Here is a 72,089-nt window from a genome sequence, read left to right as displayed (position 1 = left end):
AACATATTCTAATTAAAAGTATATTTTCTGATGAATAATTAAATTAAAAGTATAATTTTTTATGAATCATAAAATTAAAAGTATTTTTTTAAAGTCTTATGATGGTTATTCTTTAACAATATTAGGTTAATATAATAGGAGATGATAATATAGTATTTATATCTCTAAAAGATAAGAGTGTAATTTATTTGATATTTTAACATATGGAGGATAAATAATGTAATATTTGTATCTTTCAGGAAAAAAAGGTGTTATTTATATTAATGTTGTTAAATTAAGTGGATTAAATTATATATTTTAACATCAAAAAGAGGGAGTAACATCTTGTTTTATTTTTTATTTAATAAATAAATATTATAGATTAATTAAGTTATAACATAGAGAAATATTTTATAAATAAATAAAATAAGGAGAGTGGTAAATTAGAAAGTATTGGGTTGGACTCTAGTTCAATCCAAATACTAATTAAAAAGAAGTAAAATAAAGGAGATTACGTTCGTTACACATATTTTGAAAACCTAAAGTAATTGTAGAGGGGGAACAAGAGGAGATTAGGAAGGTGCAAAATAGTGATTATAAAGAAGTTGTGTTCGTCTCACTAAGACATTAGGCAACCAATTATAGAACAATACATATTTATAAGAAAGAATAGATTTATAGAGAATGTTTATGTATAAATGTATCTATATATGTTTATTTCCTCTTCATTCTTATGCATTAAGTTTTCTTATATAGTAGTTTAGAGACGATGATTGTTACAACTCTTTGAATACAACTCACAAGTTTGCTTCTTCCATCTTCATCGTCTTCTGTTGTGGTAACAAGTAACCATTTGGCACATTTAATGTGAGCATTAAATGCATTTCACCAAATAGTACCTCTTATTTGATCAAGGAGACTATTTATCAACTTTTCATACCAAACGAAGCTTGCAAAAGCAATGTCAATGCAGAGCAACTATAATAGTATAGTAGTGAATTTATATTTTTTTCTTTATTATTTCAAGGATTTAGTTCTGACGAAAAGCAAAGCTCTTCTCTTTATCACATTTGTGAGTTTTGACATGGTCTTTTGATTTGATCTATTAAGAAATAAAACATTCAAAGAAAATTTTATCATTAGTATCAATAAATGATAAATATTTAATATATATGAGACAAATTATATGTTTCGTCTTAGTAAAAATTGTCTTATAGATGATATGCATCTTACACTTCACTTGATGAGTTTTTCAAAGATATGTTTTAAAAAGATTTAAAAAACTTTATTTTTTAGCATTAAAATTTTGAGTCCAATGGCTCTAGAATCACTTAAAACTGAAGTCTAGAACTCAAGTTATGATTAATTTAGTGATCAAAGGTCAAACTATTAAAATTTAAGGTTGTCTAAAATTTGATCACTAATTTGATCATAACTTGAGTTCTAGACCTCTTTTTTGGGTTATTCCAATGTCATTAGAAAGTTAACATCTAAGGATACAACTATTACGGATACCACAAAACCTAATTCGATTATCTAAGTATCCTTGCAAAGCTTACAAGTTGTAGACGTAACTTTTCACGCATAAAACATGAGGTTCGTCTTGTGACTCACAAAACTCGATCATTTCTTAATATTTTTATGTAATTCTCGAGTCTAAACTGTAGTCACAAATATGTACTTTCCAACCTAATAAACAAAACTCTATTTGGTTAATTGCACAAAGAACAATCATTTAAATACTGATGTATTCATACTAATTTTTTTATGACTATAAAAATCACACCAAATTCCTAAATCATACATCCAATAAACATTAAAAAAAAAAAAAACCTAAATCTCATATTCCTAACCCTCAAACATTGCCATTCATCATCAGATTAATGTGATCATAATTTATGCATGAAATTACAAGGAGAATATAATAACTCTACCTCAGATCATGCACATAATCATCCATAGAAATCAAATCAAGAACTTAAGAGGCTTAATGATTGTCTTTTTATCCTTATCTCTCATATATGTCCATGGATGTGATAATCATTCTCCTCTACCTAGAGTGATGATCTCTCAATTCCTACATTCTTCTTTTTTGTAACACTCATGTTTTGATGTGTTTGTTTTATAGGAGTTGTGTTGTGTGTTAGGTTGGGTCATTTGAAGGAAGGTATAAAAGGGGTTCTCTTAAGTTTTGGACTTATAACTTAAGTTTTTAAAAGTTTAGAGGGAAGGACTAGTGAGAAGTGCTCTAAGAGAGTAACTCTTACCTTTTATCTTCTATGGCTAAGGAATCATTTTTCTTCCTCCCTTACAACTACTTAGAACCTTAGAGGTAAGGATTCCAAGCTGGTGAATTTGAGAATCTATTCACAAAGTTGTGTAGAGCTCTCTTATTCGAAATGTATATGTATGTTGTCAGTATAACTTGTACAAATTAATTCATTTAAGTCATCCTCAAATATACAATCTCATATTTGTACTATAATAATAATATATAATAATTTTATATTACAAATAATAATAATAATAATAATAATAATAATAATAATAATAATATATTTAGTTATTCTTTATTTATATGTACTTACTTTATAATTAACATCTACTTATTTTGATTTAAAATTATAATTTAAATTATTTAAATTTTTTAATTTATAATGACAATATAATTTATAAAATTATAAATATTTATTTATTACATACTTATAAATTAAATTTTAATATTTTAAATAAATTATTAATTAATTTAATATATTTATTTACCTTAAATAAAACATATAAAATTAAAAAAAAATGTATTTATCCTTATTTTATTTTCTAATAATCAACTATTAATAAAATGCTAACTTAAAATATTATCTAATTATATATAATATTCTCATATCAAATTTAAAACCAGTTATTAGTTATACAAAAATATTAAGATCATATAGTAAATTGTCAATAAGATTTTAGTTAAATAATTTAAAATAATTAATGTTTCAATTATATTGTTAATTAGAAAATAATTTATTCCAAAACTAATTTATTTTTTTATATTAATTATTAGTAAAATTTAATAATTTTTAAATTAAAAGTTAATTGGATCGATGAAATTCAACACACACGATGAGTTATTGAGCGGAATAACTTTACCAAAAGTTATTTTGTAAGTTATCTTAAATCAAACATATAAAATTCAAAAAATGTATTTATCCTTGTTTTATTTTTTAATTATCAACCATTAATAAAATACTAACTTAAAATCTTATCTAATTATATCATAATATTTTCAAATCAAATTTAAAACCAGTTCTTACATTTTCGACAAATATAAATTTTTCTGAAATATTCAATCAATAATATAGCTTTTCCTACAAAAATTTTCTCATCGAAAATATAAATTTTTCGACAGATTTAATTTTGTTTTTATAAGAAATCATCTTCGATTAATATAACATTTTGTATATATGATATAACAGTAAAAGATTTTCAATTTAACGGTTAAATTTACAAAATTCACATTTAATATAAAGTTATTGAGTGGTGTAACACTTAGTAAAATTTACACTGATGTAATTATAAACCCCCTCATATATATATATATATGGATATTAAAGCCCTTATGGAACAAAACAACTACACCAACAAGTACCTCCAAGTTCTAGGAGAAAATCTTGTAGGAAAACCCTCATCCTCTGGGACTAAGGATGATGATTCGGTTATCAAACCTTTGTTCAAACCTTTTAGTCTTACTAGTCAGACTAAAAACAAATTTAGAGCCATCCATCTTAACTGGACTGAGTCTTTAGAAGAATCTAAGGAAGCCAAAAATAGCTCTATTATTATCCCGCCTAACAGTAGTTATTTTATCCCAAACTTAGAGGACAAATACCTAGCTTCGCCCTTTAAGTATAAATCTGATGAAACCATAGGTGCTCAGGATATTAAAGCCCTTATGGAACAAAACAACTACACCAACAAGTACCTCCAAGTTCTAGGAGAAAATCTTGTAGGAAAACCCTCATCCTCTGGGACTAAGGATGATGATTCGGTTATCAAACCTTTGTTCAAACCTTTTAGTCTTACTAGTCAGTTCTCTTAAATCTGAGGTTCGTGACCTCAAAAAGAAGCAACAGTTACATGAGACTTTCATATCTCAAATAACTGAAGCTTTTTCCGATAACATGGTCCGGCATGACCATGACAATCCCAGTGATGATCATGAATCTGACCATGTCTCCACTGATGATGATACCCTCTTCAACGCTCTGATCAATCATTGTAGCATTCAAAAATTCTATATTGATGTTACTATCTCAGTTGAAGATTTTGTCTTAAAAACAATCGCTCTGTTTGACACTGGATCTGATTCTAACTGTATTCTGGAAGGACTCATTCCAACCAAATACTTCCACAAAACCTCCGAAAAGCTTAGGACTGCTAGTGGTTCACGACTGGAAATCCAGTATAAGCTCCCATCTGCAATCATTCAAAATGATAATCTCCAGGTTGAAACTCCATTTCTCCTGGTAAAAAATCTTAAGAATGATGTAATCCTTGGAACACCATTCATTAAATCTATTTTCCCTATTAAGATATCTGATGAAGGTATATCTACCCAATATCTAGGGAAAACAATCATGTTCAAATTTCTGAATAAACCCCTCTTTCGTAACATCAATCAGGTTGATAGAAAGCTTAATCAAATCAATTTCCTTAAGGAGGAAATCTCTTTCAAACATATCGAAAGTCAGCTTTCTCAATCCCATATCAAACAAAAGATTATGAGTCTTCATGATCGATTTCAATGTCATGTTTGTTCCGATCTTCCTAATGCTTTTTGGGATAGAAAGAAACATATGGTCAGCCTTCCTTATGAAAAGGATTTTACTGATAGGCAAATCCCAACCAAAGCTAGGCCAATCCAGATGAGTCATGAACTTGTCATCCACTGTCAAAAGGAGATCAACGATCTTCTTTCCAAAGGTTTAATCCGGAAGAGCAAGAGTCTTTGGTCTTGTGCAGCCTTTTATGTCAATAAGGCTTCTGAAATCGAGCGTGGTGCTCCTAGGTTGGTCATCAACTATAAACCACTTAATCAAGCCCTTCAATGGATTAGATATCCAATTCCCAACAAGAAAGATCTTCTTTCCCGATTACATTCGGCAAAGATCTTTTCTAAATTCGACATGAAATCTGGATTTTGGCAAATCCAAATCAATCCTAGTGATCGCTACAAGACAGCCTTCACTGTCCCGTTTGGGCAATACGAATGGAACGTGATGCCCTTTGGTCTTAAAAATGCTCCTTCGGAGTTCCAAAATATCATGAATGATATTTTCAATCCATACTCAAATTTCTGCATTGTCTATATTGATGATGTTCTTATCTTCTCCACATCCATTGATCAACACTTCAAACATCTTGAAATATTTTTCAAGGTAATTAAACGAAATGGCCTTGCTGTTTCTAAAACCAAAATCTGTCTTTTTCAGACAAAGATCAAGTTTCTTGGTCATGAAATCTTTCAGGGAACTATCCGGCCAATATGTAGAGTCATAGAGTTTGCTGATAAGTTTCCCAATCAGATTCTTGAGAAGACACAACTTCAAAGATTTCTTGGTTGTTTAAACTATGTTTCTGATTTCTTTCCTCAACTCAGTAACATAATTAAACCTCTTCATGAAAGGCTCAAGAAATCTCCCCCTCCATGGACTACTGTCCATACCAATGTGGTCAGACAGATCAAACAGCAAGTTAAAGTTTTACCCTGTCTATACCTACCCAACCCCAATCTCCCAAAGATTGTCGAAACTGATGCCTCTGATATTGGTTATGGAGGTGTTCTCAAACAAGCCATGCATGATTCTGAAAATTGCATTGCTTTCACATCAAAACACTGGAACAAGGCCCAACAAAATTATTCTACTGTTAAAAAAGAAGTTTTGGCCATTGTTCTATGTATTTCAAAATTTCAATCTGATTTGTTGAATCAAAAATTTTTAGTCCGTGTTGATTGTAAATCAGCCAAAGATATTTTGCAAAAGGATGTTAAAAATTTAGCATCAAAACAAATCTTTGCCCGCTGGCAAGCAATTTTAAGTGTTTTTGATTTTGACATTGAATATATCAAAGGCACCTCAAACACTTTACCTGACTATCTTACCCGTGAATTTCTACAGGGAAAGACAGAATGCAATGACGCCTAAATTAAGGCCGCGATCATCCTCTTCTAGGGGAAGGGGAAAGGGAATCGTTCTGGGCAAACCAAATCGCCCAGCAAAATCAGCATCCTCAATTGAGGATGACAAATCAATCAAGGTTTCCTCAGAAACCTCAGACAAAGGGTCATTAACCCAAGCTGGGTCATCTCAGCAAAACAAACCAATCGCTGGGTCATCTACCCATCAAACCAAGCCATCGGACTATGCCATGGCACTTCCAACCCTTCTAGCCCTTCAGGATTGTGGGTTAACCAACCTCCCTTCCAAATCCTGGAAACAAATTTTTTCAGAAGAACCTAATGACCTCTTCTGGGATCAAAACCTGAAATCAATTATTTCAGAAATTTCCAAATCAAAGGTAACTTTACATCCAAAAGAATTGTTCGAGCAGCCTCAACCAATTACCCAAAAACAACCTTCCAAGGCTTGGAAACAGATTCTTGCAGAAGAACCTGACCCATATCTGAAATCAATTATTTCAAAAATTTCCAAATCAGAAGAATTGGTTGAGCAGCCTCAGCCAGTTGCCCAAAAACAACCATCTTCCTATCTACCAAAAGAAGGAAGGTTTTATCCTACAATCCAAATGGAACCCGAATTTTGGGATCCAAATCCAAACAAGATTTGCGAAAAAATCTTTCCACCAGGTTTTCTTTTCAAACCCCTTAGTCTTATCAAGACAAGGAGATTTTACGAATTCATACTGGTGGATTCTAAATCTGTTTCAATTAAACACAATTTTGACAAAAATGATAACCAGCTTATCACGCACTCAACAATTCAAATCCTCAAAATTTTGACTTTCAAAGATTTTGACAATAAACCCAATCAAGTCAGAAAATTTTCTCAGCCATTTGACCCAATTGGGTACAATTACTGGGATTATCTTAATGCCTGGACAAATGTTTTTTGGTTTCAAAACAAACACCACAGGCACTCCTGGCTTATTTATTTTAAACAAAATATTCGGTATTTCTTTCCACAATGGTTCGCCGAGTGGTGGGAGTATTTCGGACCAATCCTGAGTATCCTTCCCCCAGACATCAAAGAAGGATATAATCAGTTCAAATCAAGGTTTGAAGAGGGGACCAGCCAGTTCCATACATCTCTTCATTTCTTCTCAAAGTTCTCTTTAGCTTGGATCTTTGCCAGGCAACACCAGTTCAGGAAGACCTCCAAGCTTCTTCCAATCTTAGGCAAGCAAGCCTCTGTCAAATGGTGGGATCAGTTTGATGCATCCCGAGCCAATACACAAGGAGTAGCGCTTTGGTTCCAAAAGAATCCAAAGAGCCTCAAGGCCGCTGATCCAGAAACTTGCCAGTTTCTTAATCGAAAGGCTAAGATCGCAGCAGCCCTTGCAGCATCCACAAACGATGAAGCTTTAGCAACAAATCTTCATCAAATTCTTGAGCTCCTGCAGACAGACTCAGAGTCCAGTTCGTCGAAAGGAAAAGCCAAGAAGGAAGTCTCTTCTCCATCCTCTTCATCCGGGTCATATTTCCAGAATAAAGATGATTGCTTCGGAACCAACCTTGATGAAGCATCTGAAGAAGACTGAGTTCCTCCAATCGCTGTTAAAGCACTATTCCGGCTCTGAATATTGACGACATCCTAACGTCATCCTGACGAAAGAAGTCAACAACCCAGAGTCAACAATCACTGCTCATTTTGCGGAAGTGTACTGTTCACTGTAGCGGAAAACTCATTTTACTGTTGTAATAGTAATCACTGTTGTAATAGTATCTTTAAGTTTTCTATAAATTTGTATTCTGCCCACAAGAGAGGCAGAACTTGTAAGCGTGAAGAGAGTCTAGAGTGAGAACCTCCTCTTTCTCTCTTGCCTTTGTATCTTCTTGTTCAATCAATACAACAATTTTGTATTACTCTTTCTTCTTCTTTTATTTCTTGCATCATAAAACTTTGTGAAAACCTGGGATTTGTAAGCCTGACTCGTCAGGTGTGCCCTTGATACCCAGTATCATGCGGACTACCGCCGCGTAAATCTGGTTTTAATTGTTGCATGCTCATCTGCATATTCCTCCTTTCACGTTTTCCCTAGATCCACCACCGGGACATCTGGTATCAGAGCCTGATGGGGAAGTAGGAATTTATGGCTAGATCTAAGTTTACTTTTAATATTAAAATCATGTTATAAGGTTATTGCGTTCTGGATCTATGAATTATGTTTTACCTTTTATTGCTTTATTTAATTTCTGTTTTGTAAATTTTTGTGAACTTTTATTTGGATCTGAAGATGGTCCATGGTGTTTCTGGAATGGGGCGCGAGGCAGTAAGGCCTATGGAAAGGCAGTAAGTCCAGGAGTTTATGCGCTGACCGTAGATCACCATAAATGATTATCAGATCTGAAAACCTTTGTAAAGATTTCTTTGAAATGGTTTATTGGCTGGAAAACTCTGGATCTTCTGGTTCAGAAGAGTGTCTCTTGAACACCCCCAGAGAGACTCGTTACTGGGTCACCAACAACGCCACGAACTAAAAAAAAAAAAAAAAAAAAAAAAAAAAAAAAAAAAAAAAGTTTTTCTGGGTAAAACAAGTTCATGATCCTTTACTCATCAGTAACTTTATATGATGATTTTGTATTAAAATCAACTTAGGTCTAACTATAACTTTTTATGGAACCGTATGAGGGTGATGATACTGGATTTATTTTTATCATGAGTAGCTTCCTTCGTTCTCTCTCTCGCCGTCTTACTGTCAAATTATCCTCCTCCTCTTCTTCATCTTCCAAAAATCTGCTCACTGAGCAAACCCAATCAATGGAGGAAATTCCTCCTAAAAACAATATCTTTGAAGAAGAAGTTTGCTTTGAAGATATTAATCAAGCAATCGACAACTGGGAAATCCCCAAAATCCCTCAGGATGAGCTTTACATCCCTGATGAAAACAAACATGTCCGCAGTTCTGATTATATTATCAAGACTGCTGAAAACAATATCCCTTTGGATCCTAAAGCTGGTGAAGAATTTCACCTTCTCTCAAAGCAATCTGTTACCGAACATTCTAGGAACTACAAGTACCTCCATATAGGATGTGTCCAGGTAGCTGTTAAACCTCTCATCCGAGAAGGGCTTAACGCTTCAATCCTCATGTGTCTTAGAGATATTAGGCACAATGATTTCCATGATTCCCTTATAGGAACCGTAGAAACAAGTTTAGGACATGGTCCTGTTTACTTCAATTGTTTTCCAAACAAAACTGTGAGTCTCTTAGACAGAAACGTCTTAGATTCATTATTTTTAAATATCAGATTGCATGGGTTAAACATGAAAGAAGGTTCTATCCCTGCAGCACTCCTGTTTAGGATCCAATACAAGGTTATGAACACTTGCAACTCAAGGGTTCTCCTTAAAACAACCGATCGGGAAACCACTTTGTTTGTCACTGACATGGCAAAGGCCAACGTGGCTGTTCCCAAACTTATAAAATGGGATGAGGTTGAATTACCCACATCCTGGCAAATCGATAGAGCAACCCCAACCTTGCCCAGACAAGCCCCTAATTCCAAGAGATTAGGCAATCTGAGGCTGGTAAGGTAGAGATCATTTTTGATCGGAGAAATTCCTTCTCCACTAAATCTGAAGCTACTAGATCTGAGTACAATAGTGCTAGAAGATCTTTTTCTATAGCATCCCAATCTTTTAGGAATCCTAGGATCATCATTCCTGAAACCAACCTTCAGGGTTTAGACAATTCTTCGTCTATCCCTAGATCAATCTATAGTAGGGCTGAAGAGGAAACCACATCTGAAATCCATTCCCCTACTCAATCTGAAATGCAATATGGTCATCTATGAATAGTTACACCATAGATAAACCATCCCTTCATAAGGAATTCTACTCTGATGTTTGGACAACTCAGAGGAAGTGGTTCCTTAGTAATTTTAAGGGTGACCGTAGGTCAGATATCATAGATTTATTCTATACCTTCCTCAATAATGTCCAAACCCATGTTTGTTTCTTCGATTGGTTAAATGTTTACCTTCGAAGGAATAATATCCATCCGCCTTGGGTTATTACCATCACAGAAGACCTTTCTGTCAATACACTTACTGTTTGGCACCGTAAGGACGGTAAATTGGTCAAATCTGACCTTCCGCCTAACAGTAGTTATTTTATCCCAAACTTAGAGGACAAATACCTAGCTTCGCCCTTTAAGTATAAATCTGATGAAACCATAGGTGCTCAGGAAATTAAAGCCCTTATGGAACAAAACAACTACACCAACAAGTACCTCCAAGTTCTAGGAGAAAATCTTGTAGGAAAACCCTCATCCTCTGGGACTAAGGATGATGATTCGGTTATCAAACCTTTGTTCAAACCTTTTAGTCTTACTAGTCAGACTAAAAACAAATTTAGAGCCATCCATCTTAACTGGACTAAGTCTTTAGAAGAATCTAAGGAAGCCAAAAATAGCTCTAGTATTATCCCTGATACCCCTAGTTCGTCTCAGGTCGGATCTGTCAAGACAGGACCCGTCACTAGGAGTACCTCCCAAAAAGACCAATCCCTTAGGATTAACAAGTTAGGGACCTCTTCTATAGGTTCTGATTCTGAAGTTACTGAACCCAGTAATAAGTCTGTTCTTCAGGTTAATCCTGTAATCACCAAGGCTGTGAACTGGAAGCAGCCATCCAAACTTTACTATAATCGGGCCACTGCCCCTGATCTCCTTCTTGAGGAAAAGAATGATCAAAGTTTTCGATCATTCAGTGCCACAAACATCTATGAATGGAATATAGATGGTTTAACCGAGTATAATATCCTCAATACTCTCCAACATATGACAATGGTTTCTACGGCATATCAAACTGCTCTTGATAGTACTGATGATGCTATTGTTGAAAACCTGACGTCTGGTTTTTCTGGACAACTCAAAGGTTGGTGGGATAACTATGTTTCTGATGAAGAAAAACATGAAATTCTCACTGCCGTCAAAACTGATGCCGAGGGTAACATCATTACCACAGTTAAGGGTGAATCTATCCCCGATGCTGTAAATACCCTTATCATGGCCATTATCAAACATTTTATCGGAGATCCCAGTATTTGGAAGGACCGATCTGGTGAACTCCCGTCCAATCTTAAGTGTAGAACCTTAGGAGACTTTAGGTGGTATAAGGATACCTTCCTCACAAGAGTCTACACCCGGGATGATAGTAATCAACCATTCTGAAAAGAAAAATTCTTAGCTGGTCTCCCAAAATCTTTAGGAGATAAAGTTAGGGAGAAGATCAGATCCCAGTTTAATGGTGACATCCCTTACGGCCAGTTAAGTTATGGTAACCTCATAGCTTACGTCCAAAAGGTAGCCCTCAAAATCTGTCAAGATGACAAAATCCAGAAACAATTGGCCAAAGAGAAGGCCCAGAACCGCAAAGATTTGGGAAATTTTTGCCAGTAGTTTGGTCTTCCTTGTTCTAAGGATTCTGGTAAACCCACCAAAAGTCAACAACCCAGAGTCAACAATCACTGCTCATTTTGCGGAAGTGTACTGTTCACTGTAGCGGAAGCGGAAGTGTACTGTTCACTGTAGCGGAAAACTCATTTTACTGTTGTAACAGTAATCACTGTTGTAATAGTATCTTTAAGTTTTCTATAAATTTGTATCCTGCCCACAAGAGAGGGAGAACTTGTAAGCGTGAAGAGATATATATATATATATATATATATATATATATATATATATATATATATATATTAAATGTGACTTTTACTAAGTATTACACCGCTCAATAACTTTATATTAAATGTGAATTTGGTAAATCCAACTGTTAGATTGAAAGTTCATATCTATCATAGATTATATATACAAAACTTTATACTAACCCAAGATGATTTGATACTTCATTTTTATAAAACAAAATTGATGTAATATATTCATTTCAAAATACACTAAAATATAAACAATTTGATTACCTTCCAGTTGTTGTTCAATTTTAACAAAATTTGATATACACTTATAAAGTGATATGAACTTTCAATTTAACGGTTGGATTTACAAAATACACATTTAATATAAAGTTATTGAGCAGCATAATATACTTAATAAAAGTTACATTGGTATAATTATAACCTCCTATATTATATATATATATATATATATATATATATATATATATATATATATATATATATATATATATATATATATACAGGGACGGATGTACGTTTGGAATAGTGGGCACTTGCCCCACTACTATTTGACATATACATAATTTTTTATCTAAAAAAATAATATATTTTAAAAAATAAAAATTATATTCTAATAAAATAAAAATATAGATTCAGAAAAAATGTTTATTTATTTTATATCTATCAAATTTTTGAAATAAATTAATTCTCATGTAATAAAAAAAATTTCTTAATAATGAATTAATTTTTTAAAAAAGTTTAATTATAATATATATATGTATATATATATATATATATATGTCTTAATATTCACATATATAATGTAATATATTAAAATAAAAAGTTTTTTGATAAAATAAAATTTTTACCATGCATGTTTATCTTTTGTGTTTTTTATTTATTGTATACGTTGATTGAAAAAATCAAAATAGTAAAATTTTATATATTGATTAAAAAAATCAAAATAAGAAAAATCAGAAGATTTATGTTCCATTTAGAATTGTTATTATAAAATATATTTTAAAATAAATTATCATCTAAAAATATATATTAGATATTAAAAACATATTTATATCATAAATAAATTAAACTGGATTTTTATAAAATTTAACATATTTATTTTTATATTTTTCATAGTGTTAAAAAGATGGACATTTAAAATAAAATTTATAAAATTTAACATTGTAAATTATTCAATAATATGTGATGTGATAACTCAAAAATTAAGTTATAAAATGATAATTATACTTATTTATATACTCTAACACATCTTACATACAAGATAAATTCATAAGTTTGTTGAAAGATAAATTTATATTCTAGTCACGATTTTGAAATTATATAAAGAAAAAAAAAATCGTGTACCTCATGTTAAAGAAAGTATATATAAAATTGTTAATAAAATATAAGTTGATTAAGATAATATACATAATACTTAAAAAAAAACTTTTAAATTCTAATAAAAAAAAATGCTGAAAATTTTGCGACGGTTTATGACTAATTGTCGCAATGTTAAATTTGCGACGGTTTATGATTAACTGTCGCAATGTTAAACTTGCGATGATTTATCATAAACCGTCGCAATGTTAAACAAATTTTGCGACAGTTTATGATAAACCGTCGCAATGTTAAACAAATTTTGCGACGGTTTACGATAAACCGTCGCAATATTGAACAATTTTGCGACGGTTTTGAAAAACTGTCGTATGAAGGGTCGTAATATCAAAGCGACGACGGTTTCTAGATAACCGTCGCAATTTGTCCGTCGCAATTTATCATTTTTCTTGTAGTGTTTGTTATTGGATGTTGAATGCATTGTTGAGATATGTCCATTGGTGGCAGATTATATTGATATTTGGAGTTACCATGGGGATTTTTGAGATATTTGGGGTTTTGGGGGAAATATCTTGATTTCGTTGACTTCATACCCTAATTCTTGTTGTAAGTTATTTTGTCGTTAGAAATAAAGTATTGATGATGTTCAGATAGTTTTGTTGTTTAAGTTTGAGTTTATAGCTTATAAGTGAGCTTGGAATGGATTAGAGGGGCTTGAAAACCCAAAATTATGAGCAATAAAGATTGTCTCTATCACAAATCTGCTAAGCGATTTTGAAATGATTGAGTAGAATTGGGAATGAGAATAAGGGTGTCTTTATAAGAAATTTTCTAAGCAAAATTGAAAAGGTTGAGTTGTTCTGAAAAGGCTAAGCAGAATTGAGACAAAAACTACTTGATTCAAGATCCACTAAGTGGAATTGAAATGGCTAAGGGGATCAATACTTTTCAAATTAGACTTTTTTGTCTATATTAATGTTGTAGACCTAGATGTTAACTTTTAATGACTTTGAAATCACCTAAAAAGGAGGTATAGAACTCAAGTTATGACTTTTTAGTCAATAAAGGTCAAATTGTTGGAATTTAGGCAAATTGATGTGGTTTTTTGTGATTTTCAATATATTAGATAATGGAGTTAGAACTTGAAGTTTTGATAAGTGTTGTATTAACCTTTTTAGCTTTCATATGAGTAAAGATGAGTTTGATTGGATTAGTGCCCAATTGTGTTGTGTTATGTGAAGGTTTTCATTGTATGATAGTTGATTTTGACAAATTGTATATTGATACATATTGTATGATGTTTTAACTTTTCTTATAATTTAATAAGGATATATGAACTATATGATGGATGATGTATGATGATAATTATGTTGTTAAGGCGAAAGGTGATTTATGGATATGTTGCATATGCTATGAAGTGTTATAAGTTGAATGATGTAAGTTAGTTGATGCGTAAGTTATAAGAATTGTATGATGCAAAGTTATTGGAGATGTGTGATGAAATGATATATTGACAATATATAAGGTTGTACGTTGATGTTGTATGTGATGAGGTACATGCTAAATATTGTGTTTATTATTGTTGTTAAGTTGAAAGTTGGTATGTATGCTGATAGTTGGTTAAGTTGTAAAGATGTAAGCTGATATGATGTTATGTTGTTGTATGGTTAAGACATGAGTTGAATGATATTTAAGCTATAATGATGCACAAAGAGAAGTTATTAAGTTGTTCAATTGTTAGGCATGTGGTTGTCTTACATGTTTATGTTCAAATACATAGGAACTAGAGTAGCGTTAAAGATGTTTTCAAACTTTAATATTCCATTTTGCGGATATATGTATGTTGAACCCTTCAATAAATAAGTTGACTTCTGAATGGGTACGTCATTTTGAGTTGTCTCCTCCAGGTTCATGTGATATTCGTATGTAGGTAAGGTCGAGACACATGTATAAAGTGACCATAGCATGGGGGCAAGGTCGAGTTATACTGATTATAAGTAACTAATCAAGTAAAGTACGAAATTGGGGACTTAGTCCCTAACTGAGTATTGGAGGGTTGTGTTATTTGGAGAATAGTTGGTGGACTACTCCTATAGGAGGCTTAGTGTTATAAGCTAATATCATGGCAAGTTGAAACCTAAATTATTTTACCTTGACATGATACCATACTTCCTAGTTTAAGTGGCGAAACCTAATAAATCAATCTAATTTATGCTAACCATTAATTATAGCCTTGTGCTAGCGATTGTTTTTGGCCTTAGTCTCAGTCGTTATATTTTAGTATTATACTAGCTGTTGTGATTCAATAGGGTCAAACCACTTAAAATACTTACCTCAATTGTAGGAGATCTTTATGGTTGATATGCGTGATGACGTATCAATAGTATATCTATGTTATTCTATTGAATCTGTTGGGTGGATTGAAGTTGTATGAGTGATTGTATTGTTGTAGTTGCTTGTGATGTATTGGTACTTATCGTTGTCCATGTTTCTTGTTACATAAGTAGTGTTGGTTATATATGTATATATGTGTATATAAATGTTGTTAAGCTAAAGACGCAAAGGTGTATGAGTTGTTATACGATGAACAATGTGAATGTAATATTGTATAAAGACAATGTATTGTTCGATAACTGTGATGAAATTACCTAAGTTTTACAGGTGTTTGGGTACTTTAAGTTGTATGGCAAGACATGATGTAATGAGTGATGTTCCTTTTAAGTTGTTTATGTTGCATTGTTGTGTGACGTACAAACTTACTCTATGTTTTCCTTTATGGTTTTGGATTGCTACGATTATACCTGGTATGAAAGTAAGCCAGACTAGTAGGTTGAGTTGTGTTATTTGGTGATGAGTCACGTCAAAGGTGGCTTTCTTTTGGATGTTGCTACCTCGAGATAGTTAGATCTTGTATAGACGTTTGACCGACAATTAAGTTTATTTTATATATAACATTTGCTTCTTTTGTATAATGTATGTATATATGTTTAGAACAGTTATTTTATTTCTTACGTATATGATTGTTTGCATAAGATTTACCTACTTGTAGTTTGCTACCTAGGAAAATGTTTGATACTTGTCCTTCCACTTAGTTGTTGATTTGTAATAAGTGTAATGATTAGGCGGGTTATTACATCTTTAGCTCCAACCGCTATTAACTTTTGCCAGTGCTCTTGGTTTCCACAATATATGTAATAATCTAATCCCTTTATTTTATTTCTTTTAATAAATTCAACTCAATATTTTCCAATTTGCCACCCACTTATTTTATTTATTTAAGAAAAATTATTTTTCTATATTATAGCTCAATTAATCTAAAATATTTTTTATTTAAAAAAAAAAACAGGATGTTATAGTGAACACAAGAACAAATAATGTTGTCTGCAGTTTTGACTTTATTGTTAGTCATTAGAAAGTATATATAAAAGAAAAAATTGAACACTAAAAAAGAATAGCATCACATCAAGGTTGTAAAGTCGATTGCTTTTGTGTTATGTAATATTCTTTTAGATCATTTTTCCAAGTGTTGAACGCGAGTAGACTAATACTAAAGAATATGAAGTTGGGTCGTGATTTAGTAATGTTCAACCTACTACGAACTACGAACTTCCTAATCAAGATCTGATTCTCCTTGCATTTTAATTATTATTTCCAAACTAATTATAATTTCTAACAATGTTTTTATTGAGTTGGGAGGAACGAAAGGGGAGAATTTTTATTTATTTAATTAATTACACTGTTTACAATAAAGTTAACCGAACCTTATTAGAATATCTAACTCAATTAGTTGAGAGAAGTGCATAAATTGTTATAAACTCTTCTGTACGACTTTGATTTTCATAGATAAAAAAAAAAATTATATGTAACTTATTCTAGTTTAATTTTGAGTTGGATTCTCATATATATATATATATATATATATATATATCATATATATATATATATATATATATATATATATATATATATATAAGATTCCCCACTTTCCCCAGTCGCCTACATAAGAGGCACTCCTTCAAAAGGAAAAATCATAAAAAGATCAATAATCATTCCCCAAGTGGAATCTGGCTCTCAGCCAATCATTGAACATCAAGGTGATATGCCTAACAGAAGAGGCTAATCAAAATCAACGACAAAATCCCCCAGCGGATAACAGCCTACACAGAGGCAACACAATCAGAAAATCAAAGAGAGACACCCGAATAAGGACAACCGGGATACTCCACTCACGTCAAAAGGACGTCAGCCAAACATAAGGCATCGCTCAACTCAGAGAGAGAGCATCTGTGTCTACACCCCAAGGAGTCAAAAATTCCCATGGGTACCAACTAAGCAATGCAAGTTGGGACACAAGAACCTATGAATGACTGCACATCCCCTAGACGGATCCCTGCGTTATCCAGCCCTCAGCGGCACAAAATCAGAAAAACAAACCGTCGAAGCAGCATTGTGGACTGTGGAGACAAACTATACTCAACTACCTCATTTTGAGAGGCAAAGTCTGGAGAGACGATACTCAAACGAAGTCTGGAGAGACGGTACTCAAACGAAGTCTGGAGAGACAGTACTCAAACGAAGTCTGGAGAGACGGTACTCAAACGAAGTCTGGAGAGACAGTACTCAAACGAAGTCTGGAGAGACAGTACTCAAACGAAGTCTGGAGAGCCGATACTCAAACGAAGTCTGGAGAGACGATACTCAAACAAAGTCTGGAGAGACGATACTCAAACGAAGTCTGGAGAGACGGTACTCAAACGAAGTCTGGAGAGACGATACTCAAACAAAGTCTGGAGAGACGATACTCAAACAAAGTCTGGAGAGACGATACTCAAACAAAGTCTGGAGAGACGATACTCAAACAAAGTCTGGAGAGACGATACTCAAACAAAGTCTGGAGAGACGATACTCAAACAAATTCTGGAGAGACAGTACTCAAAGTCTGGAGAGACAGTACTCAAAGTCTGGAGAGACAGTACTCGAAGTCTGGAGAGACAGTACTCAGAGTCTGGAGAGACAGTACTCAGAGTCTGGAGAGACGATACTCAAAGTCTGGAGAGACAGTACTCAAAGTCTGGAGAGACGATACTCAGAATCTGGAGAGACAGTACTCAGAGTCTGGAGAGACGATACTCAAAGTCTGGAGAGACAGTACTCGAAGTCTGGAGAGACAATACTCAAGGTCTGGAGAGACAATACTCAGCCATCAGCGTCGTCAAAGGCACGTTGGTGTTAAACTTAGCTACCGAGGTTGTCAGAAGCGCCGAGGTATGCAACAACCTGGAGAGGCTACTCAACAATTTTCCACCGGAAGACACTACAAGTCAGAAGGTTGGTGTATTACCCGGACAATTGGGTCAACTCCTTTACTTGTCAATCGGTACACCAAAAGGCCGTTTGACTAAGTAAAGGGGGGGCAGCTGTAGACCCCTAAAATTGTCCGGGTCGGAAATAAAGCTTGAAGACTCTCGAAGACTGAAGGAAGATCAGCCAGAAGGACTCCTGGAAGGCCCTAGGAGGGTTCTCTGTAGGTCTAGAGGTCTTAGAGTAGCTTAAAATAAAGAAGTGGAGGGAATGAAGCCCAATACGGCCGTACTAAACTTAATACGGCCGTATTGAAGCTTCAACACGGCCGCAGTGAACTCAATACGGCGTATTGAAGTTTCTGAAACTTCAATACGGCCGTACTGAAATCAATACGGCCGTATTGAAGCTTAAATACGGCCGCAGTGAACTCAATACGGCGTATTGAAGTTTCTGAAACTTCAATACGGCCGTACTGAAATCAATACGGCCGTATTGAAGCTTCAATACGGCCGTATTGAACTCAATACGGCCGTATTGAAGTTCAAAAATTTCAATACGGCCGTATTGGCTCCAGGGCCCGTATTGGGCCTGTTCCCTATAAATATGACGTCAATTGGACGTCATTTGACACTTTTACACTAAGTTTTAACCCTCTCCTTGAGTATTCTGGGGTTTTTGAGCAGTGTTCTGCCCTAGAAATCACTTGGAGAGTTGATCCGACGAAGTTCTTGAGCCCCGAGCCATTTTGCTTGAGGATCGAACCTAGTCGAAGGGAAATCCTCCGGATTTCCATAGTTAAAATTTTATAGGAAGGGAGCGAGCGGGCTTGTAGAGCGAGGGAACGCCAAAAAGCTTCCCAGTTTTACGAAATATATAAAAAGCACGTTTCAAAGGTTTCTTCTTCAAAATCCTTCCTTTTACTGCTTTCTGTGTGCATATTTAACTGTCATCATGTAGATAGTTAATTTATAATCGCTTATAATAAATAGGGGTAATTTAGTAATTTTATATTGTTATTTTAGAAATAATCTGTCATAGGGAACCCGAAAGGGGCGCTGTGGGGTGCTAACACCTTCCTCACGCGTAACCGACTCCCTTACCCGACTCTGGTTGTAATGGCCGAAGTCGACTTTTGAATCAATTGCCTTAAACCTCTTTTTCCAATGTTTTGAGTAAAACATTGGTGGCGACTCCATGAACCCTTTTACTACGAAAACCGCTAATCCATGGAGGGTCCCGCTTGGGATTAACATGGATTGGTGAGACTTTTAATAAATAAATTGGATAAGATCGACAAGGTCTCAGTTTGAGAACAAGTCGTTCTAATAATCCAATACATTTTCAAAACTAAAATAAAAGCGAGCTCGACCGTCTTCGCGACCGCCGAGGCCTGTTTGGGCCGGTGGCGACAGATGGCGACTCCACTGGGGAATGATTTTTGATCTTTTTATGATTTTTCCTTTTGAAGGAGTGCCTCTTATGTAGGCGACTGGGGAATGGGGAATCTTATGTATCCCAGAGTATTATTTGGGAAGCCTCTACAGGCTTAGCCTCGCTCAGCGCTTTGAGTCGGAGAGCTATCTTCCACTGAGGAAGTGTTAAGTCCTTTGACTTGTATATACTGTTTGGATGATCGCACTTCCATTGGGGATTGCGTCGATTTTGCTTTGATAGCTCTCGCTGGGGATTTTTCCGTGAGCTTGAGCTGAGGTTCCTCTGGGGAGTATTATTTCTGCGAGCCTCTCCAGGCTCAGTTATTCTGCGTACTGTGGAGGATGTGGAGTATTATTTTGGTAAGCCTCTCCAGGCTTAGTTATTCTGTACAAACTGTTTGTTGGATTTTCTATATCCTTGCCTTTTTTCATTTTCGGCTTTTCTGTATTTTGCCTTTTCTTCTGATTTGGCTTTTTCTGTATTTTGCCTTTTTTATGTTTTTGGCTTTTGCTGTACAGAAATTAAAAGTGCTAAAGAAATTAAATTCAGTTATTATGAGAGAGTATTATTTCGGCAAGCCTCTCCAGGCTCAGTTATTTTGTAGGAGTATTATTTCGGCAAGCCTCTCCAGGCTCAGTTATTCTGAAGGAGTATTATTTCGACAAGCCTCTCCAGGCTCAGTTATTCTGAAGGAGTATTATTTCGGCAAGCCTCTCCAGGCTCAATTATTCTGAGAGTATTTTTTCGGCAAGCCTCTCCAGGCTCAGTTATTCTGAGAGTATTCTTTCGGCAAGCCTCTCCAGGCTCAGTTATTCTGAATCTTTGCATTTTGCTTGCTGCTGTCATACACAAGCAATTTTCTATTTTTTCTTTTTTTTATGCGATTGCCTCATGATAAGGTCTTTGAATGTGCAACTAATGTGTGTGTGATGCACAAATGCAATAAAAATTTTTTATTTTTGTTCATTTATTTAGAAAAGTGAGTGGCTCTCCCTATCCTCTTCTTCTTGGAGGACTTTCTGTCATTGACGCGAGGGAGTATTTTTATGAGCCTTTATGCAGGAGATTATGGATTTTACAGGAACCCCTCCAATTTTCTTTTATTGACCGATTATTAATGGAATTTCGTACAATTTTTATGAAAAACCAATTCAGAGGCATAATCACATAGTCAAGAAAGAAAAGAAACAAATGGATATTTTTATTGATATTCACAAGTGTTTTTACAGAAAGATATACAGAAGGAATTTCTGAAGAATGGCTGGCCAGGGTAGGCTTATATACATTGGGCTTAATAATTATATCTGTAATTGTTGCTCTTTACGTTCCCCTAGTTGCTTCGGGTGAGATGCCTGAGCCAGGAGTGTAGATGCTGCAGGACTTTTTTTTCTAGAAGATTATCACTTGAACCGCCTTTCGGTTTTCGATTCAAGTGATCGTTGCTTGCTTTGTTTTTGCATCTTATTCTTTTGCCCCTAACTTTTGCTTAGGACGTATCCTAACGGGGTAAATTTGCCTTTGTTTTGCCTAGTACCCTTGTACTGGCGGGCTTTTTATTCTGCCCTAACTTTTGCCTAGGACGCCCTTTTCGGGTTTTCATCCTAGCGGGCCAATGCAAGCAACGTCTTCAAGCATAGTACTTTTTTACCACGTCAGCGTTGACTGGGTATCGAAGTTCTTCTCTATCCACGTCTGTGAGGATCAATGCTCCTCCTGAGAAGGCTCGTTTTACCACGTATGGTCCTCCGTGATTTGGGGCACACTTTCTGATTTTGTCCTTTTGAGTTGGTAGCAATTTCTTCATTACCAACTCTCCCTCATGGTAGACTCGAGGGTGGACTTTCTTGTCAAAAGCCTTTTTGATCTTCCTCTGATAGGCTTGACCATGGCATATGGCGTTCAGCCGTTTCTTTTTGATAGGGTTCAACTGGTCGTATCGGCTTTGAACCCATTCTGCCTCGGAAAGTTTTATTTCCATGATTACCCTTAGAGAAGGTATCTCGACTTCGACGGGTAGAACTGCCTCCATCCCATAAACGAGGGAGAATGGAGTAGCTCCAGTAAACGTGCGTACTGAAGTCCTATAACCATGAAGGACGAAGGGTAACATCTCGCGCCAGTCTTTAAATGAGACAACCATCTTTTGCACTATTTTCTTGATGTTCTTATTGGTTGTCTCGACTGCCCCATTCATCTTCGGCCGATATGGGGAAGAGTTATGGTGTTGGATCTTGAATTCTTGGCACAGTTCTTCCACCATTTTATTATTCAGATTAGATCCATTTTCAGTGATGATTTATTTCTCCATGCTTCCACTAGATTATTCTAAAATCTTTTGGGACAAGAGAGAAGAGAAAGGAAAGATATATTTTTTCGAAAGTTTGTGTTTTAGAGGGGATTTATTTTTCAAAAATGGTTTTTGTAAGAATGTTTGGCCAAGGTAGGCTTATGTGTTTAGGCTTGTTTGATTAAACACTTATGAAGTTAAAAAGTCGTGTTGTGATTCGACAACTTGGATAGCTTCCCTTGAACCTTTCTTTTTGAATTCGGTTCATGGTACCATCATGGATTTATTTTTTTGTTTTTTTATTGTCCTTATTTTTGCCTAAAACACCCTTTTGTGGCGTTTTAGCGGACCTTTGTTTTTTGTTTATTTTGCAACCCTAATTTTTGCCTAGGTCACCCCTTCGTGGGATCCCTAGCGGGTTCTTTGCTCTTATTTTTGCGCAGTCCCCTTTTTGAGTTTCCTGCCGAGCTTCTTTTATTTTAAAGGATTTCTTTTTATCCATGATGGCACTTGTCAAGGCCAAGGGAAGGTGCTCCAAGTCGTCACACACACCTCCACATGAAAATGATGTGGGTTTATTATTATTAAGATGATTTTAACCTCATTCATGTTTATTCAAACAGGGTTAAAAAAATGTAGTTTAGAATTTTATTATAAGCAAGAAAAGAAGCAATGAAGAATGATTTTATTATAATCATAGTGGAAACATGTGTCCTTATTTCATCACTGATATGGGTCCCAATGTTGACCTCTTATATCTTTCGGCCATGCCCCAAATTTACAATCTCCAATTTCTCTTGACGAGCTTTTTAATCTAGCAATCTTTGCAGATCCGGAGAAATGGTCTCCTCATCACTGTCCAACTCAACCCATTTATCCTCAACTTTCGGATCCCGGTCAGAGCGAACAATTACAGACACAATTATTTTATTGGTTCTGTTTAGGTTTAGAATTATTAATGTTAATGAGGAAGGAGAGAAAAGAACAAAAAAGAGAGTAATGTGAAAATGCCTCTTTATTGATATGTATTAAAACTGTACAAAAACCCTTATTTACATGAAAAGGTTCTCATGATCTCGGGTACTGATCATGAGTGCCTAAAAGAGAAATATGAAGGGGCCCTATCGTGGCTTGTTCTTCTCTCTACTCCTGCTTTGGCCGAGGATTCTTGCTCACGTCGGGCGCTATCGAATCAAAAGTGATCCACCCGGCATCAATAAGGTCTTGGACCTTATATTTGAGAGCTCTGCAGTTCTCCGTTGAATGCCCCGATGCCCCCGAATGGTATAAACATTTGTCTTGTGGTTTGTACCAACTGGGATGAGGTGGATCAATCTTCTTTAATGGAACGTAAGCTAGAAGACGTGCTTCCACTAGCTTCGGCAGGATGTCGCTATATGTGGTCGAAAGTTTATCAAACTTCTTCACAGGTTTGAATTGCGATCCTCCTGACTTCGAAGTGGAAGAAGACGAAGGGATGGTTATGGCAGTGACTTCTCTCTCCTTCTTCTTCCCAAAGGTCTTCTTAGCTTTAAATGATTGGGAAGGTTTAGCTAGCTTCCCGCTTTTCAGCTCTTGTTCCACTCTTGCTCCAACATGATGGGACTCATGGTCACTGTGCTCAGCCCCTTGTATGTTGTGGTGACGCATGAGTTCCATCATTTGCGCCATTTGCTCTTTGAGCTGTGAGAGCTCGGCTGTAAGCTCCTTATTTCGTTCCTCCAACGCGTCCATTTTCTTGATCTTCTTTGCGCGTGTGAGGACAGAGAGATGACCAGCCACTTTCTAAAATGAATTTTTTAATCTAATTAGTTTATTCATGAATACGCTCTTGACATGAGCTTGATAACCCTCCATTTTTAAGGCGCTGCCTTTTTAAAACAGAGTGTTACTACCCTCCTTGACTTATGATCTCTCCTCAACGGAGAATCTCGATAATTATGGGTCTCTTTTACTCATGTCAAGAGGTATTGGTGAACCTAGAATGCATGGTTTATGAGGATGCATGATATCTTTATTGGTAATGATGCACATGCTCCTCACTTTTATTATATTTTCACACATGGTCTTTCCTCTCATGTCATGGTTTTTTCATGCATGGGGATTATTCTTTAGACCTTATCACGAGGTTATTTATTAATGCACAAACAATTGCACATAAACATTTACACAAACAATTCACTCATCCACGAACAGTCACGAGCGAATCACGAGGTAGGGGTATCCTGCAGAAAGGTGCATATTCAAGGTAGGTTCTAACTGTTCTCACCAGTCCAACGCCCCCAAGGTGCCCCCATTATAGGGACCCAATTCCTCTCATCGTAGGTCGATGGAAAGCTCCAACGCACCGTCGGACTCAAGTTCATGGTTATCACCTTGAGTGATGTTTTCCGACAACGGTCTACGGGCACCTATAGACCCATTCGACAACCGGCCGTACTAACATCCACTCCCTATGGTTAATCACTCATGCCCCCGGGTATAGAGGGAACTGTTGTGTGCAAAGGTTTGTGTGCAGTTTTTATTTCAAACAATTGCGTAAATTTAAAAAATACAACAGTTATTAAAGCCAAATAGATAAACATGTTATCATACAAGTGAGGGGTAATAGAGTAATTTTAACTATTATTTGTTAAAAATAATCTGTCACTAAATGGGACTGACTCTCAAGTTAGAAATTTCCCAGTGGAGTTGCCATCTGTCGCCACCGGCCCGAAACGGGCTTTCGGCATTCGCGAAGGATGGTTGGACTCTTTTATTTGTAGTTTTGAAAATGTATTGGATTTTTAGAACGACTTGTTCTCAAACTGAGACCTTGTCGATCTTATCCAATTTATTTATTAAAAGTCTCACCAATCCATGTTAATCCCAAGCGGGACCCTCCATGGATTAGCGGTTTTCGTAAAAGGAGGGTTCTTTGGAGTCGCCACCAATGTTTTACTCAAAACATTGGAAAAAGGGATAAGGCAATCGGTTCAAAAATCGACTTCGGCCATTACAACCAGAGTCGGGTAAGGGAGTCGGTTACGCGTGAGGAAGGTGTTAGCACCCCACAGCGCCCCTTTCGGGTTCCCTATGACAGATTATTTCTAAAATAACAATATAAAATTACTAAATTACCCCTATTTATTATAAGCGATTATAAATTAACTATCTACATGATGACAGTTAAATATGCACACAGAAAGCAGTAAAAGGAAGGATTTTGAAGAAGAAACCTTTGAAGCGTGCTTTTTATATATTTCGTAAAACTGGGAAGTTTTTTGGCGTTCCCTCGCTCTACAAGCCCGCTCGCTCCCTTCCTATAAAATTTTAACTATGGAAATTCAGAGGATTTCCCTTCGACTAGGTTCGATCCTCAAGCAAAATGGCTCGGGGCTCAAGAACTTCGTCGGATCAACTCTCCAAGTGATTTCTAGGGCAGAACACTGCTCAAAAACCCCAGAATACTCAAGGAGAGGGTTAAAACTGTGTGTAAAAAGTGTTATGGCGTCACATGTGAATGAAAATAGATAAAATAATAATAATAATAATAATAATAATAATAATTTATTTATTTTGTCAAAGATAAATACGTAAAAAATAATATTAAATATGTTTGACAGGATAAAAAGAAATAGGTAAGAAATAAATCATATAAAAAAGAAAATAGAGAAATAAATAAATATAAATATAATATATATATATATATATATATTTTAAAATAAATTTTTAATAATTATTTTTTATTTTAATCAATTAAATAAAAATTATATAACTAAATAAATAATATTTTGAAATAAAATAAATAACAAATTAAAAGTAAGTAAATTATTCCAAAATAGAATTAAATTAGATTAAAAATTAATTAAAATGATAAATTTAAAGTATATAAACAATTAAAAATTCATATAAAAATTTTAATTGAATAAAAAAAATTGTAATCGATTGAAAGTTTCAAAAATAAACATTTTTTAATGTAAACGCAATAGAATAAAATTTCTATTTATTTAAATAAAAACTTCTTACGATATTAGTATAGAAAATCAATTTAATTGATTGTGAGTAATATGTTAATCAAATACGAACGAATTTCAACACATTTATTATTTATTTCTTTGTAAATTTGCAAAAAAATAAAAATAAAAAAAGATGTGACACTCAGTTACATACCTTTTTACTTTGGTGACATATTTATCTCTTTATTACCAAACCACTATCAATTTTTGTATCTTCGCCGTTTCTTCGTCCTCTCTTTTATTTGTTCGTGATTTCATACCTACCAAACAAAGCATTAAAAGTAATTATAAAAATAAAAAAAAATAAATAAAAAAAAGACAATAATCTTACATTCTATAAAATGTCTTTATACTTATCTAAACGTTTTAAATTAATTAGCATTTAGATGATACTTATCAATCAGAAGTTCTGATATAACTCTGTCATCGGTTTTCTGCTAAATGCTTAGTTATCAATCATAATCCATAATGAATAGACACTTTAAATTTAAACCTATGCTCTCAAGACAGAAAATATCCATAGCCTAAAGGAAAAAGAGAAAGAAATGTTTCTTGTGCATATCTAAGTGTACAAGAAAACTTGTCAATGCCTAGTTCAGTAAGTTTTGGTAGCATTTCTTATACAAATCAGTGAATCACACACATGTGGAGGGAACAAGTATAGTGAAAAGTGCATTCCTCTGTAAAAACCAAGACCTTCCTTTGACACCAATATTTTATCATCATATCTGACATAAACCATATTACACAACCAAGTAGGCCAATTTAAAGAAGAAGAAAAATCTAAGAAAGCCAAACCATAATTTGATTAAACCAAGAATCTCAGTTCCTTATTCTTTCCAACCTGTCAACACTCTTCCTTGCCTTTTCAAGTTGATGATCAATGCTTTTTCTAGACTTCTCAATACAATCCACACTTCTCCTTGACCTTTCCATATGATCAAAAGTTACTCTCATTTTCTCTAACTTATCACCACTATTGGACAGGTTCTTCATTTTCTCAGGCCTGTCAGTGCTCAACCTCGGTTTTTCTCTGCGATCAGTGCTCTTTCTGCTAGCTTCAAATACGTCGGTGCTCTTTCGCGGCTGCTCGAACTGTTCCATGCTTCTTCTGAAGCTGTATCTTTGTGATGGAGACTTCTCAACAGTGGCTATGAACTTCTTCAGATGTTTGATGTACTCAGGAAATTGCTCTAAATCACAGTGGTTGCCTCCTTTTAGCCACAGTGGCTCATACTTCTCTTTACACAGTTCCCAGAGTTGTTTGCCGTGGAAGCAATCTACAACTTCATCTGATGTCCCCTACATGATAACATTAAGGAACTTCAATCTTTAAGAGTTTAACCAGATTCTTCATTATGTAAACATTTGCAGATAAAGTGCATTGAGACAAATGAAGTTTCTTAAATCCTCAAGTCAAAAGATAGGGAAAAAAATGATGACTAATAGCTTGCAAGATTGTGTCATACTGTCATTAATTTATTATCTATTGGGGTCTGAACTTCAAATTCTGCTACCGCTGTAAGTGTTTGATGGAAAACTTCATTATTTAGAAGTGAAATATATGTATTGAGATCACCTTACCTATTTTGGCTACATAACATAATGGATGGACAAGTGTTAGTGAAAAAGGCGAAGAGTCTGAAATATTGTGCAGGTATTTCATTCACAATAGTAATCATCAAATGGCTGCAAAAGTAGTTCATATAAGGAATCATGAAAGACAAGATTCTCTAAAAGGCACTTGTCACTGACACAATTTCTCACTAATGTCCGCATGGGGCATCCTTATAGACCAGAAACAATATGCATGATACGCAAAACAGGCTCCACATGCAGAAAACCAGTAGTTTTTTAACTGATTAATTGCTTTAAAGTTAAAACTATACTCGTTTCCCTGAATAAACTTATCTACATTGAGTAATTCAAGTGAACAAAATTTTAGTACATTTAGCATGATAAATATGAAGTTCAAGGCCTGAAAAGTTTGCCATAGACATGAGACATAACTAAAGCATTCCAAGTCATATGGAAAAAAATTAGAGGAAATATTTTTTTTTCCCTCATCTTCCAAATTCAGAACTATATAAGTGTTAACAGTTGGGTTGAAACAACTAGTCTACAATAAAAGTAAAGAATTTCTTTTAAAAGGGAAAGAACAAAGAAAAAAAAATATGCCACATATATGTTATTCTTGAAAAAGGATACCATGTAAACATAAACAAAAGTAAATGTTTCTTTAGCCAAGGCTAACTCAATAACAAAAACTGATGCAGCATCCTCAAAGAAAACTTACATGAATTATGAGAACAGGACAATTAACAAGTGGAATTTTGTCGATATTCTGCACATCAACACAAAGCAGCAGCTGATTAGATTGAGTAATTCATGTGCCTGTAAACCAGCAATATTTGATTAGAAATGTCAATAATTGATTAGAAATCAAAACATTATGCTACCTTATATATGTCAAACCAGTAACTACGTTTTACTGGGTACATGACCCTTAAGCCTGAAAGTATGGGACTGTGAAGAACAACAGCTCTCAAATGAGGCAATTTAACTGCAAGATCCAAAGTAGGGCCACTTCCAACAGATTGACCATACAGGATTATGTCCTCTTGCTTGGTACCATAGCTTTCTTCTAGACACTTATAAACGGCCTCAATATCTGCATATGTATTCTGCTCACTTGGCTGCAGTTCAGGCAAAACAATGTTTCATCAGCAAATGGTTTTAGCTCTACCACCCTCCACATCACCACTGCATGACACATCAACATGAACAAGCATTTCATATTCTTACAAACCTTCCCTGATGATTGGCCATACCCAGAGTAGTCATACCTGCACAAAATCACACACAACCGTACTCAAATCCCCGTGCCACACATCGCCTTCTGAGTTGATCAACACAGATAATAGAGAACAATACTCTTAACAAGACTCTTCTTTACAGATTAAATACACACACTTCCAGATACTAGTTAACCAACCACTAGAGTACTAGACCAATTTCACTAACAAATAATGAGCTGTTTCAAGTTCATAAACTCGAACATTCACTTTTATCACACTTCTACTCCATTTTCCTCCTTTCTCTCCTTACTTTCTTATCACATCACTGTATCATCTGTCTCTTTTCTTTTTTATTTGTCTCTCTCTTTCTTCCAGTTACATGACCCAAAGATGGCTTGCACATTTATAACTACTCTTGTCAAAATACACAGAGCTGTAAACTCCTCCAACTCATCAGAAATTGCATACCGTCCAACAAAGTCCTCCAACTCTTTTTTTCCCTTCAAAAACTCACGAAAACTAAAGTAACCGCTTTAGTAAGCACCCTTTCCCAGCATTCCAAATCGTCCACGATCCCTCCCTCCAAGGAACCAAAAACCCAAGTGCCCCCAATTTCCATCCTCAAAAAGAACCAAACTTTGGAAAAATCCAGAAACCAAAACCAACACAACCACAACAAAGCATGAAAATTCAAAAACAACAGCGCACACAATCGCGAGAGGGCATACATTATTCCTTTTAAATATCAAAAAAGTATTAATTAATTTCGTTTTATTAATACCCCCAAGAAAATAAACGCATCAATCGATAGATAACAATAAAAACAAAGACATTTTAATCAAATAAAATTATTTTATGATCCACATGATAATATCTCAAAAACTTTACTTTTTTGCTTAATCAACAAAATCCTTAACTGATAGACATAAACTAATTCCTTGGACCGTCGGCCTAGTAGTGAGAGTTAAAGTAGAATGCATATGGATATAGGTTTGAATCATGTCAATGTAATTATGATGAATAAAAAAGAAATAAATTTTCTCTCCCCCAATAAATTTTATACATTCACATGATCAAGAAGAATAAAAATATCACCCAACCATGCTAGACCTTGTTGATCTCTCAAAAACTTTAATCTTGAACCAAGTCAAATAACATTGTGTGATCCACCTAGGAAAAAGAGTTTCCTTATTGTTGTACAATCCATATGATACACGATACAATTAATTGTTTGTGTTACATTATCTTTAACAAACCCTTAGTTATATATAATTTCTTAGGTGTGGTCGATATTGTTCTCCGATCAATATCGAAACAACACGTGGATGAACTGATACAAAGTTGTTACAACTTAATTAAGTAGGAATTATGTCCAAACTTGATCAAGATCGTGATAGACTTAATCTATACAAGGAAGGTTTTCAAAACTAGAACATTACCATCATTGCAACATAACACAGGGACAAAACTTAGTTAGAGTTAGTTCCTTAGGTGTGGTTGGTATTGTTTTGTGATGAGCAGCATGAGAGAAATGATGATGAGAGAGAAATAAAGTAAGATTTAAGGATACCCGATGAGATTAACGCGGAAGTGGATGGCGAGGTGGATGAAGAGTTGATACATGTGGCCGAGATCGGTGGCGTTGCCATGAGAGTAGAGAATTGTGGAAGTGGCCATGGGGTGGCGAACGTACATGGCGAGTATCTGGTAGCCGCGGCGCGTGGGGAGCTTCAGAATCTCGACGTTCTCGCGGTGGGGGAAGGGAGTGAGGAGGAGAAGACCAGTTACCTCGTCCTTCACCACCTTGTACGATGCTGGGTTTGGTGGGAAGAATGCCAACTTTGCAGCCATGGATGATGTCACTCCTCCCATTATATGCCACTGTCTTGTGTTTGTCTTCTCTTCTTCTGAGTTGTGATCAATGGATGCATTGCTTCTGCAATGTGTTGTGTGGAAAGGGAAAGAGAGTCATGGTGAGTAGTGTTAGTGTGAGTGAGAGTAATAATGATCATCATCAATGGTTTTACTGTTTTGTTCTAAGAGCCTTCAAGTGTGGTGCAATTTAAATATTTTTAATAAATATTAGAAGGTGTTATTCTTGTGGTTTTACATTTTGGGTTGTTGATTATTTGTGTTTATAAATAGTATGTGTAATCATTAGGGTTAGGTGAAGTGGTGAAGTTAGATAGATGCTATTCTTATTCAAATTACAATCACAAAATTATCATCTTTGACTACAAATATCCATGTTATAAAAGGTTTAAAGGTAGTATATATATAGTGAATTCTTTTTATGCTTAATGCAGAAGTGAATCTATTTAAATACATAAGTGAATACTAATAAATAAAGATGTTATTAAAAAATAAATATTTTATTTTTAAATACATAAGTGAATCTATTTAAATATATAAGTGAATACTAATAAATAAAGGTGTTATTAAAAAGATCTTCAGTTGATTGAAGGTGGTGTAAATTCTTTAAAATTTAATTTAATTTTCATATATTAAAAAAAGACAAATATTTATAGACAAATAAAAAAACTCAAAACAACATATAAGATTAAAATGAATGTAACTTATAACTATTTTTATTATCTATAAAAATTACTAGACAATAAGATTCAAATTTAGAATCTTATGTATCGTGTTAAAACTTCTCACTATTTAGTCAATCTTAATAATTTAAAAGCTAGAAATATCATATTTGAGTTATTTTAATTTTCAAAACAATTATTTTATATAAATTAGTTTTAAAAATTACCAAACAATATTAAAATTATATTTAATTAATTATGCAGTCCCTACACTCGTAGGTTAGTGCATGTTTAGTTTTGCTTTCATCAATATTAATCCTTAAATTCATATAAAAAGAAGAAAAATGATAGAAATGCAAGTTTGAGTTACTTCTTATTATTCACGTCAGAATATGATTATTATGATACCATACCCCTATTAATTGAAGGGCAATAATAAAGAAAGTGCCAACTTGTATATCATTTTTGCATTCCCTACTATATAGAATTTACATAATTAAAAAGGAAAACAAATAATTGAAGAAAAATGAACCTTACACAATATGATGATTTGAAAAAATTAGATAAAGGCATGTGTGCAGTTGTGATTCAAAATAGTACAACTAATTCTAGAAAGCTACTACTCTTAACCGATTGATTGATTAATTTTAATAATAGTGTCCTCTCTTGCTCCATCACATGAAGTTCCCCAACCATAAAATTCATTACGCAAATAGTATAGTGTAATCCCTAGAACCAATATTTTTATTCACCAAATACTTACAATAACGCCTCTTTGCAAAATTATATAAATTTATTTACATTTTTCTTTTTCATGTATGTTGTTATATTTAAATAACACTAACAAGATTTGAACTTAACTTTAATATATATTATTTTCGACTTTTTTTTTATCATATTAGATCAATCAGAATAGTTTGTATGTTATATCAGACATGTCTGCATAACGAAATTAGCTTGTTAATTTGTAAAAAATAAATAAATATTTTTTTTATCATATTTATAAGTTAATTTTAATTTATAAAATAATATTTTATTTTTTCTTCTTGAAACTTGAAAAAATAATTATCAAAATTTTAACGTAAGCAAATTCCATTTTTAAACTAAAATACTTTAAAAAATAAGTATAGCTTTTTCTATATTATCAATTATTAGAAAACATTTGTCGTATAAAATGATTATTTTAAAATTAAACAAATTTATTATATTAACAAGTTATTAGTCTAAATGATATTAAACTTAATTCATTTAAGCAAAGTTTTAAACTCTAGTCTTTTATATATATAATATTGAAAGGAAGACTCTAAAGTGATAAATTCTCTAATAAAAATTATTCATTAACGTTAAACACTTCCTATTATATGATTAAGAAAATATATTATATATAACTCCATTCACTAATACATATATCAATTAATCAAATGAAATGATGCAGCAATTGTATTGGACATGAATTGTAAAGAACACGTGTTTGTTTGTCCATGTAAAATGAAATTTAGAGGAAAGATATGGATGTTGTGATTGAATAAGCTAGCAAAGGTGTAGAATTTTCCATGTGAGTTTATCTTTTTCTGTTCTTTCTTGGGATTGATTTAACAAATTAAAGTCAAGATCGACAGGGAGCTAGAATTATGGAACACAGCATAACTTTATCCCGCATGCAAACAATCATCATCATCATCTCTGACTCAGAGTGAAGACTTCCGAAGCAATCAAAAAAAATTTTCCTCAATGTAAATGTTAAGAATTAATGCACTTAGAAGAAATTGAAAATTGTTATCAATATCATTTGCTCTTATAATCAAAATATATATACAACTTAAAGGGTAACACTTTAACTATCTTTATGTGTATTTCATATACATATAATTTCAATTTATTTGTATATTTTATATATCCTTTTAACTTAGTCCTTTTGTATACTTATTTATCTCTATTTGTCAAAAGAAATTTTATTATGATATTAATAAGAGTAATTAATGAATAATTTTTTGTCGAAGATTGTGAACATTATATAAGTAAATATTGTCTTTTCTAATTAATATGTATTATTTTATACGTAAAATCAAAATTCAAATTTATACAACAGGTAAAATTTCATGATCAATTAAGATTTGCAAGTCATTTTCACTTATATCATACTTATTATTTATTAGATAATTTATTTATTATAAATTTTAATCATATAAAAATAAACATTTATCTTGACTAATATACAAGTCAAAATATATACGCTTTTATCCATTGTCACTGTTTTTGAGTGAAATTCATTAAAGGCTCTGATCCGTAGGGAAGAAAGACTACGTGAGTGAAAAATAAATTGGAGAAAAAGTAGTTAAAATCTTTTTTAATTGTTTGATTTAAGAAAAATATGAAAGAAATAAAATAATAGTATAATTTAATTTTTATAATAAAAGTCATTTTGGCGTAAGTTATATATATATATATATATATATATATATATATATATATATATATATATATTACATGGGTGTTTTAATCATTACAACTTTTAAAATCGATTTTAATAGTTTGTGACTGTTTCTGCCGATATAAACAAAAAGTTGTAGCGGTTCAAAACTGCAAGAAAAACATTTTAAAAAAAATGAACTTTATAGAGGTTTGAAATCACCAAAAGTAAACCACAGCAAAATACAATACATTGCACTTTTCCAACCCATTTTTGCGTTGTTTTGGAAATAAAAAGGTGACAACAACAGGAAAAAGATTAATCACTTTTTATTTTTCATTACCTAATTTCTCTTATACCAAACAATAAAACTTATTTTCACTCTCTCATTTTTACTCTCTCTCATTTCTGACCTATTTCATCTTTAACAAACACACTCTTAATCTTACTTAGTTAATTCCTGCATTGTTCCAAAAGTCTGTTAAGAAACAATATTTGGGCCAACAGGTCTTGCGCTTCTATCCTTTGGAAACAGAACCAAGGTTTAATGAGAACCACTCTTTTCTAGCTGATGCATGATGTAATTGTGAGGATGATTTCATGCAACCATATGTACTGGTGAAGCACTCAGTTTTTTTCCTCAAATAAAACAACTTTATTATGTGTTTTTTATTTACATTGATCAGGCTTTTCATCATATTTTTGGATCTAAAGCAAATTTTAGTAGAAAAGTTTTATAAAATTAATCAAAATAATAAAAAAAAATTGGATCTTTATAAAAAAAATAAATTAATTTTTTTACCAGTAACGTTCAAAATCTATTCATAAAAAAAAAATTACATCCTAATTATTGTTATACTAAACTAATAGTAAAATTAGTATAAATATTAATATTATATAATTTTTTAGGAGGCCTAAAATTAGAGCTTACTCAACTTTATGGTTGGTTCAGTAATGATGTTGATATAATTGATTTAAAATCGATGTGAATTTGATTAATTTTAAGTAAACATAAATTAAAAGTAACATGATTTTTGTTTAGATGATAAATGATATATATGAACTTGATTTCATATTGAATGTTATTTAAAAATTTGTTATTAAAATTAATTTTGAATGTATAATTATAATTATGAGCGGATAAAACTCCAAAATTAATTTTGTTTGATGAAAAAATTATTAATAATTACTTTCAAATAAAGGTAAGTTTTGACATCATAAATTAATTTTGTTAATAATCAAACATGCAACAAATATAACTTTAATCATATTAGATAGAACAAAATTAATTCCGAACTCGTTAGAAGTGGAAAAAAAAATTACCTTAAAACTAATCATGTAAACATTATTGAACCGAAAAAAAGTTGTTTTAGAATGTTAGGATTACTATCTAAGTATGGGTTTCCAACACACACAATTAGAAAGAAAAAAGGCACATCAACTCAATGTCATGAAGATTTTATGGACAAATTTGAGAAAGAGACGTGTGTTGTGCCTTTTTCACTTGGCAATCTACGGGGGTAATAACAAACGTCAAGTTCTTTAATTTTTAGCGTAGACAAGTGCTTGTTCTTTAAAAGGAGGCACAATCGTAATCTTAATTTGAAAAAGTTTGCAACAAAATCAATTTAGTGCATGTCCATCTCATTTTCACGTGATGTTGCCAACCCAATAATCTTCGATAAAAATATGTGTCGCAATCCGAAAATTTCCGATCTTGCGACTTATGATTTAGACATCCTTTTCACAATCTCATCAATTAAAGAATGTCCGGACGTCAAACTAATCCTTGATCAATGATTTTGAAAATAGGTTCTTAGGATTCGTCACCAATGTTTTACTCAAAACATAGAAAAAGAAAAGGTTTTTTTCAAAATCCAATAATGGCCTTGATAATCAGAATTGGGTTCGGGGGTCGGTTACGTGTAAGGAAGGTATTAAGCACCCCTACAACACTCTTTAATCGGTACTCTATGATGAAGTTAACATTATAAGCAATAATAATATAAATATTAAATCCCCTTTTATTGATGACTATTTACATGTTTAAAATTTAAATTATACGACTAACCCTAAAATATCTACATGATTGCGTTTGTTATAAATAAAAGATGGAGATAAAGATGAGAAATAAAATATAGAAGAAGATTGACTGAAATACCTCTTGAACGAGCTCTATTGAATCTTCAAATATGGAGATTTAGGTGCTTTGTAGCAACCTTTCACACTACAATAAGCCTCACAAAACTCAAGAAATACAATCGGAGAGAGAGAGAGAAAAAAATAGAGAAATTTCGAGCTCTAAGGAGTGCTGGATGAAATTTTTGGGGTCTCCAGAACTGTGCCCTAGAGATTTCTATTTATAGGCATCAGATGTGGGCCAGAACGGCCCGTTCTAGATTCGGAACGGCCCATTCCGGATCTGAACGTTAGGTGTTAATTTTGCACCCTAGAACGGCTCGTTCTGAAATCAGAACGGCCCGTTCCAAGGTACAAATTAACACTGAATTCCCTTGGTTTGGCCCGTTCTGCTCTAGAACAGCCTGTTCCAACCTACAATTTTTAGGCCTTTTATGAGCCTTGGAACGGCCCGTTCCAATTCAAGAACGGCCCGTTCCGAACTTGGAAACGGCCCGTTCTGATTTTGGAACAGCCCGTTCCGGGCCACTAAAAATAGTTGATTTGGGATTTTTGGCCCTCTGATGTCCTATCTTGTTGTTTGTATGCCCCCGGACAAAATTGGGTGTCTACAGCTGCCCCTCTTTACTTGTCCTTTGGAATAGTTGTGTTGCTTTTCCAAAGGCAAGTAAAGACGTAGAAATTTCGTCCGGGTCTTCTTCTCGTCTCTGTGTTGATGCTTCTACGTTGCTTCCCTTGGATATGTGTATTTGCTTGTATCATTATCTTTTAGAGCAGCTAAGTGTTGGGTTGCATACTCTATGGGGTAACAAGGGTGACAAACTATACACCTGATCTTCAGTCTTCAAGTAGATGCTCCATTATTTTTCTTGTGATAGTGTGTTCCTTTATTTGTAGCTTGTTTAAGAGGGAGTATTTTCATAGCCTCTCCAAGCCGTAGTATTTTCATAGCCTCTCCAGGCCGTAGTATTTTCATAGCCTCTCCAGGCCGTCTGCTAGTGATGATGATGTGATTGCCCCTTGACGAGGATTGCTAGTAGGTGGTGCCCTTGTGTTGGCGGGCAAAGGAGTAGATGGTTGACAGGGATTCTGGTGTTACCCCTGCCATGTGAATATTGTGATGCCTCTTCAAGTGCCTGCTTGTGGTAGGTTTTTCTAAATTTTATTTTTGTTTAGCTTCGGCTCTTTCATGTTTGAAGCTTGCCTTTTTTTGCTATTTTTTTCTAAATGTTTCGGCTTTTTTTTCAACATTTACGAAGCTTGCCTTTTTCTCATGTTGTTGTTTTGCTCTTTTGTCAGGAAAAAAAGAAAATGCTGGATGCTTATTCATGCAAGATTTTTATTTATTTATTTTTGAATAATCCCCCTTGGATAAAGAAAGTTTTCTAAGTGTGTGAAATGCTTTTGGATGCATGCAATGCATGTTGATTTTAGCTTTTTTTAGAAGGTGGCTTCCCTTTTCTCCTTCTCATGAATAAATTACTTTGTTTGATGCACAACATTTAGTTGTATTGGCCGTTTGATGTATTGAACCGTCATGGGGCTCTCTCTTTTATTTATTTATTTATTTTTGCTTAAAAACCCTAACTTTTTCCTAGGGTGTATCCTAGCGGGTACTTTTGCTCTCTTCTTTACTCTTTCCTTTTGCCCTAATTTTTGCCTAGGATGCCCTTTGCGGGTTTTCATCCCAGAGGGTTATTTTCATTTTTTTTTTGGACTTGTTCAAATTTTGACAACCATCAACAATATACGTCATTAGGATGGGACAAGACAGAAAGAAAAGAAAGGATGATTTAGAATGAATAGGTGGTTGAGGTAGGTCAGTGTTTAACTTTTTTAAACAAACATTTCCTTGGATAATTATCATAATCATTCTCCTAATTATCTTAAACTACATATCTGAGTCCTAGGCAGAGTCTTCGCAGAATTTGGCCCCTTGTAGAAGTGTTCAAGCCGCCTTTTAGCTTTCAACTATGAGAATCATCACTTGCTATTTTTATCCTTTTTAGATCCCTAATTTTTGCCTAGGACGTGTCCTAGCGGGAACTTTCAATTTTTTTTTGTTTTTTTTGCCTAAGATGCCCTTTGTGGGTTTTCATCTTAGTAGTATTTTGCAAGTGATATTATTTTTGGCATAAGACTTCTTTGCTTTGACAAAATCTCCTACCATCCGCGTTTGGGAGGACCAGCGTCTTTGATGATTAACACTGCCCCCCATTCCCGTACACTAAGGAGAAAGATGTTGCCCCAACCTACAGGTGTTGAAAGAGAGTTCTTTCATGAGCCGAGATTTGTGGTTCCTTTGTCGGCCAAATTGAGCGAAAGTTTTTTTTTTTTTTGCAAGACTCTTCTTATGCAATGAGAATCTTGTGTAAGACTCTTCTAATCATTTTCTTATTTTTGTGTGTTTCGAGGAGATGATCTTCTTACCTACCTTAGACTCAGATAATGCGTTGTAGATGTTCGAAGCTTTGATTAATTTTATTATCTTCGGTCATGCTTGTTTTTTATTGTGATTGATTTTAGAATTTAATATGTGGGAAGATGGGGAAAAGGAATAAACATAAGAGATTTATGGAAATGACGTATATTATTGATAAATGTAAAAACTTATACAAACCCTTATTTTGTTTGAACTCATGACTTTGGGTGAATGTCAAGAGTTGAGCGTGAATTTAAAGCAAATTTTTTTTTTGAAAAAGAAATAGAATTTTATATTCCAAGGTCACTCGTCGTCATGCTTGTGCAATGGGTGCTTGTCGATACTAGGTGTGTCGGTGTCAAATTTCAACCACCTAGCGTCTATAAGTCCTTGCACACGAAATTGTAGGGTCTTGCATTGTTCCACGGAGTGCCCCGAAGAGTTAGAGTGATAGTCACACCTTTCCTCGGGTTTGTACCACAGCAGGTAAGGAGGGTCCATTTTTGTTGTTGGAGGAAGTCGGACTAACATCGAAGCCTCTAAGAGTTGAGATAGTAGCTCTGTGTATGTGATGGGGATTTTGTATACTACTTTGTCGTCTCTAGGCTTTTCCTGTGGTGTGACTTGACTTTTTGGAGCAAAGGTGACGGCGTGGACCCCTTCTTCCCTCTTCTTTTCATAGATTTTCCTGGGATCATAACTTGTCGGAGCCTTCCCTATCTTCCCGCTTTTTAAGCCTTGCTCAACCCTTTCACCTATGGTGACTATGTCGGAAAAAAGGGTTGACGTGTTCCCTATCATCTTGTCATAATAGGGTCCACTTAAAAAGTTAATGAACATTGTCACCATCTCTTTGTCAGATAATGAAGGCTCTATCTGCGCAGCCAATTCTCTCCATCTTTGTGCATAATTTTTGAAGGACTCATCGCCCCTCTTGCTTAAGCTTTGTAAATCAGACCTATCAGGAATTAGGTTGATGTTATACTTGTATCGACGGAGAAAAGCATCGGCTGATTGTTTCCATGTCTGGATCTTCCCTCCATCCAGCTGCATGAACCAGTTGAGAGCAGCCTCTGAAAGGCTTTCCTGAAAACAGTGTATCAGGAGCTTTTCATTGCCCACGTAGGCTGCCATCTTCCTACAGTACATTGTTAGATGTCTTTTTGGACAACTGGCCCTGGTGTATTTTTGGAAGTCAGGGATTTTGAACTTGGCGGGGAATTGGATGTCCTGCACTAGGCACATATCTGCAGCCTCTTGTATGTCAAAGTTGTGGCCTTCCACAACTCTCAGTCTTTCTTCCAAAGCGTTTAGATGATCTTTGGAGACGTCATCGACGTTGTTATTACTATTGTCGTGCTACAATTTTTTCATGGCCTCAAGCATTCTAGCCATTTGTTCCTTGAGCTGTTCGAGCTCCTCATTGAGGATACGATTTCTTTCCTCTAGGTCTTCCATAGCTTTTATCTTTTGAGCTCGTGTGAGTACGGAATGTTGAAAAGCCACCTCTAAGGGACAAGATAATTTCTTATCAAGCTTATTTAAATGGTAATGCATGAAGGGAGTTTCTATCAAAGACTTGATGGCTCATCCTTGTCGAGAGATGAGTTATCGGTGTTCCTCTTCATAATATTTTATGATGTGACAGAGGTCACACTGATTTCTTGCCTTTGATACAAATCCCCTTGTGATCTTAAATATATGTTATGCATGTTCCTTTTTTTTGTCCTTTTATTTATTTTATTTTATTTTTTTTATATTTTTTTGGAAAATGCATGATGCCCCCCTTTTTTAAAGAAGGGATATATGCTTCTCACAGATCTTATTTTCACCCCAGGTTTTCCCTCATGATAATGTATTTTAATTTTATGTTTTTCTTTACCTTGGGGGAATTATAAAAAAAATAAATGAATGGTTTGAATAAACAAAATGCAACAAACATATGCTCATACAAAGTAACTCACGAACAGCCACGTTCAAATCCTTGGTCTGTGGTCCCTGTTAAGAAAAGTGTGTTGTATAGGATAGTTCTAATCTCACTGGTTTTAAGGCCCCCAAGGTGCCCCCATTATAGGGACCCAGTATCTCTGTCACTGTCACCTAGCAAACTCTAAGGTCTGTCGCAGTATTTCGGGCTAAAGTAACCGGTTATCACCTTGAGTGTGATTTCCGACAAGGCTCGCAAGCTCCAAGGCCAAACTTGGGCTGGTCGTACATCAACCACTCCTTATGTTTAATACCCTCATGCACCCGGGTGTAGGGAGAACTGTTGTGTGCAAAGGATTGTGTACAATTTTATTCAAATAGGTGCAGAATTTAAACAAACAACCAAATATTAAAGCCAAACAAATAAAACAAACAAAGTAAAAGGGAAAAATATTTAAATTATTATTTTTATTTTATTAACTTCATCAATTAAATGGGTCTGACCCTCTTTAAACGATCTCCAGTGGAGTCGCCATCTGTCGCAACCCAAAAATTTTCGATCTTGCAACCTATGGTTTAGACATCCTTTTGAAAATCTCATCAATTAAGGAATGTCCGGATGCCAGACTAATCATTGATCAATGGTTTTGAAAATAGATTCTTAGGAGTCGCCACCAATGTTTTACGCAAAAGAAGGAAAAAGAAAAGGTTTTTTTTAAAATTCAATAATGGCCTTGATAACCAGAATTGGGTTCGAGGGTCGGTTACGTGTAAGGAAGGTATTAAGCACCCCTACAACGCCCTTAATTGGTATCCTATGATGAAGTTAACATTATAAACAATAATAATATAAATATTAAATCCCATTTTACTGATGACTATTTACATGTTTAAAATTTAAATTATACGACTAACCCTAAAATATCTACATGATTGCGTTTGTTATAAATAAAAGATGAAGATAAAGATGAGAAATAAAATATAGAAGAAGATTGACTGAAATACCTCTTGAACGAGCTCTATTGAATCTTCAAATATGGAGATTTAGGTGTTTTGTGGCAACCTTTCACACTACAATAAGCCTCACAAAACTCAAAAAATACAATCGGAGAGAGAGAGAAAAAAAAAAAAAGAGAAATTTCGAGCTTTAAGGAGTGTTGGACGAAATTTTTGGGGTCTCTAGAACTGTGCCTGAGATTTCTATTTATAGGCATCAGATGTGGGCTGGAACGGCCCATTCTGGATTCGGAACGGCCCGTTCCGGATCCGAACGTTAGGTGTTAATTTTGCACCCTAGAATGGCTCGTTCTGAAATGAGAACGGTCCGTTCCAAGGTACAAATTAACACTGAATTCCCATGGTTTGGAACGGCCCGTTCTGCTCTAGAACGGCCCATTCCAAGCTACAATTTTTAGGCCTTTTATGAGCCTTGGAACGACCCGTTCCAATTTAAGAACGGCCCGTTCCAGACTTGGAAACAACCCGTTCCGGGCTACTAAAAATAGTTGATTTGGGCTTTTGGGCCCTCTAATATCCTATCTTGTTGTTTGTATGTCTCCAGACGAAATTGGGTGTCTACAATATGTTTAAGGGAAAAGCAGTAGTAGTAACTAGTAATGTACATGCAAAAACGTGAACATCATCATCTTAAGCGTGGAAAGTTCTTTACATTGTTCAATAATTTTATATTAGATGTGAATTTTATAAATCCAACCGTTAGAGTGAAAGTTCTTTACTCTTAGATCATGTATACAAAATTTTATATTAATCCAAGATGATTTGATACTTCATTCTTATAAAACAAAATTGACGTAATATATATTTCAAAATATACTAAAATATGAATATTTTGATTACCTTCAAGTTCTTGTTCAATTTTAACAAAATTTGATATACACATATAAAGTGATATGAACTTTCAATCTAACGGTTGGATTTACAAAAAAATTATTTAATATAAAGTTATTGAACAGTGTAATATCGATGTTATTATAACCATCCTCATATATATATATATATATATATATATATAAAGAAGAAATCATGTTCATGGTGTATGTTAAATTTAAACAATTCAATTATTAAGTTAAAAATTTCTATGTATATATCAAGTCTATAATTTTTTAAAAAAATAAAAGTTATATGATATTTTATTATATAAATTTAAATCAACGTATAAAATATTTTTATTAATATCTCTCAATTTGAATTGGCGAAATAAAATATTAAATAACTTTTAAATTTTATAAAAATTTATATATTTAATTTATGTATTAAAAATATTTAATTTAACGATTTGATCATTTAAATTTAATGTATATCATAAATTATTATCTAAAATAATTTTACCAGGAGTTACTCTTTTGATGATTTAATCCTCCTTTCTCTCTTTCTCCCCCACTCCCCACCACTCTATATATATATTCCTATTTTTATTATTTCATTTATTATGTATATATTAAGTATTTACGAAATTTGTTTTCGATGAAATTAATTTTGTAAAATTAAAATTGAAATAAGTAATTTATGGCTTAAATATGTTTTTAGTCCCTCAAATTTAAGGTAAATCTATTTTTGGTTCCTCAAATTTAAAATTGTTATTTTTAGTCCTTGTAATTTTAAAAAATCTTATTTTAGTCCTTATATTCAAATTTTGTTAAGAAATTTATCAAACATTATTGCATAAAATTTACTTATTCATGTCCCTATTAGTGAAAATATCACATTAAATCCAGTTGATATTGCATAACTATCATAATTAGTCACTTTCAAATATGTTATTAGTGACTTAAGGGACTAAAACAAGATTTTTGAAAATTACAGGGACTAAAAACAACAATTTTAAATTTGAAGGACCAAAAATAAATTTGTCTTAAATTTGAGGGACTAAAAACATATTTAATCCTTTGTATTTCAATATTTTTTTCTTAAATTAGTAGTAAAATCAATATAAATTTTTTATCTAACATAAAGATCTAAAACTATTTCAACACAAACAATTTTAAACATATAATCATCTTCGACTAAGTATACGAATATTTATTCAAAATCACAAAAAATTTCTATGTTTAGTTTGACATTACAAGATCCCAGACATGTGCTAACATGAAGCAAATCATATCTAAACACATTCTATTTATCACCTTTTGTTTTTATTTAAATATATTTTTGTCCTATAATATATAATGTTTTTTATCCTTATAAAATTATTTTTTAAATAGTCCTTATAAAATTTTTGTTTTTTTATTTTTGTCATTATTTTGTTTTAGGCCTTGTAATATTTTTTTTTTGTTTTTGTCCTTGTAATATGTGTATAATTTATATTTAGTCACTATTATTTTTTTTTTCAAAGGAACCAACTCAAAATTAATAAAATATTATAGAGACTAAAATTAAAAAAAATGATATATTATAGGGACTAAAATAAAATAATCAGAATCAAAATAAAAAAAATTACAATGATCATTTAAATTTTTTTTTGCAAGAATCAAATCATTTCTCAAACATATTTAAACCTTTTTTTTATCCTCTTTCTCTATCTCTCTTTTTCCACTTTAAGTGTATAAACCCCAAGAAATGTGAAAACAATCTGTGGGTCCAAAATTCCGGGTCTAAACTTGGAATCAAGCCCCGCAAGACAAGCACTTATCTTATTGGTAGGAATGGACCATACAACAACTAATTTTAATCAAAGAATAAGTAGGATTGAATCGGACGCAGAATCAAGGGATTTTTGCTTTCTTGTGGGGCCTGTAATCTGGTTGGTGTGATGGTATGATGAGACATGCATTTCTGTTCTATAATGCATGTCATGACTTGCTTTTTATAGTTTGGCTTGGTTCCGAAACTTTCTATAACAGTTAATGCAATGATGGGTTTGAGACTTTGAGTAATTAGTATTGTATTGGTCTCATATATAACTTAAGATTACTTTGCAGTGAGTTTAAAAAACTAGGAAAAAAAATGGTAGAGTAATATTATGATCATGAAAGCAACATATGGCAAAATGAATTTAAAAGTACAAGATGGCTCAACTGAAACTTTAACTCAAGGAGATGCCACATAATTGTTTGTAAATGCAGTGGGTAGTATGATACATATAAGATCCAAGCAGATCTAGATTGATTTGTTAAGTCACAACAGAATTTGTCCTCTCTATCAAGACTAGGGGTACCAAGTACCACAGGAGTGGCAATACCCTTAGAGCACCTCCAACGCACGGTGCTTAACGAGTTTCTTATTCACAAGCACCGTCTCCAACAAGGAACGCCCGTTGGAGTACGCTTGCGTGGCACACAGGGATGGCAACGGGGTGGGGCGGGTACGGGTTTCATGATACCCGTCCCCGTCCCCGCGAGCCAAACTCATACCCGTCCCCGTACCCGTACCCGTCAGGTATGTGATTTTCATCCCCATCCCCGTCCCCGTCGGGTATCGGGTATACCCGTACCCGTACCCGTCAAATTTTTTATTTTATTATTTTTTTTTAAAATATAATATTTTTAAATTATTTTTTTAATTATATTATAATTATAATTAGATTATTTCTCTATCTCATATTATAATAAATAATTACACATAAAATACTAAATTTTTTTAATATAATTAAATTAAAAGTGAGTATTTAATTAAAAATGAGAACGGGGACGGGTATGGGTACGGGTACGGGGCGGGTAAGTACATACCCGTACCTGTACCCGTACCCGATTTAATATATCGGGTTTTACCCGTACCCGTACCCGGTCAAACCGGGTATTCCTCGTCAAAGTCGGGACGGGTTCGGGTATTACCCGCGGGTACGGGTATATTTGCCATTCCTAGTGGCACAAGAAGAAAAAAAATTTTTAGGTTTGTGTCTTGCAGAAGCAACGGGTGCTTGCCTGCTTCTGTTGTATTTTTTGTTTTCTTTTTCTTCACTTTCCTTTTCCCTTTCTGTACATAAATTATTATAATAATTAATTTTATAAAAATTTATCATAAAATGTAGTGAGGTATTAAAAAGTGTAGTATAAATTGTAGAAAAGTTAGGGTGCTTATAAGCAATTCTCATTGGAATAAAAATTGTAAAAATATAGTATGAGTTGCTTATGAGTGATATGGTACAATGAGACCCATTTAAAGTGGTTGGGAGTTGCTTATAAGCAACTCCCATTGTAAATGCTCTTATGGATCTGGATTTGCTACAGTAAACACACTTATGTGTTAAACAAATTGGAAGCGTTAGATCAAAGACTAGAGGGTTAGATTTTGATCTCACCAATTCAGATTTAAAATACATGCTTGAAATTTGAGGCATCCATCTTTTATCGACTGTTTCAATTTATGGACTGTAAATACTAAATATATAAAATTATGAGTACACCAAATCCAATTCCTACCCTCACCAACATTAATGACAACCGAAAGTTTTGTTGTAGATGTATTGAGAATTATTATTCTGGCAAAAGATACAATAGGAGCATACAATCATAATTGAATTTTGACCTTTGTGCTGGTTGAATCATAAGTACACAAGCTTCATTTGGTAAATAATTTAAAATTGAGAATGAAATATGCTAGAATTTTCATCGTATTATGGAACGCCATCCATAAAAAACAATTACTTTACCTTTTCTGGATTCTTCTCATAAATTCCATAAAAAGCTTCAAGTAAACCTTCTCGGATATTTTGACTGATACTGTAGGGTGCAACACCAATCATAATAAGCAAGTGTATTCATCTCACCAAGAGTAAAATGTTCCACTTGTAATTCATATTTTAAACATACAGAAAAGATAAAGAACATACCTTCCCATCATTCCAAAATCATAAAAGATCAAACTTCCACCATTGACATCATCAACTGTAATATTTCCAGGATGCTGCATGAACAATGTAAATATTAGCTACGAGAAGCATCAAATTGAACCTCTTAAGTGATAATCGCAAAAATATGAGAATTTATGCATCCTCATTTAACACAGTTTTTTCCCTAGAAAAAGGAGGGGAAAATAAAAACATGTTAGGACAGTATAATAACGAGTCCCTAACAGTTTTGGATGCTCGGCGGCAGTCACTATTCCTCGTCACATGAAGGAAGTTACTTCTAATGCCCCTGTGATTAAGTCCTAAGGAGTTTTCCCACCCAAGGCTACAAGTTATAAAATGCCTAAAGTTGCCCCAGGTTTCGTTGTTGTGACTTCCTAATTTATTAAAGGTACTTGCTTAAATTAATAATAAAGGATAAATTTTCAGAGCTTATCATCTAAAACCTAAATAAAAAGCCTGAATTTGAACTTTGAAGGTCAGTCAAGTGAATTATTTAATTTCAAGTAAATGTCATCATTATAAAAATTAGAAAAAGTCAAGTGATGTGATATGATGACCAAAGTAAATTTTGTTCCTCAGAAGAAGGAAGCAGATTACTACCTGTAACTCTTTTTTATTCAATAAAACATTCTTTATATTTCCAGGGTCCTAACAGTAACACGGGTCAACTCTTGAGGCCCAAGCATGCAACGATCTCCTTTCTAATATACATAAGATTTACCACCTACTTTGCATAATATCTCTGGCTGTGCAGTTCAATCTAAAGAATCCGTCTATGCCTACATGTAACATTTGTGTTTCTCTTGGAACACGTGCATGAAATAGAAGAAAGACTAAATCAGTACTGAACTAATCCACCAAAATAGCTCTCCGATCACAGTTTCTTTCTTTGCATATATCTTTACTCCCTTTCACAATCAACAGTCTCCTCTGATAAAGCCAGTAGTCCATTTTTAGAATGGGAAGTCAAGCCATCTAGCATATCATATATGTACAAGGTTTCAGGGTGATCCCTATCCTCAACTGTAAATATAGTAGATTTCCCATTCACTTGAATAATACTTTGCCCGGGAAATTTCCTCACTTGAAGATATTTCATCTTTCTTCTTATAGCTGCAACTCCGTCCCACATTTCAGCTGATGCATATATGTTGGCCATCTCCACGAATGGAACTGCCACCTGGGGCTCCAGTTCAAATAGCTTTTCAGACACATACCTTCCGATCTCCATATTACCACGAAGTTTGCAAGCAGAGAGCAATGCACTCCAAATGCCAGCATCAGGTTCAAAAGGCATACTTTTAATAATTTCTAAAGCTTCTACGAGATGTCCTCTACGACCAAGAAGATCAACCATACAAGAATAATGATCTATACCAGGGCTTATGCCATACTTTTGTGCCATCATGTTGAAGCAATCCAATCCTCTTTCTAGCAAACCTCCATGTGCACAAGCTTGGAGAACAGCAAGAAATGTTATGCGGTTTGGCTTCGTTCCCATTTCCAACATCATAAAAAATAGGTCCAGAGCATCTTTAACATCACCATTCAAAGCACAAGCAGTAATCATGGTTGTCCAGGTGACAAGACTTCTGTTAGCCATAGTGTAAAAAAGCTCCTTAGCACCCTTAAAACTTCCACACTTGGCATACATGTCAATTAGTGCGTTACAAACTACAACATTATCTTTCAATCCTTTGTTAATAGTGTAATTGTCAATCCATTTTCCAAGTTCAAGTGCCCCCATTTGGCCACAACCTGAAATCAAAGCAAGCACAGTAACCAAATCTGGTTTCTGACCAGCAGCTTCCATTGCATTAAACAAGGCCAGTGCCTCACTCATGTATCCTTTTTCAGCATACCCACTAATCATTACAGTCCAGGAAACACAAGTTTTATTATACATGCCATCAAACAAAAATCTTGCAGAATGAACGTCCCCACACTTGGAATACATGCAAATAAGAGTATTCACCACACATACATCAGAATCACAACCCAATTGAACTCCATGAGAGTGTACCAGCAAACCATGAAAAAGTGCCTTAGGTTGCATGCATGACGAAAGCAAATTGAGAATTGTGCTAATGTCTGGGGAAAAGCCACAATCTAGCACCCTTTTGTAACAACTAATAGCCTTGACGTTGTTCTCAAAATTAGCATATGCTGCAATCATGGAGTTCCAGGAAACAACAGACCTTAGACCAGGGTCAATTTCATCAAACATCGTCTCTGCTGAGCACAAGTCACCACACTTGGCATATGCGGCAATCAAAGTGTTAGCCACAGAAACATCCATATGAAAACCAATTCGAATCCCAAAGGAATGAACTGCACCCAAAAGTGTTAGATTTTTCACGTGCAAAACGGCATGAACGAGCAGCAAAACCGTGACCGAATCGGGACGAATCCCAGAAATCCTCATCTGACACAGAAGACAAGACAACCTATGAAGAAAACCACCGTGAGCAAAACCCAGCAGCATTGCATTCCAAGAAGCAATGTCCCTAACGGGCATTTCAACAAACACATTGTGTGCATCTTCCAACTGACCACACTTGACATACATATCAACCATAGCGGTCTGGACGAAAATGTTGGATTGGAAGCAGGATTTGAGGACGTGGGCATGGATGATTTGGGAGTTCCTGAGATGGGAAAGTGTGGCACATGCTTTTGCGATAAAGGGAAAGGTGGAGTTGTTGGGTGTAACGCCACTTCGCTTCATCTGGCGGAAGAGAACAAGGGCGTGTTCGGCATGCCCCTCATTCACAACGTGTCTGATCTTGGAGTTCCATATGTTTGTAAAACGCTTGATGCATGGACTCAGAGTCACACCAAAATAATGAGTTACCATTTCTCATCGCTTCAGGGCAATCCTCACGTCAAATTGCTGCACTTAGTGCAGCCACTTGTCTTCTTTGGCGAGTTCTTCAAAGAGCAAAAAGCAGTGCTCGGTTCGGAGCAGCTTCACGTACTTGTTCAGCGTCTTCACCAGAGACTCTTTGTCGCTTATCTTGCGCGTGAGCAAACGAACCAGTTCTTGGGCTTCCGAATTGTGGCTCGTTTTCTTCCTTTTGGGGCTCGGGCCGAATGAAACTCGGCTCAGTGAGCCCGCGCGTATCAGTTTGTCCCGTGGTTATGGAGTTGGACTGTCGGAGTAAAATGGCTAACAGGGAGCGTATTAGTCAGAATAATAAAAAATTCTAATAATATATTTTCTATTTTAAAAAAATATTGTGATATTTTTATATATATAATAAAAATTTTCTTCTAAGTCAAGAAAGTAAGATTCTCTGAGAATTATTTTGGGTATATTTATTTTAATTTTTTTCTTATAAAAATATTTTTTTATGTGCTTTTCTAAACTTTTTTTTGAACAAGCAAGCAATTTTCTACTTTTTTAATAAGCAACTTTAATTAGCTTCATTAATAATTATTTTTTTTAAAACACTTGCTTAGAATTTTTTTAAAAAAGTTTAAACAAACGAATTCTTTATGAAAAATTGGGATAAAATGGTTTTGAAAAATCATATATCTTGCAAATCTTGTTTTTTAAATAGATATTATACCAATCATAGGAAATCAATATTCCTAATATAAAATTAAAATTAAAATTTTCTCTTCTACTAAACATTCACTCAAAGTATATATGCATATGACTATTTTGCATTTCATCCTAACATTATAAAATGTCAAAACCTTTCTTAAGATGGAGAAGGGAAATTAATTATTTTTGAACAAAACATTATTTTAGTCTTTGAAAATTTATTTGAATGTCACGATAGTTTATGATGCTGAAACAATTTCAAATAAATTCTTAAAATAAATATTTTAGTTATTTCATCTTACAAGCACTCAAATTTAGCAAGTTATTATCATTTAATTTTTTTTTTGGTAGAACTTATTATCATTTAATTTGATTTCTACATGTGTGTTAATATTATTATTTAAATCACATTTTATTTGTTGAGTTTTAGAATAATATGATTAACGAATTATATTTTTGCAAACAATTTTAATTTTCTTAATTTGAAAATTTAATATTAACAGAATTATTATTATTATTATTATTATTATTATTATTATTATTATTATTATTATTATTATTATTATTATTATTATTATTATATTGACTGTGTAAGTATGTGAAATTCTGACAACACTAAATCCTATTCCTACCCTCAGCAAAATTAATGACAGAACCGAAAGTAGTTCTGTAGATGTATCGAAATAATTACTGTAATTGGAGCATACAATCATAATTGTGTTTGACCTTTGAGATAGTTGAAAACGTAATAACAGTCATAATCATCCTAAAAAACCAAATGTATAATCCCCGTAGAAAGTGATTCTTTATTCTTATTTTTACATACTTCAGACTAGATGCGAACTACTCAAGTCTGATAAGACTATTATAAGAAACAAAATCCTCTTTTTAAAAATTTAATGTAATTATATACTAAGACTCAAACACAACATGTTTGTTAAATCGGAGTCACGAGCCAATTGATCTACATAATGTTTGGTTTATTTACTTGTTCTCACAAATGATATTATAATTATAAATATAAATTTATCACTTTATTTTTATATTTCAACAATTCCTTCACAAAAATTTGTAAAACATGAACTTACGAGGCATTTTATTATAACTAGAAGAACACCCATAATTTACACGGCTAGGAGAAGCGTCAATTTTATTATACCTTTAACATAAGAGAGAAAGAAGAAGAGAGAAGGGGAGGGGGAAATGAGGATATTAGGATCCAAATGCAAGATATGAGTTGAGTCTCACATTGCAAGTATGAAATTCTAGTGTATTTATAAGACCTAGGTTCTCTAACTACAATAGCTAGTTTATGTTGCGGTTCTTATCATTCATATCAAAGCCTTCTACCATGTCTAGTTGAAAACATGCGGTCCAGGTGATGATGCCAACATGGCATTGTTCTCCCAAGATTGTGGAGCATGGTATGATGCTTGGATCCGATTACCATGTATAAACCTAAATTCCCATTTGAAGTATGAGTTTTAAACTCTAACTACAATAATTAGCTTTTAGGAAGGGTAACAAATAAATTCATTTAGTCATTATCCATTTAATCCATCCATAAATAAATTTATTTAATTCATTCATTAGAATAAAATTTAATAACGAATCAAATCTAATCCATTCATTTAATTTTATAAATAATTAGTGATTCATTCTCTACTTTTTTTTTTTATAAATCCATTATATACAACATAAGATATTTATTAGATTGAAATTTTAAAAGACTATTTTTATATATATATATATATAGTCAATTTTATAAAACTATATGAAAATGTAATAACATATTAAAAAATAAATAAAATATTTTAAAATAAAAAATTATTTTATTTTAAAAATATTACTTTTATGGATGAATTGAATAACCATAAAAAATATTAAAAAAAAGTTGTCAATAGATAGATTTGATGAATTTTTTTATTTTAAATGGATTGAATGTTTATGTAAATTTTTAATAATTTAAATAAATTAATTTTATTCAATTTATTATGATCCACCTAAAAAATTATTCGATCTATATGTTTGCCACCAATTTAAAATCTCATCATACAAGGCATTGTTTTAACTTTTAAACCCTAAACAAGATAACTTATCTATCTATCCATATATATATATATATATATAAAGAGAGAGAGGAACTGTATCAAGTGAATTGTGAGAATGAGAAACAATAAATACAAACCATTAAATCATATTTAAATGAGAAAGATTATAAGATAAATACATATCTTTTTAAATGATTATATAATTATTCACTTTAATCTTGGCCGGAATGTATGGTTGTATAACTCAGATTTATAGTTCTTCATATATGATATATTCCGAAAAATTATTAAGACAACCCAAAAATTAAGGACATTTTCAAAATTAAATTACATGTTAGAATTTGGGAACTAGACATACATGCCGGTGTAGAAGAAGAAACCTATAGAGATATAGACAGTTGTATGTGCTGATCCCTGCGGCTGAGTGGATGAAGCTATCCATCACCATCCTTCAACTGGGAAGGCAATAAGGGGGGAAAATGGAAGAATAGAAATTAGAAGAACTTGAGAGCACAGAAGTCAGAACAGAGAGACAATAGACCTTTTCTAGACTTTGAATATGTCTGTATAGGTCAGAACAAAGCTGAGAAAAGATGAAACAAGGCTGAAAACGTCCCAGGTTTGCTTAAACAAAGATGAGTTAGCCAGAATATGGACGGAAAACACTGTAATGCCACAAAACATCACCAGAGAAAGGTGACTCTTAATCGAAGATAAGGGTGAGGGTTCAGCGCTTGAGCAAGTGACAGGAAGTAGGATTTCTGACTCTTTGTTCTGATTAAATGAGAAGTGGCACAAAACCCGAAAATTGCCCCGGTAAAACAGCAGCAAAATAACACCTTCAAGGCCAGAAATGGTTTCTGCACTGGAACAGAGTCACACTCGCTACAGACACAAAAACCCTTTGATTTCAGAGGCAATGGTGACTGGAACCGCTGCTACGTGATGAAATTTTTGTTGCACTTGGGGGCCACTGTGCACAACCATTAATAGCACCATTATTTCCCGCTGAGTTATCTACTACTACGCTTACAATCAATGAAATTTACCTCTATATCTCCAAATATTTTTTTTATATTCAAAATCTTGATAATATATATTCCAGTCCGCCGTTTCCAAAGTAGAAGAAGAAAATTATTCTACTGAGTACTGACCAAATATTAAGCACAAGCACCCCAGTGATTGGGAAAGGCACTTTTGCTCCAGCTTCAGCTAGCAGACAAACTTCTTATTTTTGCTGAACAAAGATACATCAAACTGGGAAATAGCCAGAAACTCAACGTCTAAGTTGGGAATCAATAAGAATAAAATCATTTTGTCCATCTCACATCTACCATAAGGGATCAGATTTACTTGTCATAATTCAAACTTCTATAGATACCAGTATTTACTCTCCTGTATGACCATTTCATCATACAAATCAATATGGCAACCAACTATATAACTAGCACAATCAATCATATCAGCTAAACTTGCAACCAAGCATATCAAAATGTACTTTAACAAATACATCAACTAAGATATGGTAATTATAATTAGAGAGCTCAGCACCTCAGCTTCATGGACAATACAAGCATTTACTCCAAAACAATTGATAGCTTTAATTTGACGCACAGCTCACTAGCAGAGTAGCAGACATATTATATACATTATACCCAATATCTTAGGCTCCATTTACTTTGCAGAAAATAACATCATTATAAAAAAGAACCGTTATGGCACGTTCTATTAAATAATAATGTCTTCCTGGAATTTGATTTATAGTCTAGAAACAACGGAAAACTACATAGACGTTGCTATCTGAGCTATATCTTGTTTTGAAATCAGCATCTTGAACTTTTGAATTAGGGTGATAGGCCATCAAATTTTTTAAAACATGCAAACAAACCCTTATCCACTAATTAAGTTAAAATCAATCATTATGTGACTTCATCTTTAATTAATACACATGATAGTCTCTAATCTCTATATTATATACATATTTAAAAAAACAGTAAAATTTCTATCCTTTTTATTTAACTTTTATATCCATAAACAAGAAAATAAATAATTTTAAAAAAAATTAGAGGGGGGAAATTTTTGTTTTACAAAAATAATATGAATAAATTAGATTAGAGATTATCATGAGCATAGTAGTTAATAGCGGGTGGAGCTCTGGAGCGGAGCGGCCTGACCCCGCAATCTTACTGTTGTCGCGTGGCGAATGTGTGTCGCGACCGCGTCAGTGGCGAAGTGGCGAAAAATCGCGGTGTGATTTTGACATACCCTTCATTAAGGGTAAGTCTGTCTTTTCAATTGGGCTTTTTGTGCCCTAATGCTCCCCTCTTCCTTTCGCGGAACCACTTCTCAGTTCTTGCACTCCCTCTCCTCTCTCTCTCGAATGATTGTTTCTTCTCCGTTGAGGACGATCGTGGACGCGCAGTCCTCCAGTTCCACGACGAACTCCAGCTCAGACGAGCCTCCAGCTCTGATGAGCCTCCACCTTCGACGCGCCTCCAGCTCCGACGTGCCTACAGCTCCAACGTGCCTACACCTCCGACGCGCCTCCCTCCGCTCATCGTTTGTTTTCCTATCTTATGTCTTCTCTCTTTTTAGTTTATGCAACAGAATTTTATTTTTAATTTTTTATTAAATTTAATTCAACAAATTTTATTTTTAATTTCTGATTAAATTTAATTTAGCAAATTTTATTTTTAATTTCTGATTAAATTTAATTCAGCTGATTTTATTTTTAATTTCTGATTAAATTTAATTCAGAAAATTTTATTTTTAATTTCTGATTAAATTTAACTTAGCAAATTTTATTTTTAATTTCTGATTGAATTAAATTCAGCTGATTTTATTTTTGATTTCTGATTATATTTAATTCAACAGTTTTTTTTTTTAATTTCTGAATAAATTTAATTAAGTAGATTTTATTTTTAATTTCTAATTAAATATAATTCAGAAAATTTTATTTTTAATTTCTGATTAAATTTAATTTAACATTTTTTTTCTGATTAAATTTAATTCAACAATTTTTTTTAATTTAGCATTTTGTTTTGGAGACATTTTATATTATGTATTGTTTGAGTACTATGAACTTTTAATTATTAAAAATGTTTAATGCATGAATTTAGAGTTATTTTTTGTTTTTTTAGCTTTTATATATATATTATTAATTATTTAATATATATATATATAAATTAATATTAAAATAGCGGTTATCTCGCTACGCGTCATCCCGCTATCCCAGTTTTAGGGTCGACCGCTCCGCTATCCGGGATTGACTACTATGATCATGAGTTTAATTAATGCATTCAACCATGGTAGTTGAATCGAGATACAAATAATGTATCGGAAGGCTTATTTTTTGAATCGTGAATCGAATCGTATCGTGAATCGTAAGATTCATGATCAATAAAAACATAGTGTATATATATGCATACAAGACATATAAAAATGAAGTCATACATAAATATATAGTAATTAGTAACATATAAACAAACAAAGATACAATTATACAAATAAAAACAGTCTCAAAGCCAAAAGAAATGACTGCACAGTTCAACAACAAAGCCTCCAAAAAAAACCATTGTTGTTGCTAAATATATGCATATACCAGGGACTGTTTGCTACTCTAATTCAGCAATATAGCTACCCTAAAAAAATATTAGTGTTGTTGCAGCATAAACTCAGCAACAAGTGGTGCTACTGCAACACAAATTCTGCCACACAAATTCAGTCATATAGCCTCAAAAAATCTATACAAAATGCCCCTATCCAAGATCATTCATCATCCCCAACCCCAAGATCTACATCACTCAAGTCATCTTCATCTTCTAATATCAAAAGTTCTTCTTCTTCATTATCTTCAATTTCATCCTCATCTTCTATTATTGATTTTCCCTTACCAATCTTGGCATTCAAGTTTCTTGGACCTATGTAATCAAAAGAAATAAGAAAATAATAAGGTCTAGTTCTAATTCCAACTTCCAAGTTCTAAACTAACTTTTAAATATAAATAATTATCTCTCTTTCTTTTCTTCTTTGGAGCTCCCTCATCAACACCAAAGCACTCATGTACATCCATCCATGAGGCATCAATAGGCAAGCAAGGATTCTCCTTTTCGGTGATCCATTCATCATCAGATTCAATATCTGACAAACATATGGGATCATAGGTATCTCCATTCTCTTCTCTACTATTTTGCCTCATCTCAAGTTGAAGATTATATTTGACATATACAAGTGCATTTAATCTTTGTTGCTCCAATCGATTTCTTCTCTTAGTATGCACTTGGTCAAATGTACTCCAATTTCTCTCACATCCCGTGGCACTACATGTAAGACTCAAAATTCTCATGGCCACCTTTTGTAACTCTTTACCTCTTCCACCGTAACTCTCCCACCAAAAAGCTACAAAAAAAAATGTATTTATTTTACAAATGTAGTTATTAATTATTATGTATTATGTTTATGATATTAATAAAGAGTAAAAATTAAAGGAATACCCGGTTGTTTCTTATCTCTAGTAGCTATTGCCATGTCCATTCCAAAGATCTCCTTAGCTCCCTTAAACTTTTCAAGTTGTTGATCTATTATAACTCTTGTCCTTATATCCGGAACCATTCTTTGAAAGGTTTCATATAAACCAATTAACACTTCACTATCCGGATTGAAGTTCTTGTCATAATGATACCTAACCAAATAAGAAATAACTTAGCTACTAGGCACAAAGAAAATAGTAGTTCTTAAAATGATAATTATTTTTAAATAATTTACCTAGGATTGAGATAATAGGCAGCTGCATGAAGAGGCCTATGAAGCTGCAGATTCCACCTAGTGTCAATAATCTTCCACACTTTTTTATACCTTGACTCTTGCATTTGAAAGTTTTGAACAATTTTCTCTTTAGCCCTATCCATTGCTTCATAAATGTATGGTGAGGCTGGCTTTGAATCACCATCTACAAGCCTTAACACTTTCACAAGTGGAATCACGCACTTTAGACAATATGTAATTGATCTCCAAAATCTATCATCACTCAACACTAGGTTCATGACTTGCTTAGCCTCACTTTTACTAGCATGTGGACTAGTAGCCCATTCCTCCGATGCAAACATTGATCTAAGAGCATTCTTTTGTTGTTTAATGCAATTTAGTGTAAGATAAGAAGTTGCAAATCTTGTCACAGCTGGTCTTGCTAATTCCCCTCCATTGGAATATTGTCTATACAAATTAAGGACTCATGTATGCCTATATATGTAGGTAGTAATCTTCTTTGCATTAGCAATGGTATTATAGAATACCGGAAGCTCTCCAATGTCCTCAAGGATTAGATCAAGGCAATGGGCTGCACATGGGGACCAAAATAGTTTGGTTCTCCTCTCCATTAACATTTGTCCAGCAGCCACAAGATTAGAAGCCCCATCCGTCACAACTTGGACTACATGCTCCTCCCCAATTTCTTCAACAATGTTGTCTAACAATTCAAACATTTTTTCCCATCCTTTATCACATCACTAGTATCAATAGATTTCAAAAAAACAGTCCCACTTGGACTGTTAACAAGAAAATTAGTGAGTGATCTTCCTTTCCCATCCGTCCAACCATCACACATCAAGGTGCATCCCCATTTCTCCCAATCACTTCTATATTTCTCTAAGCTTTTTTGGATGTTGTCAACAGCTTTCTTCAAAAAAGAAACCCTCACCTCATGATAAGTTGGTGGCTTCAAACCTCTCCCATATTCTCCAACAACCTTCAACATTTGAATAAAAAGAGGACTCCTTACCAAATTAAATGGTAATGCATTACCATAAATGCATTTACAAATTTCTTGAATCACAAATTCCCTATCTTTACAAACTTCATTCATTGTCTTTTGTTGGAAAATTTTAGATGTTCCCTCTTTTCCTTTTACTGTCCCATTCTCTATATTCAAGCAATCCTCTTTTTTTTTATCTTTAGTTTCCAAGAGCTTGACAAATATTTCCTTCACATCATCCGGAACACTTGTGCAAGCAATCACATTTTCCTTTGTTCCAGCAAGATGATGTTTCATCCTTGAAATACCACCCCAACAAACATGAGAACAAAACTTACATTTTACTTTGAGTCTATTTGGAGGGATACTATCACAATAGTTCCAAGTGATATCGGGCTCTCTTTTTGAATGACCCATTTTTTAATGGCCTACCAAGTACCAATAAATAGAAACTTAGACAGCAGCAAGAGAGGGAAGTTGTAGAGGGAATAACAAAGAAAAAAAAGAGAGAACAAGTGAAGGAATGGACCACAAACAGCAACCCAAACAGCAACAAGAAGGAAGCCCTTACCTTGGACCACGAACAGCAACCCAAGCAGCAACAAGAAGGAAGCCCTTACTTTGGACCACGAACAGCAACCCAAGCAGCAACAAGAAGGAAGCCCTTACCTTGGACCACGAACAGCAACCCAAACAAACGAAGCAGAGAAGTTGAACCACGCAAATGGACCACAAAAAGTGAAACCCACTAAGTGGGTCATGTACAGGGAGTATAAGCGGGAGTTTCTGTCTCATTTCGTTTTTTTTTTAAAAAAAATCATTTTTTAGGGTTTTTAGAACCGGGTTTCGGGGGTGACCCGCAATGTCCAGAATCGTGCGATTTCTCCTTAGAATCGCGATTTTCCGATTCCGAACACGATACAAGCGATTCGCATACGATTCGTAATCAAAAACGAGTCATCATGCGATTCGAATCGCGGCAGCTCTGAATCGTATAGTATCGTACGATACGAATCGCGAATCTTGCGATTCTTACTACCATGCATTCAACTACAAGTCACTTGATGAATATTTTTGTTGAACTTATGTATGGAATATTTATTTCAAATTAAAGTTTAAGAGCCTTTCATCCAAAATTAACATTTCATGGTAGCTATTTCAATACGAGGTAAAGTGTAGGATGGGGGTGGCTATGTGTACATTCTTCCGTATAAACAATTCATAAATCTTAATCATCACAGGTTCACAGCAATAACATAACAATACAGAACAACAACATGAATAATGGTAGCTAGGGAACCATTTGGAACCTACTTAAGAATTTCAAAGGGTAAGGAATCTAAATGAGTGGAATTAATTGACATGATCCAGCAAGCATTAAAGGTGATTGTTGAATATAGACACAATTACTAACTAGTTAACTTCCGATATAGAAGAGACAGCTGCTGCCAGAAAGAAAAAACTTATGACAAAAAGAACATGGGGAAAGATAAAAGCTAATTTTTTTTTGTATTTGCTTGACAAAACCAAGGTTTGGAGAACATTGAAACATTCACAACAATGTTTCCCTTTTTTTTTAGCTCATTTACGGGCTTTCCCAAGTTAAATTAGATGAGAATCAATCACCAGTACAATATAAATTATGCTGCTGCCTGCAAGTATATTTGCTTTAGTTTCTTCAAAATTTGTAGAGTTTCAAATTTAGATAGACTCATTCTTGCATAGGGCATACCATGGATTTCTCACAATGGAATTTATAGGGGATACAATTCATGACTGAATGAATTGTTAAGAATTCAACAGATTTTTTCATAGATTCTTCTGTGTTCATGCTAGGAATCTTAAGATTTCATAGAATTAAGGTCACTAATGGACACAATATCAATGTAATTCTTTAGAATCAATTAAAAGAGATATTTTAGGGTTTCCATAGATCTCTTTCACATTGTATTATGCAATTCTGTTCTAAATGTAAATTCCTATGATATCTACACCTGATTCTTCTGAACATCATTTTTCATCTCTTCCTCCAAAATTCTTCAACACTCAACATCATACTTTAATAGAGTAACCTAATAATGTTTAATCTGAATATTCAATTTAAATAACACAAACCCATGTATCAGATTTCACATGTAGTCAAGTACTATTCAAACATTAATCAAAAGCACCCTTATTGGATTTACATTGTCCATTTCATCATTTCAAACATAAACATTTAATGAACCCAGAGAATTGCACTAAACCCAACAACTATGTATGTGAAATGAAAAGATGAAACAAGAGTGAAGTAAAAATATAAAGCACAAAACACAACAAAATTCTAGATATAAGAAAAGGGCCACAACTGTGTTAGAATATCACATAAAAGATCTGCCAAACATAGTTAAATTTTATTCTTTCTGTGACCAGTCCCTTCTGATGCAGGTCGGAAATTAGTTGTAAATTTAGGATTTGAAGCAAAGTGAGAATATGAAAATAGGTATGGTAGATCTATCATCTATAGGATAAAGTGTTTGCTTGAGAGGACAGAAATCCAATATGATTACAATTCAATCTTAATTCAAAAAGAAACACCAGAAGAGATATACTGAATATACTTCACCAAATTCTCAATCTCCTGAAATTACATTGAGAATCTTAATTTATAGACAACCATATATTATTCTAGAACTGATTGGACCTGTAAGTCTTAAGTAGCTTAATTAATGACCTTTGCACTACTTTAATTACTTAGGCCCCTAATTATGTGGTTGCCTTTTGCAAGATAATAACTTATCAAATACATAGAACAATGACTCTTGGGTAGCCACAATATGTAAATGTAATACACTTAAGTAATACATATTTAAAACTCAACAACTAAAACTGTTACTTGACACACAAAGAAAGTTTCTATATTCTCCATCATCTTGGATTTTGTATATGAAAATCTAAAGTAATAGAAAACTGGATAGGTTATTTGGTTCTGAATACAGCTCGATGCAAAATCAAAGATAAAAAACAAAGAAAGCAATAACACATTGTTGCCAATACCCGCAAACTTGAGAAGTTCTTGTGGCTGAAACTTACTATGGCCGAAACTTATGAACAAAACTATAAAATAAAACACTTAATTAGACTTAAACCCAAACATGCTTCTATCTCAATTGGCACTAATCCAAATCTTTTAAGATTTGACTTAATGTTGGTGTCGGAGATTCAATCCCCCACCCTATCATAGTGCTTGTGATTCCTATGCAATCTACATAGGAGATGCAAACACATAGGAGAAAAGTGAAAGTGGCATTCGATGAACCAGATCCTCATCAGTGTTTCGTTTTATAAGATCCATGCTCGCTCATATGCACAAATCTAGCAATAATCCCTTTCATTTTCCTTGGTAAAGTGACACTTTTGTAAAAATATAAAACAAAAAAACAAAAAGAAAGAAGGATTTTATCCTCATTTATCCAAGTTTCTCGACTGCCAAGTCACAAAATGAAAATTGAGACTTCAAATATAATCACAAGGCACAAACAATAGGTTCCACTAATGTGTCAGCAGTGCACATATAAGAGCCAAAGTTGTTACTCTATCCAACTAAATTCATTCCCATCTGCAGTCTGTATGTACCAGATACAATCAAGAAACCACATCCATGCCATGCCTTCGCAAAGTCAAAACAAAAACAACGGAATAAACCTCATCCATCTAAAACAAGTGTACTAATCTATCGAGTTTAATAGGTTTTCCCGGTCAACGTAATAACAATTTACTCGACTTATAGGAAATCATTCTCAGTATGGACTCTATTTGGTTACAAACTTAGCTCTTTTCATTAAACTCTCAAAATCACTTCTCTTATATCCAAACACGCTGATGATCTTTAAAATAGTTATTATAAAAGTCAATAAACCTTACAATAATGCATGAAGGTTTGTGATTGTATTGTCAACACATGTATTATTCATTCTAAACTAAGAAGTATAACATAAAGCACAATAACAACATTTAGATTAACCAAAAGCCATAAAAAAATAAATCCAAAACAATTGGACTCCACTTAATTGCCATATAACTTGAAACACCCCAATTCCTCCTTCCACTACAAACTACTAGAAACAAAGACAACGTTACAGTTTGACAAAAACCAAATAATTGAGCAAGTCCAACGCAACTAAAACAATCGAAAGCTAACCTAACTCAACTTTGTCTCCTCATGCGCTTCCTGAGCTTCTGATACTTGTGCTTGTTCATCTTCCGCTTCCGCTTCTTCTTCACGCTGTCGGCCCAGAGGGTTCCGGAAGCTTCCACGTCATCGGGGGAGGAGCGAATGCGAAACGCGCTTTCGGAAACGGGCGTGTGGGAAAAGCCGAAGGGGAAAGAGGGGAAGATTAGGGTTGGGGAATCGAAGCGATGCGATGGCGGAGCGGTGGAAGAGGGTGGGTGAGGAGAGAGAGCGAGGATGGGGTTTGGGTTTGGGTTTAGGGTTTGGTGCGAAGGGTTGAAGGAGGTGATGAATCTGAAAGAAGGTGGTTTACGAAGAAGCTTCTGAAGCGCCGAAGAAGCCATTGGAGAATGGGAACGAAACGAGGTTGCGCAGTGAAAAGGTTATAGGAACAAGGACCGGGTTTCGCTATGCCTCGCCAGGTTTCTGCTCATTATTATTCTCACTATTTTTTTTAGGAAGAAATTATGGGAAGAATCTTAATTAATTAATTTAATATTCTATTTGCTGCTCTTTTAATTGATTTTGGTTCAAAATTAACATGGTAAATATATTTTAGTTATTTTAATATCACTAAATTATTTTTTTAAAATATTTTTATGTATAGAGACGACGAAGATCAAGTTACTCATTATTCTTAAGAATGATTAAAATTCATTTAATAATTTATAATAAAAAAATAGAGATATTTATAAATGTTAACTGATAATTAAATATTTTTCCTATATTAAATAGTATTTGAATAAATTTTTTGATTTAAGAACATATTTGAGAAAGCTTATACTCTAACATTCAAATTATTTCTTTTAGAAAAAAGTTGTTAGTAAAATAGCTTAAATTTGTAAATAAATTCTTTTTTTTTTCAAACAATAAGCTAATTTTAAGAAGTTAAAAATTTAAGGATTATGATTATTTTTCAATAACATTTTCTCTTTTTAAACTAATTTATAAAAATCAATTATTTTATTATATTATTCTAATAAAATTAAACATTTTAAAATTGTTTATCAACAAATATATCCAAACAAAATTTAATTATAATTATAATTAATTATTAAAATAATTTAATTTTTACATCTTCACATTCTAAATCGGAAATGTTAGATTTTGGCCTATTCATGATAAAAAAAAATTTCGTCAAAAACATAGATAAAAAATTTCTATCTAAAGATATCAAACATGTCAGACAAACTTGGTCCAATCTAACCTATGCAAGTCAAATATTATTTTAGACTTGATTTATATTCTTTTTGAACTGTCATTTTTTTGCCTAATTTAACCCATGTTGAATCATTAGACCAGATTTGCCTAATTAAAAAAAATATAATTTAAAATATTAGATCTATTTTTTATTATGAAAAACAAAAAAATTATAACATAATTAATTGATATTGCATATTTTCATGAAACTAGCTTTGTTATCCGACATAACACTAACATCTTAGTACTTAGGAGATTCAATACATTTAATAATATAACATTTTAAATAATTAATAACTGAAATAACTTTACATGTATACAATTTTTCACAATCACTGCATTTGCATTTATCTACCCCATAACTAAACCAACCTTTTTAATCATAATTTCATACTCAAAAGTATTAAGCTTAATTTTCTTAGCCTTTTAAGTGTTTTAGTATCGGTAATTAATAATCCTATTTTTTCTTTTATTACCAATAGTAGTAATAGAAGAATTAATAACAACATTTAAATCACAATTCTTAGTGGCACGAGCATGAGTATGTCTTTGTCTTTTTGGACAAACGAAACAAAGATGATGAGTCATGGGGTCAAGCCATCAATAGCACAATGAGGATGACAAAACTCTTATAGTGGCTAATATTAACTCTAAACTTATAACTACAACTATGTAAATGTACATAAAAGATTTACTATTATTATATTTGATAATACATTGTAGATTTACAGATTGATGATAATTCAATTTATTTCACTTATTAGTTTAACGGGTCAACTCAACTTGTGGTCATTTAGCATGTTAAACTTAATGAACTGGAGTAAAATGACCTAATTCTATTTAGGCTATGTTTTTTAAGGCCCAATCTGGCCTTATTTGTGGGTTGGCCAAGTTGGTCCATCAAGTTGGGTCCGAAAATCATAGCTTTACTTGTACCAAACATGTGAAAATAACTTTTCTAACTCTAGATTATTGGAAAAATAAAACAATCCTTATATCCCTTTCAATAAAATTATTCCACTTAATAATTCACTATATATAAAATCATGTTAAACACTAATTGAATTTATATAATGAAGTATTAAATAAATCTATAACTTAACAAAAAAATTATAAACTTAATCTATTTAATATGAATTTTTAATTTATCAAATGAATTATTAAAGTGTGTCAAGTTGGAGCAAAATAATTTTGAATATAATTTTATTAACTTAGTTTGTGTCTATTCTTGAATTAACCAAGATAACTTATTAATCTCAACTTGTTCAGTTTCCCTTAAAACATCTTCAATGAGATTTGCTTAAGAGCTTGTTTAACAATAAAATATTATTTTAATATTTTATGCGTAATTTTTTGTTACTTAAAATGAAATAGAGTTATTTATATAGACAATCATACATTATATGTTTAGCATCTATGTGTGTACTTCATATAAGAGAAAATATGAGATGTTGAAACAGGAAAAAAAAAATATTTGTGAACTAAACAATTTATCGATAAAAACTACGATCGGAGTAAGAATTAAATAAATTATTTAAAATTAAAACGATATATATCAACTCAGTTAAAAAAAATATATTTTATTTTTTGAATTTGAACAGCCCTAGAGATGTTCGTATACTTCGCATTTTCAAGTTACAACTCACAATTTAAGTTACGATCATATTCTTGTTATTTGATGGCAACTCGTGATTTTGATTATCATCACATTTTGTAAAGTAAATTCCTCCCACCTTTCGTTATCTTTATTGATATAACTTTTGATATTCTGATAGGGCCAGTTCTCGTAGGCCCAAGTTTCATCCGTATTAGGCCAAAGATTATAAATTGGAAGGTAGATGATAAACACACCTCCACTCTCGTATAAACATACCCCCTTTTAAAAAAAATATACACAAAATATCTAAATTACCCTTAAAAAAATGAAATTTCAAAATTTACACCCCCTTCCCCGCACCCCTGTACCCCGCACCTCCCTTCCCCGCACCCCACACCCCAACTCAGGGACTGAATCTTGACGGCGGCGCAAGTTTCCTCCGCCGAGCGCCGGTCCTACGGCGCCGTGGCAGGGCGGCTAGCGAGAGCAACGGTGGCGGTGGTGAGCCTGACGACCTCGGCGGCGGCGTGTGCGGCAGCGAGAGCGGCCTCGGCGACTGCTGCGGTGGCGGCGGCGATGGCATGCTTGTTGGCGTTGAAAGAGTGGGTGAAGGGAGCAGAAGAGGTGGTGGGGTTGTGGGTTGCGGTGTGTTTAGAGAAGGACCAAGTTTTTTTGGGCTTGGGAGCGATGGTGTGGGGGTTTGGCGGATTGCGGTGTTTTTTGGCGCCGAAGAGTCGACGGAGAAAGGCCATGAAGGGAGTTTAAAGCATTGGAAAGTGAAAGAGAGATAAGAGAAGTAGAGAAGGAGTGGAATGGAAGAGTTGGAAGAAGGTGAGACTTAAAATGGAGTTTCGATTTTGAAATGTGTTTACTGTTTTATGCTACCTTCCCACGCGACTCTGCTTATCACGCGGTGATGCGGGAAATGGAGGTGCGGGGTACAGGGGTCGGGGAAGGGAGGTGCGGGATATAGGAAGGAGGGGAGGTGTAAATCTTAGAATTTTTTTTTAAGGGTAATTTAGACATTTTATATATATTTTTTTAAAAAAGGGGTGTGTTTATACGAGAGTGGAGGTGTGTTTATCATCTGCCGATTGGAATAGTTTTGCTCTTTCAGTTTATAAGCCCATAATGTTTATCTTTTCCTCCAAGGTCTCTTTAGACCATTGTAAGAGGTATTTAATACCTGAATATCTGGAATTGAAGAGGAGGGATGAAATTCTGAATTAAATCTTTCTTAGTTTTGTTCTGGTAGCCCTAGTTCTTACGGTAGTTCTTATCAATTTGGTGCTTTCATTGACCATGCCTCCTAAACCTAATCGGGATTCAGACTCCAACCGACCCTCGGATGAAGCCATCGCCACCCTCACCTCCCAGATTGCAGAATTACAATTGCAATTGATCCAACAGAATCAAATACATGATGATCGCCACGATGCCCTGACTCTTTTGATGTCCAATATGATGGATACCTTCACTCAACAAATTCACAATATCAAATCACCAGGTACCTCTTCTTCTTCCCCTTCGTCTACTTTACCCACCCTAAATATACTCGGATCTATTCCACTCACGGCACCAACTATGATTACTCAACCCATTCCCAATTGTCCCCCATTTTGTACGGCCCCACCTATCCTTACAACGAGTTCCATAAATTCCCACCTTCATACCTCATACAATCCACCACCCCCTAACCCTCTCATTTTCCCCAATTCCATTCCTTACCCGCATCACGTGCCTAACCCCCTACAATATCCTGCCCCTATTAGACCACCCAAATTACAACTTGCTGTGTTTGATGGCTCCGAGCCTCTAGATTGGATTTTTCAGGCTGAGCAATTCTTCTTATTTTATCAAGTGCCCTGGGAGCAACGGGTGCCCATGGTGGCATTCTATATGAAAGGTGACGCCCTGAGTTGGTTCAAATGGATGTATTCTTTGAATCAACTAGGCGACTGGACTTTTTTTAGTCGAGCTTTGGAACTGCGTTTCGGCCTCTCCACCTATGAAAACCATCAAGGTTCCTTGTTTAAACTCAAACAAGTTGGATCAGTGGCGGATTACCAAGCTAATTTTGAAAAATTGTGCAACAAAACGGTAGGGTTGTCCCATGATAATTTGTTGAATTGTTTTTTGTCTGGTTTAAGCCCACCTATTGAACGCGAGCTCAAGATTTTAAAGCCTCAGACCCTCACACAAGCTATTGGCATGGCTAAGTTGGTGGAGGAGAAATTAATGGATGTTAAACCTAAGTTTCCACGTCCTCCCATGACCACTACCCACACTATCTCCCCTTTCTCGAACTCTTCTCGTTCAACCACATCCCACAATTCCACCCCACCTTCCCTCCTATCTCACCCAACATTGCCCATTAAAAAGTTGACCACACAACAAATGCAAGAACGGCGGGCCTTAGGGCTTTGCTATAATTGTGATGAGAAATTTTTACCTGGACACAAATGTTCCACACCCAAATTTTTATTGTTATTATACAATGATGAAACTGAATCTAACGGGCCTACTGTGGACAATTCTGATTCTACTGTGACCGCAAATCCTGAGATGGGCTCCCATTTTCATTTACCCACTTTTGCCTTAACCGGCCAACCCTCAACTCAAACACTAAAATTTCAGGGTTCAATTTTTGGACAAACCGTTAGTATTTTGGTGGACACTGGCAGCTCGCACAATATTATCCAGCCCCGTATGGTCCAATTCCTCAATCTCTCCCCGGTTCCTACAATGCCTTTCAAAGTCATGGTGGGCAATGGTGAGTATATTTCTTGTACTACAGTTTGCCAAGGGGTCCCTATTCAGTTTCAAACACATTCATTTGAGGTTCCACTATTTGTTTTACCTATAGAGGGGGCTGATGTAGTTCTCGGGTTAGCTTGGTTACAAACACTTGGGCCTGTGCAAGCTGATTTTTCGATTCCCAGTTTTACCTTCTATCACCAGGGCCGACAGGTAACAATTGAAGGGGACTCCCAATTACCTACACAGACCACCTTTCCCCAATTTTGCCAACTCCTTCAACAAGATTCAATTGCTACTTGTCACCTTTTATCCTTTACTCACATTGCCCCACCCACACAACCTACCACAATAAACCAAACCACCCATCCTATTCAATCCGAATTGAATCGATTATTGCATGAATATGCTCGGCTTTTTCAGACACCTACTGGCCTTCCACCCTCCCGTCCCCATGATCACCATATTAGATTACAGCCCCACTCAAATCCTATCAATGTTAAACCCTACAGGTATCCCCACCACCAAAAAGAAGCCATGACACAAATGATCAAAGAGATGTTAACTGAGGACATCATCAGACCCAGTACTAGCCCTTTTTCGTCCCCCGTTTTATTAGTTAAAAAAAAAGATGGGTCATGGAGATTTTGTGTGGACTATAGAGCATTGAACGCCATTACCATCAAAGACAAATTTCCCATCCCCACCATTGATGAGCTACTGGATGAACTAGGGTCAGCTATCGATCTACGTTCAGGGTATCATCAAATTCTTCTCCACCCTTCTGATATAGAAAAAACAGCTTTTCGAACTTTTGATGGACATTATGAATTTTTGGTCATGCCTTTTGGTCTTTCTAATGCTCCATCATCATTCCAATCTGCAATGAATGACCTACTTAGACCATTTTTTAAGAAAATTTGTTTTGGTTTTTTTTTGATGACATTCTGGTCTATAGTACGTCATTTACTGCCCACTTGTTGCATTTACGTTCAATTTTAGATTTGTTACTTGTTAACCAGTTTTTTGCAAAGCGTTCTAAGTGCGTCTTTGGCGTGGAGTGTGTGACCTACCTTGGGCATAGAATTACAGAATCTGGTGTGCAACCTGATCCAGAAAAAGTGAAGGCCATTATCGATTGGCCCGTTCCACTCTCGTTTACTGGCCTACGTGGCTTTCTTGGTATCACCGGTTTTTACCGGCGATTTGTACGCCACTATGCTCGAATAGCCGCTCCTCTCACCGAGTTATTAAAAGATCCCAAATTTACATGGACCCCTACGGCTCAACAGGCCTTTACAGAGTTAAAACAATACATCACTACTGCCCCTATTCTTCAGTTGCCTGATTTTTCAAAACCATTTGTGCTTGAGACAGATGCATCAGGCGTGGCAGTGGGGGCTGTGCTCTCACAAGATCATCATCCGCTGGCGTTTTTCAGCAAGAAATTATGCACCAAAATGCAAAGTGAATCAGTATATGTCCGCGAAATGTTTGCCATTACAGAAGCAGTTAAAAAATGGAGACAATATTTACTTGGGCAAAAATTTGTGATACTTACGGATCAACAGAGTCTTCAACACTTGATGTCCCAATCGATTCAGACCCCTGCTCAACAGAAATGGCTGACGAAATTATTGGGGTTTGATTTTCAAATCATCTACCGTGCAGGACGCCATAATCTAGTTGCGGATGCTTTATCACGACCCACAGACTCTCCAGATTCAGTGCTATTAGCTGTGTCCTCCCCAATACCAGCATTTCTGCAACAATGGCGGAATTTTTTTCAATCAGATCCAGATGGGAAAGCATTAATTCACAAACTCACCATGGATACGCAGTTAGGAGATAAATATACTGTTCGTGACAGCTTGCTCTATTTTCAGAACCGCCTCTTCGTGCCTGAGGTATGTGATTTTCGGAGGAAATTGATGACCGAATACCATGCCATTCCCATTGCAGGTCATTCCGGGGTTAAGACCAGTCTTAGTCGCTTGGCTGCTTCCTATCACTGGCCTTCTATGGCCGCGGATCTTCGTCGTTTCATAAAAGGGTTCCCAATCTGCCAGCAAAATAAGTATGAAACTCAGAAACCAAGAGGTCTTTTGCAACCTTTAAATTCTCCAAGTAAGGTTTGGGAGGAGGTGACCATGGATTTCATTACATCCTTACCTAGTTCTCATGGATACACGGTAATTTGGGTGGTGTGTGACCGTCTTAGTAAATACAGTCATTTCGTGGCTCTTCCCACTCACTTCACTGCTCAACATCTCGCTCAAAGATTCATGCAGGAGATTTTTCGGCTTCATGGGGCTCCCAAAGCTATCATTTCTGACAGAGATCCCATTTTTTTGAGTCAGTTTTGGCGTGAAATTTTTAAAGCACAAGGAACTAAGCTCAAGTATAGTTCATCCTACCACCCGCAAACGGACGGTCAGACGGAGGTCCTTTATCGCACACTGGAATGTTTTTTGCGCTGTTTAGTGAGTGATACCCCTCGCTCGTGGTTTCGCATCCTTCACCTTGCTGAGTTTTGGTACAACACGAGCAAACACTCCAGTTTGGACATATCTCCTTTTCACGTTCTCTACGGTCGCCCACCACCAACCACCCTTGATCTCCTTTCCGGCATAGCCTCGCTGCTTCCCACGGTATCTGCCATCCTACAAGAACCCAAAATGATTGTATCGATAGTTAAACATCACCTCCATCGCGCACGCCAGAGAATGAAGCTTGAAGCCGATAAACACCGCCGAGACGCCTGTTTTGTTGTGGGTGATTGGGTTTGGGTGCCTTCAACCATACCGCCAAACCTCTGTCCATCATCGTAGGAGTCAAAAGCTTGCCAAACGCTTCTATGGCCCCTTCCAGATTCGTCGATGCATTGGTATAGTTGCTTACGAGTTGGAGTTACCGGCTGGCTCGCGGATCCACCCCGTGTTTCATGTGTCGAAACTGCGGCCTTTCGTTGGAGACGACCCGTTGACGTTGTTTCGTACACCTCCGCCATACCTTCTCGAGGAAGATGAACCGCTCTCGTCACTCTCCGTGGGCGGCACCATGGACTCCGAAACGATTGAAGAGCGCGACCCACTTAATTCGAAGGGAGGTACTCGTGTGCACATTAACTCTCGGGAAGTTCCTTTGCATGCCACGCAACACATGAAAACAGCAACAGTTGTTCCTTTGCCTGCCACGAGTCACTTGGAAACAACGCCAGCTATTGACTCTTCCTCTTTTACGCCTATCACCTTGAAACCGTTGGATGTTTCACTAGAAAACACAAACCCATCTCCACCGTCCGTGAGTCCTTCAATCCGTGCCTTTCCAAGCAACTCCTGTTCCGCAGCGCCACGTAGCACCCTTGAGGATAAGGTGCTGACTCAACCCAGCGGCATTGATAGGGCCAGTTCTCGTAGGCCCAAGTTTCCTCCGTATTGGGCCAAGGATTATAAATTGGAATAGTTTTGCTCTTTCAGTTTATAAGCCCATAATGTTTATCTTTTCCTCCAAGGTCTGTTTAGACCATTGTAAGAGGTATTTAATACCTGAATATCTGGAATTGAAGAGGAGGGATGAAATTCAGAATTAAATCTTTCTTAGTTTTGCTCTGGTAGCCCTAGTTCTTACGGTAGTTCTTATCATATTCTTCTTCTTTTTTCTATACCACGACCTTGTTGTTCATAAATCAAATAATTTTGTGGATTGAATTTTAGTTGATTATCTACAACTTCATTATGGGTTCTCAAGGAGAAAGTTTTGTATAAATGTATTGACGGTTTGTTTGTCTTTTTTCAAAATTCTTTTTTTAAAAAGAAAACTTGTTTGGTTTCAAAAAATATTTTTAAAAACTAATATCTCTTGGTTTTCAAAACTAACATATTTAAGTTTCCAACTTTTAGTTTTCAAAATTAAATTAAAAACTAATATATTAAGATAGTACAAGAGGAATTTTAAAATCATTTAACAAAATATAGTTTTAAGATTTTTTGAAATTACTTTGTCCATTTTAATGCTTCTTTCACCTATCTATATCTTGCCCAAAGAAACATCCCTCCCCCCTCCCCTATTTTCTTTCTATCTAGTTGAAAATGGATCGAGTTGATCCAATATAAACCTACATATATAATGAAATGTAAGGTATGAGGTTTAAATTTTGAATATAAATTATGTTTGAACATTTTATTTACTTGATTCGATCATTGCTTAATATGAGCTTAACTGGTGGAAATAAAAAATACATATCATAATTAGGTCTCATTTCAAAAACTTGATTTTGATATGATTTTTTTGCCTTATTTATAATAGTCTATAGTTCACATTAAGCATGTAACTTGAACCCAAATAAATGAAAGCTTGGTTTTGGACTTCAAATTTGGAACATAAGTTAGGGTTTAACTTTACAATACTCACTTGAGGGACAATTTGGATACTTATATATATATTAAAAAAAATTTATTAACATAGTAATAAGAAATAAGTAATAAGATGAGGTGAAACTATTTATTTTTGTAGACATCATTTAATATGCTAACAAATCAAACTTATATTCAAAACAAATCAAACTTCTTTAGTCATCATAAATTTAACTAAAATTTATGATAAGTTACAAAATTCAATTATTTAATTTAAATACCATTGAATAAATAAATTGTGCTAACAAATTAGTGAATGTCAATGAGTTTAGACTAGTACATATTTTTTAATATTCTAGTACAAAATTTTTATAATAAAAATTGTCA

The 72,089-nt window shown here is 34.2% G+C and overlaps 4 protein-coding genes and 1 long non-coding RNA gene across 5 annotated transcripts; all 5 read right to left on the bottom strand.

The window, feature by feature from the left end:
* Positions 1-26,733: 26,733 nt before the first annotated feature.
* LOC109818407 (uncharacterized) lies at positions 26,734-31,089 on the bottom strand. Its single transcript, XM_020383859.3, has 5 exons — positions 30,564-31,089; positions 29,005-29,041; positions 28,655-28,891; positions 28,492-28,539; positions 26,734-27,497 (listed from the first exon to the last, which is right to left on the bottom strand). Exons 1-5 carry the CDS (start codon positions 30,863-30,865, stop codon positions 27,018-27,020), a joined length of 1,104 nt encoding a protein of 367 aa, XP_020239448.1. The 5' UTR covers positions 30,866-31,089; the 3' UTR covers positions 26,734-27,017.
* Positions 31,090-38,801: 7,712 nt separating this feature from the next.
* Positions 38,802-39,743, bottom strand: LOC145954778 (uncharacterized). Its single transcript, XM_083069465.1, has one exon. The coding sequence runs from the start codon at positions 39,741-39,743 to the stop codon at positions 38,802-38,804; it is 942 nt and encodes a 313-aa protein (XP_082925591.1).
* A 5,850-nt stretch (positions 39,744-45,593) lies between these two features.
* LOC145954195 (uncharacterized) lies at positions 45,594-46,827 on the bottom strand. Its single transcript, XR_014431357.1, has 3 exons — positions 46,456-46,827; positions 46,213-46,286; positions 45,594-46,102 (listed from the first exon to the last, which is right to left on the bottom strand). It is a non-coding gene; the product is annotated as an uncharacterized LOC145954195 (long non-coding RNA).
* A 3-nt stretch (positions 46,828-46,830) lies between these two features.
* Positions 46,831-49,418, bottom strand: LOC109793743 (Tetratricopeptide repeat (TPR)-like superfamily protein). The gene has a single exon (XM_029270423.2). The coding sequence runs from the start codon at positions 49,088-49,090 to the stop codon at positions 47,135-47,137; it is 1,956 nt and encodes a 651-aa protein (XP_029126256.2). The 5' UTR covers positions 49,091-49,418; the 3' UTR covers positions 46,831-47,134.
* A 5,850-nt stretch (positions 49,419-55,268) lies between these two features.
* LOC145954194 (uncharacterized) lies at positions 55,269-58,382 on the bottom strand. Its single transcript, XM_083067981.1, has 3 exons — positions 56,599-58,382; positions 56,328-56,515; positions 55,269-56,232 (listed from the first exon to the last, which is right to left on the bottom strand). The coding sequence occupies exons 1-3, from the start codon at positions 56,937-56,939 to the stop codon at positions 55,796-55,798; spliced, it is 966 nt and encodes a 321-aa protein (XP_082924107.1). The 5' UTR covers positions 56,940-58,382; the 3' UTR covers positions 55,269-55,795.
* Positions 58,383-72,089: the final 13,707 nt, after the last annotated feature.

The sequence above is a fragment of the Cajanus cajan genome, chromosome 2 (assembly GCF_000230855.2).
Source record: "Cajanus cajan strain Asha chromosome 2, NIPB_CcT2T_4, whole genome shotgun sequence".
NCBI lineage: Eukaryota > Viridiplantae > Streptophyta > Magnoliopsida > Fabales > Fabaceae > Cajanus > Cajanus cajan.
The sequence above is the reverse complement of the archived record's forward strand: the minus strand, read 5'-3'. Positions and strand labels throughout refer to the sequence as shown.

Bases quoted from the DNA above. Each gene is read 5' to 3' on its own strand.
- LOC109818407 (XM_020383859.3), bottom strand. From the start codon at position 30,865: ATGGGAGGAGTGACATCATCCATGGCTGCAAAGTTGGCATTCTTCCCA. The intron at 28,892-29,004 runs GTTTGTAAGAAT...CCTGAACTGCAG, and splicing joins ATGGCCAATCATCAGGGAAG to CCAAGTGAGCAGAATACATA. The intron at 28,540-28,654 runs GTAGCATAATGT...GTTGATGTGCAG, and splicing joins ACTGGTTTGACATATATAAG to AATATCGACAAAATTCCACT.
- LOC145954778 (XM_083069465.1), bottom strand. From the start codon at position 39,743: ATGTGCCTAGTGCAGGACATCCAATTCCCCGCCAAGTTCAAAATCCCT.
- LOC109793743 (XM_029270423.2), bottom strand. From the start codon at position 49,090: ATGGTAACTCATTATTTTGGTGTGACTCTGAGTCCATGCATCAAGCGT.
- LOC145954194 (XM_083067981.1), bottom strand. From the start codon at position 56,939: ATGTTTGCATCGGAGGAATGGGCTACTAGTCCACATGCTAGTAAAAGT. The intron at 56,516-56,598 runs GTAAATTATTTA...TTATTTGGTTAG, and splicing joins GCCTATTATCTCAATCCTAG to GTATCATTATGACAAGAACT. The intron at 56,233-56,327 runs GTATTCCTTTAA...TTTTTTTTGTAG, and splicing joins TAGAGATAAGAAACAACCGG to CTTTTTGGTGGGAGAGTTAC.